Source organism: Xenopus tropicalis, chromosome 10 (genome assembly GCF_000004195.4).
Source record: "Xenopus tropicalis strain Nigerian chromosome 10, UCB_Xtro_10.0, whole genome shotgun sequence".
NCBI classification, from domain to species: domain Eukaryota; kingdom Metazoa; phylum Chordata; class Amphibia; order Anura; family Pipidae; genus Xenopus; species Xenopus tropicalis.
The window spans coordinates 36,508,371-36,580,459 of NC_030686.2; the positions used below are offsets into that span (position 1 = coordinate 36,508,371).

General features: G+C 42.1%; 1 protein-coding gene across 1 annotated transcript; it reads right to left on the minus strand.

Annotated features, from left to right (window-relative positions):
• Positions 1-3,004: 3,004 nt before the first annotated feature.
• On the minus strand, positions 3,005-58,088 carry slc9a8 (solute carrier family 9 member 8). Its single transcript, NM_001197262.1, is given in 16 exon segments — positions 3,005-4,764; positions 4,873-5,019; positions 7,128-7,348; positions 7,659-7,770; positions 14,829-14,911; positions 17,230-17,346; positions 18,743-18,848; positions 21,236-21,374; positions 24,870-25,013; positions 31,614-31,648; positions 33,667-33,768; positions 38,654-38,737; positions 44,131-44,189; positions 48,767-48,847; positions 56,028-56,206; positions 58,055-58,088. Coding segments are annotated over 16 exon segments (1,731 nt in total). The 5' UTR covers positions 58,069-58,088; the 3' UTR covers positions 3,005-4,656.
• Between the last annotated feature and the right edge of the window lie 14,001 nt (positions 58,089-72,089).

A 72,089-nucleotide genomic window follows, 5' to 3' on the forward strand; every position in this document is an offset into this window, starting at 1 on the left:
GGGGAGCAGATCCTGGCTGTGGAAATGAAGGGATAAAAGGACAAATTTCATTTCAGCAACATAATGCATTTTTAGCTCCTAGAGCCCCCTAGTGGCTAAGTTATTAATAGCTGTGAAATTTATCTCTGCTGGAGGATTCTACAAAAAGGGGGCTTGGGTGCATAAAGGCAGAGTTACCTTAGAGCGGATCAGCGCAAGTGTATGGCAGGGTATGACCAGCAAGGATCAGCTGCGTGGCCTTAAGTGACTTTTAGTCGTTTTAGACATTTAGTATTTTTGGCACCTAAGGCAATACTACTTGGCCTAGCACCCTGCCTATCATGCCCCTCCTCCCCCAGTCAACACACTACAAGCCCCTTGCTGCCCACCAGGTTGCATGTGGTACAAGTCTCTTCTGCCTACCCCCCCTAGTTCCAGCCCTACTCCCAGCAACCCACCCACTGCTGACCAAGGGGACAGGTTGCTGAGTTTGTATGGGACACAGCAATGAACCCTCTACTGTAGAGCAGTGCTCCACCTACTGGAACTTATAGGGAAATACACTTAATAAAAATATGGCAGCTTCTATGAGAGAAAGGAACAGGACAGGCTGATTGCTGGTGTACTACACTATATATTAAGGAGAATGAAAGCCTAAAACCTTAAAAGAAATTAAGCAGCCTTATAACAGTAATGAGTCAGACCGTCAAATATCCAAATGTCCACAGCAGCTTCACACCTTGTAATGTTATATGGGCATTGCTTGTGTGTCAGTGGCACTGCACATGCTCAGTGAGCCCTGGGCTGCTGTCGAGAAGCTTAGGGAAAGTCACAAACCATCAGCACAAGTTACATCTGCTATAGATGCTGCTTATTCGTCAGTAGTCAAAGAAGACGGGGGGTGACTAGGGGCATCTTCGGAGGCACAGATCTTCCCTGCTAAAGGACTGTGGTTGGCTTGGGCTAGTACAAAAGCCCAAATGTGTAAAATGTCTAGCCTACGTCTGTTAAGCTTTACTTCTCCTTTAATGGTTCATTTGCTTATTGTATTTTATTCATGGAATGATACTGCCATGACACTGAATCAAAAACCTTATCTCACTTTAAATATCAGCCCCTAATATGCAGTTTTTTCAGCTTACTGGATATCTGACTGCTTTTCTTCCCCTTTGCTGCAGAGGCAGAGAGGGGGGGGGGGGATGCGTGGGTGAAGGTCTGTGCAATTCAGCACCGGAATGGATGCAAGGGATTGGATGCCACAGTCATTTGCCGGAGGGGCTTCTCCCAGGCAGCTGCATTAGGCAGAAATCACTAAATACCATTTTATCTTTCTGCTTCCCATGGATCAATGCAGTGATCATAGGGGGATATTAACTGACCTATTCCCTCACTCTAGGGGCCTTGGGGCCAGTGCCAAACATTTAACTCCTGACATTTATTATTCCCTCGTGCCAGTAGCATTCAGCCTCTTTACAGGTAGTAAAAGGTGTCAGGAATGCAGGGTTTTTAGGTGTTTTTTGTATCAGGTTTTATATCTCTAATGGTGTTGGATTCATTGTAACCCTGGCCATGTGCTATTCTGAATATGGGTAAGGTTAGTATCCCTGGCACTTAGAATGGGTTACTGTGGGATCAGGTGTTGCACTGGCAGCAGGAACAGCCCCCTAAGTTTGCTCATAGCCTGTACAGAGATCCCATAAAACTATGGCAGCATAGGGATTCCCCTGTACTAAGCACAATTCAGCAGGAACAGCCCCTAAGTTTGCTCATAGCCTGTACAGAGAGATACCATAAAACTATGGCAGCATAGGGATTCCCCTGTACTAAGCACAATTCAGCAGGAACAGCCCCCTAAGTTTGCTCATAGCCTGTACAGAGAGATACCATAAAACTATGGCAGCATAGGGATTCCCCTGTACTAAGCACAATTCAGCAGGAACAGCCCCCTAAGTTTGCTCATAGCCTGTACAGAGAGATACCATAAAACTATGGCAGAATAGATATTCCCCTGTACTAAGCAAAATTCAGCAGGAACAGTCTCCTAAGTTTGCTCATAGCCTGTACAGAGAGATACCATAAAACTATGGCAGGATAGGGATTCCCCTGTACTAAGCACAATTCAGCAGGAACAGCCCCTAAGTTTGCTCATAGCCTGTACAGAGAGATACCATAAAACTATGGCAGCATAGGGATTCCCCTGTACTAAGCACAATTCAGCAGGAACAGCCCCTAAGTTTGCTCATAGCCTGTACAGAGAGATACCATAAAACTATGGCAGCATAGGGATTCCCCTGTACTAAGCACAATTTAGCAGGAACAGCCCCCTAAGTTTGCTCATAGCCTGTACAGAGAGATACCATAAAACTATGGCAGAATAGATATTCCCCTGTACTAAGCAAAATTCAGCAGGAACAGTCTCCTAAGTTTGCTCATAGCCTGTACAGAGAGATACCATAAAACTATGGCAGGATAGGGATTCCCCTGTACTAAGCACAATTCAGCAGGAACAGCCCCTAAGTTTGCTCATAGCCTGTACAGAGAGATACCATAAAACTATGGCAGCATAGGGATTCCCCTGTACTAAGCACAATTCAGCAGGAACAGCCCCTAAGTTTGCTCATAGCCTGTACAGAGAGATACCATAAAACTATGGCAGCATAGGGATTCCCCTGTACTAAGCACAATTTAGCAGGAACATCCCCCTAAGGTTATTCATACCCTAATGCTTTAGGTTTGTGTACAGAAGCAAATTATATCTTTAAAACTGACAGTGATCAAGAAAATTGTATTTACTACTAATAGTATGTTGGTATTTGCAGCTTTGAGTGTTAGTAAAATAATATTTAAAGAAGAAATGAGGAGACTTTCTTAAAGAGCCCCCATCCTTCCATTTCCCAAGTACCCCCAGCACCACCCTGGGCAGGTACAAAGGCACCGTACGGTATATTTGGTTAGCTGAGTATACGGGTCTGCCTTGTGCTGGGTTTGGCCTCGTTACCATCCGACCAATGAACGGAAGCTGCAAAGATTTTCAAAGATTTTATTTCTGGAACAATTAATTGTACTTTATAGAATGTGCAGTTTCAATAGAAAATTCCCATTCATTTATCCATCAGATTCACATTCAGGAAAGAAAAAGTTACAGTCTTTAGCGCAGGCTCCCAATCCAACCCCAAAAGCAAATTGTGTTTATACGCTGAATTTCATTAACTGCACCCCCAGCCTTAATTCTGCCTCCTGTAATGGAACTGGAAATTAAACAAATACATAAATACAAATAATATTCCCGTCTCTTGAGAATAAATTCACAGCCAGCTCTGTGCAGTCGATAGATACTATATTATTTAGAAAATATTATTTCAAAAACCTAAAAAAATTATGATAAATAATTTTTTGGAATCTTTTTTCCTTATAAAGGAAATATAAACCCTCATAGCGCCCTTATAAGCACTTTGGCAATTGATTGAAAGTCACTGTAGTAAGAACTGACCAGAGAACAGCAGCAAAACAATCCCATTGGGTTTATTTCATGTCTGATTGGAAAAGCCCAGGTCCCAAGCATTCTGGGTAACAGGTCTGATACCTGTACAAGTTTAAATATACAATTAAATTAAAAATTAATATACAATGTACTGTTGCCTTGCACTGGTACAACTGGGGTGTTTGCCCCAGAAACCCTACTATAGTTTATATAAATACCCTGCTAATCGGTTATGTTAAAAATGAATGTAAACTGTATCTACTGTAATGTACTGTTACTTACATGCTATCAAAATGTGACCCTGTACAACAATCATAAATAATTCCAGTGTCCTACTATAAAGTGCAGTGTGTGCCACCCAATGGCATATATATATATATATATATATACACATACACACACACACACAGTAAGCAAGTACTCATGTGTTCTACCTTCCTACATAACAGAAAAATTAATATGTATGTATGTATGTATACACATATCATTAAAGGGGTAGTTCACCTCATCTGGGTGTTGCAGTAGCTCTCCAGCAGCTATCGGGTTGCTATGGTTCAATTTTACCCTAGCAACCAGGAAGTGGTTTGAAGGAGAAACCAGAAGATAAATAGGAGAGGCCTAAATACAATGATAAAGAATAAAAAGTAACAATGACAATACAGAACAATAGTCTTTTGGCTGCCAGGGTCAGTGACCCCCATCTGAAGGCTGGAATTAGGCAGCAAAAAGAAAGGTAGATTATTAAAAAGCTATAAAGGCCATTCAGGCCATTCTATGAGATGACACGCCATGCTGATAATGCTCCTGAGATGACATGATAATTGCTTAAAAGCCCATTCATGGTATGAGGGTCAGAAGGAAAAGAAGAGCCATTAAAAAAAATATAAAAATAATACGTTGCCCCTGTCTGTCCCCAGGGGGCGCCCATATCAGCTTGTTATTAAAATAAAATAAAAACACAACTTGTTGTGTTGATCTAACCCTTACACCAAAAATTGCTATAATGAACCAGACGGCCCTGCTCCATTGTGCCCATAGCAGATCCGACAGCTAAACTCCTCTGTAATGTAAATATTACTCTGTAGTTACTCGCATCACTCATTGCCTAGGTCCCTCCATGCTGAGGCACTATCTCCTGGCGCAACTAACTGATGGCTGCATCTTCCTTATAAACGCACGGTCCCTGGTATTTATTTCTATAGAAGCTCCTGCTCATCATCCTCGGACCCTGAAGGCCCTTGGCGCACCTCTTCATACCACTTATTGGTCAGGGTCTTCATCTGTATGCGCCCGTGATGAAGGTCCTACAGGAAGAGAAGAAAGAATAATTATTACCCTGTATAGTGGCCCTATAAACCTCTGTAACTACAGGTACTAACTGTACATACTAGAAAAGGATTCCGTTCACTTACCTCCCGGGTCAGCCTCCGAGTAAAGAAAGGGTTTAAATACTTTGCATCCAGCCACATAAACCCTTTAAGGTTGTGTTGTCTGATGTACTGGGCCTCATATTCCTCTTCTGTCAGCTCTGACAAATGCTCAGACTCAATGGTGTTACCCTAATATGATTCAAATACACAAACAAGTTGATACAGCAATACTGAATTATACAACTTCTAATACAGACTTCTGATATCCTGATCATTTACAGTAGGGGGTACATTATCCCTTATAATACATGAGTGATACTCAGAGTTCCCTGTATAACTCAGCCTGCAGCCTTGTGCCTTTATATGGTCACAGAACCCCTCAGTGACTGCTAATATCCTTATCATTTACAGTAGGGGGTACATTATCCCTTATAATACATGAGTGATACTCAGAGTTCCCTGTATAACTCAGCCTGCAGCCTTGTGCCTTTATATGGGCACAGAACCCCTCAGTGACTGCTAATATCCTTGTACAATAGGGGGTACATTATCCCTTACACAGAAATGACTGTTGCCATTCAGCCCCAGAGGGACCTGCTATTACATCACACAGTCATAATCCTTTATTTCCTTCCCCTTCCATTTCCGTGCAGGATGCTCCCTGTCCCTGCCTGAGCAAACACAAGAGCCATCAGTGTCCCCAGAGAGAAGCAGCTTTCGGCCATACCCTCAGCGGATGTCCCAGACGTGTCTTTATGGGAAACTCTCCCAAAAACACTTGCACCGCTGCCATTTTCCTGCCACCTGACCAATGAAGGCTGTTTCCAGTGATTATAAGCAGCTCTGCGCACTAATCAATCAGACACAATGGCTGTGCCGACCTGCTGCCTAAGGGTCATTAAGTCATATGCCTGAGGCCACACAAGCTGAGGCGGGAACATGAATCAGAACTCATGGTGCTGGGCAGGAATAAACAGCATGAGTCACATGGTTGAACCAGGGTGAAAGGACAGAGAAACAGACAGTTCCGCAGGAAAGCCTATTTGTGAAATCATCATGGCAGCTTCCCTTAATGAGTTAACAGCAACATGCGCCTGTGTCCCCCACCAGCCAGACAGTCTTACCCACTGTGGCCTTTTCCTGCAAGTGTTATTTTGATTTGCAGAGCGGGTAAGGAGAGGGCACAAACATCTATGCTCTTAAAAAGGCAAGCCCGCCGCCGCTGCTGCCCCGACTGGAATGGAAATATTTACTTAGCCCTGACAGACCTCCTTGAGCAGCAGATTTGTTTAGTGAACAAAGACCTTGCCATGCCAGTGCTGAGCAGCTTTGCCGGGTACTAATCAGAGATGTCAGATAAGGAAAGGTCTCTGCTGCTTTTCATCGATTTGCCCTACAGCAGCGCAGTTCAACTTTGCCATTTAGAGAAATCACTTCAGCCTAGAACATAAGGGTGGTGGGGGGGGGGGGGGGGCACATAAAAGCAGCACACAGTTTGGATTAAAAAAAAAAAAGTTACAATACAATAAAAAAAGCCTTCCATAGGCCTATGAGTCTATCCAATTAGCTGTTCAGTCTTGCTTTCTATTAGTGATTTATACAAGATTCATTATGTTGCTGTGAAACAATAAGAAAGCCCTTCCCTAATATAGAGACCCTTTCTGAGCGAGGAATTTGCCAGTAACCCTTTCAGTTTTCAAAGCAGGTCCCATGATGGAAAGGAAATAGGTTTCCCATACCCCAGGTTTCTAAAGGTGGCCATACACGCTAAGATCCGCTCACTTGGCAAGGTCGAATAAGAACGTCGGGTATAGGCATTCGTCGCTTTGGCATCAATGAGCCAATGGGGTCCCCGATCCGACTAATTTTTAAACCTGCCCAATCGAGATGTGGCTGATTTCAGGACAGATGTCGGTTGGGCAGGCCCGTCGGTAGTGCCCATACATGGGCCGATAAGCTGCCGAAACCGTCTAAGGGACCAATATCAGCAGCTAGAATCAGCTCGTGTATGGGGACCTTAACAAGCTGTCCAGGCTCACTTTCTGTCAGTATTTTATCAGACTCATTCTGTTGATGTAATCCCTCAGTAGTTCCTTGATTTACTTTTGTACACCTTAAACACGCCAATCCCAAAAAAGGAGGGAGGATAAAGCAGCCATTAGCTTTTTGCACCATGTCACATGTACACGGCCAATAAGATTGCTTGTTGGGTCACTTATTACAGAACTACCTATTCCCAGCTCTTTAGTATTTATCTATAGGCAGAATTCACATCCCATTCCACGAAGGCAACGTACCATTTTTTCCGTCTTACTGAGGTTCACATCTTTTTTGCTCCTTCGGCGTGCTTTGGAGTCCTCGATGTCGATCAGGCGAATGAGGGGCATGGTGCCCCCTCCCAAAATCAGAATTGTGAAGAGCACGATAATTATAGTGGTGGTTCCTATCAGCTGGCGTTTCTCAATCGGTTCCAGCTCCAAGTGAAGGCTCAGGGCATACGGAATGGCTCCTCGCAAGCCTGACAGTCAGAGAAGGAAGGAACAATAATACTAAGCCTCGGAATTCAATGTGACCAATGAATGCAGCATTTATGTTGTTGGCAGTGTTTAACTGCTAGTGTTATGAACACAAAAGGGAAAAAATTAACACAACATAAATGCCAGAGGGCTCAGAGGAGCATAGAGTGATGTTAGATGCAGTTTTGTCACAGGTTATATATCCACTGTATTAGACTGACCCAGCTGCATGGTTTCAGGAGTCCCAAAGCTTTAAGCATCCATGTTTAAATTCATATTAACCCCTGCCCTGATTCCAAAAGGGTAACTTACCACTGAACCACATGATATACATCATTTTTGGGGTGATCTTATGGTCCCGGAAAAAGTTGAGTAGGTAGGACAGAGGGAATATGTTGACGGCTCTTCCCAGCAAGACCAGCACCTGCCAGAGGCAAACAGAGGGGTATTTCATAAGTGAAAGCTCAATTACAATTTCACACATGGCTAAAGGCAAATTATTCATTTTTTTACACAACTAATTTTTTTTTTTTTATTGATGAATGTTGGTCAGAGCAGCCTAACTGATGAGGTAAAATAAAACAACAACCCGGGGATTCAAATGGTGGCAGAACTAGATATGTGGCTCAGCATTACCAAGCAGTAATTTTAGAACACAGTAAGGCAAGCCGACAATGGTTTCATGTGTCATGGCCGACACTGGTTCTTCTCACTGTGATATTATGAGGGATAGAGACTTTATAGTACAGTGTAAGGGCTCTGGCACACGGAGAGATTAGTCGCCCGCGACAAAACTCCCTGTTCGCAGGCGACTAATCTCCCCGAGTTGCCTTCCCCTGCCATCCCACCGGCGAACATGTAAGTCGCCGGCGGGATGGCACACGCGGCGGCGCGATTTCCCGAAATCGCCGAAATAGACTCGCCGTGTGCCAGAGCCCTAAAACTGGTCCCTATAATCAAATGAACTTTATATCTAGCTGGAAGGTTACTCACTATGACACCATTAATGTTGGCCTGATAAAGACCAGAGGTTGGACGCATAAAAGTCAAGATATGATTAACAGCAGTGCAGTAAAACAAACTCGAATTAAATTATATATATATATATTTGTATTTATACATATGGGAGGGAGGTGCCATATTGTTTCCCTTAGACAGTACAGTATGAGGGTACAGCTTATTGTGTGCCCAGAACATTCCTTCTCTGTATATTTGTATTTATACATATGGGAGGGAGGTGCCATATTGTTTCCCTTAGACAGTACAGTATGAGGGTATAGCTTATTGTGTGCCCAGAACATTCCTTCTCTGTATATTTGTATTTATACATATGGGAGGGAGGTGCCATATTGTTTCCCTTAGACAGTACAGTATGAGGGTACAGCTTATTGTGTGCCCAGAACATTCCTTCTCTGTATATTTGTATTTATACATATGGGAGGGAGGTGCCATATTGTTTCCCTTAGACAGTACAGTATGAGGGTACAGCTTATTGTGTGCCCAGAACATTCCTTCTCTGTATATTTGTATTTATACATATGGGAGGGAGGTGCCATAGTGTTTCCCTTAGACAGTACAGTATGAAGATATAGGTTGTGTGCAAGAACATTGCACAAATGCACAAAAGGAACATTCTGTATGTGCAATATTGATGTCACATTTACAGTCAAACTCTTTCCTGTCACTTTTGGGTCCAGTTACGTCACTGCTCATCCACTCGGAATCCGAGCCCTATTCTGGGCTGTAGGAAGCACACTGTGTATGTGGGTGGGTAGATCATGTACATTCTTGCTCAGCTGAAACTGAATTTCCATCTCTTTGAGACACCTGCTCTCCTTCACTGTCACAGGGGTAAGTGGTGTAACAGGGTTGGGTGTGGGAACCTCTCCCCTGAGTGACACAATCCGTTCCTATAGCAGCGCGGTGCCCTGGTACTTTCTATCAATATACACACACAGGTTATGGCACGGCTGCTGCTAGTAATAATCACTCACACAGAATTACTTCCCAACCAAAAAAGGGGGTGGGGGACCCCTATAAGCTACAGGTGAGTACTAAGCCCCCGACAATCAATGGGTAGTATACTCTCTTTTTCACTGCACTATTGGTGATAAATAGGGAAAGATGCCTATACGTGGGAGCTCCCACCCTGCAGGCTAAAGTCAGGTGGAGCCAATAAAAGGGCAACCATGTCAGATAAAAGCGATAATGGGTGAGTGCAGAGGATCCCTTGTTGTTGTCTGTATGATTTTATAGTCACAGCCTCATTGCACCCCCGCCTAATGGTTTAAAATGTAGTGGTTGAGTAAGTAAGTTGCGGTAAAACTCAAGTCTCTGTGTTCAATGTATATTGAAGCAGTAGAACCCTTAATGAATCAGATAAAAGCAAGTGTAGGACTGGCCAGACCGGGGGTGACTTTGACGTAGTTGGCCATGTTGAAGTATACTGCAATACTTGCAATGTTTTATATATAGTGTCATTCCTATATTTAAAAAGGGAGTAGGATCACAGCCTGGCAGTTATAGGCCTGTAAGTTTGACATCCGTGGTGGGCAAGTTATTTGAAAGCTTGTTAAGGGATCACATACAAAATTATGTAGTGGAGAATGGCATTATGAGCAGTAATCAGCATGGCTTTATGAAGGACAGGTCATGTCAGACCAATTTAATTGCTTTTTATGATGAGGTAAGTAAGAAGCTGGACAGTGGGGGGGGGGCAGAAGATATAATCTATTTGGATTTTGCCAAAGCATTTGATACCGTTCCCCACAAACGACTGCTTTCTAAGCTAAGGTCTATTGGTCTTAGTGAAGCCGTTTGCACATGGATAGAAAACTGGCTACAGGATCGGGTACAGAGGGTGGTTGTTAATGGTACATTCTCTACTTGGAGTAAGGTTCTCAGTGGGGTCCCTCAGGGTTCTGTACTGGGTCCACTTTTGTTTAATTTGTTCATAAATGGAGAAGGACCTTGAAGTCCTTGTAGATAATAAACTTGGCTGTAGCAAGCAATGCCAGGCAGCAGCTGCAAGGGCAAACAAGGTTTTGAGTTGTATTAAAAGGGGTATAGATTCACGGGAGGAGGGGGTTATTCTTCCCCTTTACAGAGCGCTGGTAAGGCCCCATCTAGAATATGCTGTTCAGTTTTGGTCTCCAGTGCTCAAACGGGACATTACTGAGTTAGAGAGGGTCCAGAGAAGGGCAACTAAGCTGGTAAAGGGTATGGAAAGTCTCAGTTATAGGGAAAGACTGGCCAAGTTGGGTCTGTTTACACTGGGGAAGAAGCGCTTAAGAGGTGACATGATAACTATGTATAAATATATAAGGGGATCATATAATAACCTTTCTAATGTTTTATTTACCAGTAGGTCCTTCCAACGGACACGAGGGCACCCACTCCGTTTAGAAGAAGGGAGGTTCCATTTAAATATTCGGAAAGGATTTTTTTTACAGTGAGAGCTGTGTTGTTGTGGGATTCCCTCCCCGAATCAGTTGTACTGGCTGATACATTATATAGCTTTAAGAAGGGGCTGGGTGGATTCTTGGCAAGTGAGAGAATACAGGGGTAGGGGGGATAGCTCTCAGTACAAGTGAGGGAATACAGGGGTAGGGGAGATAGCTCTCAGTACAAGTGAGGGAATACAGGGGTAGGGGAGATAGCTCTCAGTACAAGTGAGGGAATACAGGGGTAGGGGAGATAGCTCTCAGTACAAGTGAGGGAATACAGGGGTAGGGGGGATAGCTCTCAGTACAAGTGAGGGAATACAGGGGTAGGGGAGATAGCTCTCAGTACAAGTGAGGGAATACAGGGGTATGGGGGATAGCTCTCAGTACAAGTGAGGGAATACAGGGGTAGGGGGGATAGCTCTCAGTACAAGTGAGGGAATACAGGGGTATGGGAGATAGCTCTCGGTACAAGTGAGGGAATACAGGGGTAGGGGAGATAGCTCTCAGTACAAGTGAGGGAATACAGGGGTAGGGGAGATAGCTCTCAGTACAAGTGAGGGAATACAGGGGTAGGAGAGATAGCTCTCAGTACAAGTGAGGGAATACAGGGGTATGGGAGATAGCTCTCAGTACAAGTGAGGGAATACAGGGGTAGGGGAGATAGCTCTCAGTACAAGTGAGGGAATACAGGGGTAGGGGAGATATCTCTCAGTACAAGTGAGGGAATACAGGGGTATGGGAGATAGCTCTCAGTACAAGTGAGGGAATACAGGGGTAGGGGAGATAGCTCTCAGTACAAGTGAGGGAATACAGGGGTAGGAGAGATAGCTCTCAGTACAAGTGAGGGAATACAGGGGTATGGGAGATAGCTCTCAGTACAAGTGAGGGAATACAGGGGTAGGGGAGATAGCTCTCAGTACAAGTGAGGGAATACAGGGGTAGGGGAGATAGCTCTCAGTACAAGTGAGGGAATACAGGGGTAGGAGAGATAGCTCTCAGTACAAGTGAGGGAATACAGGGGTATGGGAGATAGCTCTCAGTACAAGTGAGGGAATACAGGGGTAGGGGAGATAGCTCTCAGTACAAGTGAGGGAATACAGGGGTAGGGGAGATAGCTCTCAGTACAAGTGAGGGAATACAGGGGTAGGGGAGATAGCTCTCAGTACAAGTGAGGGAATACAGGGGTATGGGGGATAGCTCTCAGTACAAGTGAGGGAATACAGGGGTAGGGGAGATAGCTCTCAGTACAAGTGAGGGAATACAGGGGTAGGGGAGATAGCTCTCAGTACAAGTGAGGGAATACAGGGGTAGGGGAGATAGCTCTCAGTACAAGTGAGGGAATACAGGGGTAGGGGAGATAGCTCTCAGTACAAGTGAGGGAATACAGGGGTAGGGGAGATAGCTCTCAGTACAAGTGAGGGAATACAGGGGTAGGGGAGATAGCTCTCAGTACAAGTGAGGGAATACAGGGGTAGGGGGGATAGCTCTCAGTACAAGTGAGGGAATACAGGGTTATGGGAGATAGCTCTCAGTACAAGTGAGGGAATACAGGGGTAGGGGGATAGCTCTCAGTACAAGTGAGGGAATACAGGGGTAGGGGGATAGCTCTCAGTACAAGTGAGGGAATACAGGGGTATGGGAGATAGCTCTCAGTACAAGTGAGGGAATACAGGGGTAGGGGAGATAGCTCTCAGTACAAGTGAGGGAATACAGGGGTAGGGGAGATAGCTCTCAGTACAAGTGAGGGAATACAGGGGTATGGGAGATAGCTCTTAGTACCAAGTTGATCCAGGGACCCTTTGATGCAAATTAGAGAGGCTTCAGATGGGGTTTTGCCTTCCTCTGGATCAACTAGCACTTAGGCAGGTTATATATAGGCATTATGGTTGAACGTGATTGATGTACATCTTTTTTCAACCCAACTTACTATATTGATAATGGGTGAGTGCATGAGATCCTATGTTCACTACTGTATGAATTTTGTGGTCACAGCTCATTGCACCCCTCTGATTAGTTTAAAATGTAGTGGAGAGCACAACCTTCGATTTTTTGCAATAGTTTATATAATAGCTACATTATTCCCTCATACTGTACTGTCTAAGGGAAACAATATGGCACCTCCCTCCCATATGTATAAATACAAATATACAGAGAAGGAATGTTCTGGGCACACAATAAGCTGTACCCTCATACTGTACTGTCTAAGGGAAACAATATGGCACCTCCCTCCCATATATATAAATATAAATATACAGAGAAGGAATGTTCTGGGCACACAATAAGCTGTACCCTCATACTGTACTGTCTAAGGGAAACAATATGGCACCTCCCTCCCATATGTATAAATACAAATATACAGAGAATACATCATACCCTTGTATATTTCAACCAGCTGCAAAGCACCTCAAAACAGGTGCCAGTGACTTATCCTGAGTGCTCTTTAACCGGCTGAAAGAACCCCCACCCCATTTGTGCCAATTGGCTAAAAGAATGCAGGCAGCACAAAGAGTGTGTAGTTGATAGATGATGGGGATTACGGGTTTGAGGTTACAAGATTAACATTCCCAAGTAACAGTGCAGGATACAAATAAGGACCCGTGGCCCATACAGTAAGGAAACAGGCGGTAGGCAAACATGCTGCTAAAAACAGAGCATGATGCTCAGAGAGCAATTTCCCTATGGCTTCCACTGGATACCATACACTAACTGCACAAAAAAGAACTATTTATATTTTTACTTCCCGCTTCCTTGCCTTTGTCTATCGCATGTTTCTTTCCCCTACTGGGTTCTATGTTGGTATGGCACATTCCTCAGATACCTAAGGCAGCTCTGATTCCTTAACGAGATATTGTCATGGTTTTTATGGCATACTTTCTATTTCTAAATGACACTGTTTACATAGCAAATAATTCACTCTGTCATTTACAATATTCTTTATTCTTGAACCAACAAATGCATTTTTTCTCTGGTTCCAATGTTGGTGTGTAGGCGCCATCTCAGAGTCTGAGCTTTCAGAAGGAGCCAGCGCTACACATTAGAACTGCTTTCAGCTAACCTATTGTTTCTCCTACTCCCATGTAACTGGAGGAGTCCCAAGCCGGACTTACTATTGAGTGCTATATTGCTATAGGATTTACTGCCTGTAATGGGTTTAAGTGGGTTCGCTTATTGGATGGGGAAAGTGTAAGCTTTTTACTGGAAATTAAGTGTTGGGTTGCAGCCAACGAGTTGATAAAATATCTTTTATATATAAAAGAATTGATCCCTATCCAACTGGTACTGCTCTCTGTGAGGCTTACTGTAAATACATCATGAGTGGGAGAAGCACAATGTACTGCCCACAGAATCTCTCTGAAGCAATAGGCTTCCAGTATTCTAACAACACTGGATCCATCAAAGCTTATTGCTGATTGGTTGCTAAGCTTTAGGTATACTACAAACCTTTCCAGGTGAGGCATCAGGAGCTTCACTACATACAAGACATATAAAAAAAAGTAAGGAGAGTTCTATGCACTTAATAAAATATAGACTCTCAATATACTGGCTACTTACATCTATCTACAGAATCCCTATGCTGTCATAGTTTTATGGTATCTCTCTGTACAGGCTATGAGCAAACTTAGGGGGCTGTTCCTGCTGAATTGTGCTTAGTACAGGGGAATCCCTATGCTGCCATAGTTTTATGGTATCTCTCTGTACAGGCTATGAGCAAACTTAGGGGGCTGTTCCTGCTGAATTGTGCTTAGTACAGGGGAATCCCTATGCTGCCATAGTTTTATGGTATCTCTCTGTACAGGCTATGAGCAAACTTAGGGGGCTGTTCCTGCTGAATTGTGCTTAGTACAGGGGAATCCCTATGCTGCCATAGTTTTATGGTATCTCTCTGTACAGGCTATGAGCAAACTTAGGGGGCTGTTCCTGCTAAATTGTGCTTAGTACAGGGGAATGCCTATGCTGGTTTAGTCAATTCTAGCATGCTTTTAAGATAAGACAGGCCTGACATATAAATGATTAATAACAGGAGGTGGTTACTTACAATGCACCAGATGACAAATGATATTTCAAACTTGTGAGGAAAACTGAAAATCGACAGTCCGAGAAAAGCGAAAACGCAGGTTTCTGGAGCAGAGTAAAGAGAAACAATTAGTAGGAAGGGTAACAAAAGACTTAACATAATTGATACAGCAGTGTAACCTAATTACCCTCCTCTGATGACAATCAAATCTATTCCTTAGTTATGGCTGGCAATGCTCAGATCAACTGAAACTCCCCCCACTTCAGGCTGCTTTCAGGAAATAAATGGGAGCAGCCTATAACGCAATGGAGCCTCCTGTACACATGGCTGTAATCCACAAAACGAGTCGTCACACTGTATGTTCAATGCAATTTCTTTTGTCATCACCGCAATAAAATGTCCTTGGTGTATCTGGAGTCCAACTACTAAGCAGCGTGGCTGCCCAGACTATGGTGCGATTGCTGTATAGCTGACCCATCAACCCACTCTGATTTAGTGAAATAAAGGGCCCTACTATGCTTAAAGGAACAGTTTGTGCTCACTTCCCCTTTAAACAGATGCTGAGCAAGCACCCCAGCTGAGTTGTAGCCAGGCTAATACCCACTCCGCTCGTGCAGCTTACGACAGTCTGCGCTTTCAGCTCCATCTCGGCACATATGAGAAAGGAAACTCATAACTGTAACGAGTTTACTTTGTGCCGAGGCCGATTATTGGCTCTCCGGGGCCCCGCTCAGAACTTCTGCTGCTTCTCATTCCGTTTTTATTCTGCACAAGCAGAATAGAAAGATTGTCTGTGCCTAGCAGTAAAGGTGGCCATACATGCTAAGATCCAATCGCCTACAGGTGGGTGATATCGGGCTAATTTGGCTGTTTGGCCCTGGGGCCAAACAACTGAATTAGAATGACGGGTATAGGAGTCCGTCGGTTCGTGGACCAATAAATGAGCCGACATGGTACCCCATGCGACCACATTTTTAAACCTGGTCGTTAGTGCCCATACAGGGGCCGATACGCTGCTGAATCGGTCTAAGGGACCGACATTGGCAGCTAGAATCGGCCCGTGTGTGGCCCCTTACCCTGTTGCCACTGTGATCTATTAGGAGAGAGTGCTCAGCGCTGCTTAGCTGCAGGACAGCCCACTATCATCCGTCTGATCTAAAATCATTTCAGCATGGAAAATAAATAGTTCAATCTCTGCAATGTTTTACCCAAGGGTAACTATCGCTACCACAAGGTTAAACTGATCAAAGGGTTAATAAACCACCCACCTGCAGCATAGATACAGTTGTACCAATGACTGACAAGAGACATAAGTTAGACTCCACAGTTTTGTGTTTTTGTTTATACAGAGGCAAATTCTTATCTTTGATCAAGCAGACATCGCCTTTCAGTATTCGAGCAGGAAAAACTCACTGCTGTTGGTTACTACGGGTTACGCGTCAATTCGTTCACTTGTTTGTACATAACATTCTTTCTTTCCCAATTGTACAGTGACACAGAAAAGGTCAGCCGTTTAGCAATGAATGATATAGATGCAGCTATAACAATATTAATGAGACAATATATCAAAGTTGTTGATCCTTTAAAACTTTGGCTGCAATGTTAACTGACATACAGCAACCAGGAACACAGTAACTATGCTGACTGGCAGTTGCGCACTTGACTACAAGCGTATATGTATTATGCAGTCATTATATAGTGAATAACATACCCCCTACTGTAAATGATAAGGATATTAGAAGTCACTGAGGGGTTCTGTGACCATATAAAGGCACAAGGCTGCAGGCTGAGTTATACAGGGAACTCGGACTATCACTCATGTATTATAAGGGATAATGTACCCCCTACTGTAAATGATAAGGATATTAGAAGTCACTGAGGGGTTCTGTGCCCATATAAAGGCACAAGGCTGCAGGCTGAGTTATACAGGGAACTCTGAGTATCACTCATGTATTATAAGGATAATAAAAGTCACTGAAGAGTTCTGCTGCAGGCCTTGACCTCCTAGATTACTTCTAATATATAGGAAATTGTACAAAAGGGTCCAAGGGCCAATCAATAATCCCACCAAGAGGCCCAGGTGAACTGCCCCAAGCCTTCAGATAAGGGAGCAGATCCAACTATAGAGATAGATAGATGTAGAACAGGCACTCAATGATCAGTCTTCTAAAACAGGCATTTAAAATCCAAGTTGATTTTGATTGTATTTTTGTACAGACAGTGGCTTCCTTTGTCTGTACAGAAATAAAATCAGATTTTACATGCCTGTTTTGAAAGACCAACAAGAAAGATCATTGAACACCTGTTCCACATCTATATAGCGGACTTCTAATATCCTCATATTTTAAAACGGGATCATAATTCTCATTATTCCTTATAACAACAAGTTTCAGAGAGTCCTGTGACTCCAGTAGTACCTTACCGCACATGAAGGCCACGGTGCGCAGAGTTTGTTGCATGAGTATCTGTGTGACTGGGGACAGGTTGTGATGTGTGTAATGGGACATCACTATCCCAGAGAACAAGATTGCCATGATACCTGCAGAAACAGTACAAGCCATGATTAGTCATTTCCCAGATTGTAGATTGAGAAAGAGGGATTATTAAACAATACAGATGAGTTATATATGAGTGTATTATTGGGGCATTAGCTATTAATCCGTCAGCGCTATAATTACCTGTCCATAAATACTTCACCTGCGCCTGTGGAACTCAGATCATATTCAGGCTTAATGCCAAACTATAACTCACAATACTTTTCTGTTAAAACATGCAAAGCTGCGGTCAAGCTACGAATAACCTCCTTCCCTGTATCTCCCTCTGCCCCCACCCTGCTCAACTGGGGGTTCCTGAGCCTCTGACACAGAGGACATGAGAGTGTATGAAGCACATTTTACATGTAGCGGTGTGGGTGGGGGGGGGTGTCTTTGATACAGTTGCAGGGTGGCTCAGTCTGAAGGCAAGTAAAGGTGGGGTAAGAATTGGGGAGAAGCTAGGTACCCCTGAAAGCCCAATTGCACTAACAATACAGTCTCAGCTTGACCCCCACTAGCATTAGAAAGGTAAGCACAGCAAGGGGAGGGGGGACAGCCTAACAAAAAATGCCTTAGGGTAAAATAAAGTGTACCATGTAAAACAAGCTGATCACCCATGTAGATAACAATCATGGATGAGTGCTTATTTCTTATAATAAACATCTGTGATGAGCCGAGAAATTAAAACGCAGCTTCATTTTCCTTCTTGGCACAATAACAAAAAGCCTTGCAGATGTCATTTTAAAGACATACCTCGCTGCCTACTTAAAGGCACATTTCTATATCTATCTGTGATAAAGCCATACCCCAAACCCTATACTCGCCGGCAAGACTTTATTGTAATTTGTAACTCCAGTTCACTTATATGCGAGTTCACACACTGAAGATCCCAGCTCAGAAGGCCAAGTGTACAGTATAATATTAAATAATGAAGAGTTTAATGGCAATGTTCCAGCACATACCTGAACCTTGCTACATGTGTTTATTCAGTTAACTATTGAATATCAGGCTGGTCAAGGTTGATCTAACACATGGATTAACTTTTCTAAAGGGAATCATGGTGACAAATTCCCATTAACTATCACATATTGCTTCCTGCATAGTGGAGTATGGGCACAAATAACAACCGCTTCCCATATTGTACTTCTACAATTTCCTGGTTACAAAAGGGAGGAAAGCTGTCCTGTCTAACATTTGCTTTCTCTTTTGGACCTTACGTTATAACAAGGCCACTGATACACTATATGGCTAAAAGTATCTGGATCCTTCATTACCCAGTCCAACCCTGGAACACGATGACTGGCTTAAAGCTGCACAGTGCCAGCACAGGAATTAAACTTACATCTGCTGGAGACTCCAACCTTTGTTTTCACTTAATAATCACTGTATACGGTAACTCACCAGACAGAGAGATGCCCTCTGAGAGTCCATAGGGGAGGTAAGCAAAGATGATCATCATTCCAAACTCCAAGGAAGGTGTCTTCCGTAAATCCAGATGCTTTAAAACGTGAATTTTTCATTAAGGAATAAACCTTGGTGGTTGGTTTAATGTATAACTTTTGGTGAATGTCTTTAATATGGGACAGAGCCCTAAAGCCCTAAAGAGCCTATAACGTAACTGGTACCTGCAGAACAGTAGGACAAGGCAAAATAAACCATGGAATTTCAAGTACACTGAGGCCCAAACAGCCCCCTACAGGTCCAATGCATAATGGAGGTCTATGGCATCTTACAGTAGCTCTTCTAGCATTTGCCAGAATCTAGATTGCCAGTCTGGAGCAAAGGCTCAGAACAAGGCAGTATCCGACTGGGGTGTCTGGGGCCCACCAGGGCTGCCACCCCAATCTTAAGGTCAGAAATGGACTTCGCCCCCCCCATCCCCCTGTGCAGTGTTGTGTTGGGTTCTTTTATTTTCATTTGCCCAACGACTGAGGACAGGGACTGGGTGACCTGTGCCCACTGGGATTTTTCCTGGTGTCCCACCAGCCCAAGCCTGGGACAAGATCACTGGCTAAAAGCTGCACAGTGCAAACACTGGGTTGAAACGTACATCCTGTGATGGAGATTCCAACTTTTGTTTTCTATTAAAAAATGTAAATATATACATTTTTACCAGCTAAGTATCCATATATTTATGACATGAGGGACCTAAATGGTTATAATATTTACTTATAACACAAAGGAGCCTGAATGCAAAAGGAATATTGAGCCCCAACCACTGGCAGACTACTGGCCTGGTCACTGAGCTTAGCTTGAGGGCATTTCTCCAACATATAAAGTGGGCAGCACATATGCTCCTCATACCTTCACCACCCATCAACTGCCCCACAAACACAACATTTTACATACTGCAAAGTATAAAAATCATTGGATATTGGAAATCACCCTGGAGTTCCATAACCTAAATACAGAGATTAGGCGTGGGGCCTTTATATTGCCAGCAATTTCCAATATCCTTCTAATTAGAAGTTGGCATAAGAGTTTGGAACAGCTTTAGTGTCATTTAGGGCCAGAGATGTGACAGCAACTTCCTTCCTTTCTTAAAAACAATGCAGACATAATGCAGAAGAGTATTGTGGTTTATTAAAGGAACAGTAACACTAAAAAATAAAAATGTTTTAAAATAATTAAAATATAATGTGCTGTTGCCCTGCACTGGTAAAAGTTGTGTGTTTGCTTCAGAAAGACTACTGTTGTTAACAGAAATAGCTGTTGTGTTGCCATGGGGGCAGCCATTTAAATTGAAAAAAGGAGAAAAGGCACAGGTTACATAAGAAGATAACAGATAACTGTGTAGAATACAATGGGAATCTGCTACTTATCTGTTATCTGCTTAGTAACCTGTGCCTTTTCTCCTTTTTTCAATTTAAATGGCTGCCCCCATGGCTACACAGCTGGGTATTTATATAAACTGTAGTAGTGTTTATGAAGCAAACACACAACTTTTACCAGTGCAGGGCAATAGTACATTATATATTAATTATTTTTATACACTTTCATTTTTTGGTGTTACTGTTCCTTTAAAAGAAGATGTTCTATAGACTTTAAAGGAGAAAGCCTAAAAATGAATACAGCTAGAAATGGTGTGTGGTTATTGTAACAGCCCAGAGGTGCAGCAGCCTAAACAGGAAAAATTCAGTCCTTCAAACTTGCCCACAGCAGCTCCATCTTGTTAGTCCATCTTTTGGATGTCAGTGGCACTGCACGCGCTCAGTGTGGTCTGGGCTGCTGGCGAGAAGCATAGCTTAGGGGTCATCAGAAACCACTGCACGGAAAAGGGAGCTTTGTCTGTCACAGAAGCTTGTGCTATAGCTTAGAATCAGCCCAAAACAAGATGGAAAGTTGCTGTATACATTGTATATAAATGGCAACTGTGGGAATACATATCCCTGTGGCAATACCTATCCCTGTGACAGCTACACCTTCATGTCTCACTGGTATTTAGAAGCACAAGGGGGTGTAAAGCCAAACATGATAACCTCATAACACATTTTCACTAAAAACCCTTCTAGACCTTCTAATATGTTTATTATAGTTGTGCTAGTCTCCCTTTTAAAGTTTATAAATGCTATGCTTTCTAAAGAGCATTAAACCAGTGAATGAGAAGCCATCACAAGCCCCCCAGCCTGATAATGAGTCCTATGGAGCACGCAGGCACGGAGAGCATATCTCTTATTAGTTATAAAGGCTCTTCAGTTCTCAGAGGGTAATTTAAGTAGAATGAGATTAATACCCCCAGACAAGTGATGTGCACTTTTCAATCGGCAGACACACAATAAAGCCATTCCCCACGGCTGGGGGGGGCGGGGGGGGTTGGAAAATGACTGAATGGGAACATTGTTGTTGCATGAGAATATTACTGTGTGAGCGCTTTACCCAAAATAAAAAGGATATTAATGCGGAAATCAGACCGGTCAGTGTTCCGAGGGCCGCCGAACCAAAAAACATCTTGAGGAAATATGCCAAGGCCTGTAGGAAAGTCTGCCAGCTGCTCACATCAGCCATATTGCCTCTGTTGAGACCTTCCGCTGTGCTGCGCAAAAAGATGGAAAAATTATACATTTGCATGTTGATGTAATACAGTATAGAAAGGTATGCAAGGCACACTGCTGTAATTGTATGATATTCATAAAGTGTTTGAACATCCGTAATTTCCACCTTTCTCTTCAAATAACCCATAAATTCCCTTAGATCTCAATCTTTGTACTGTCTAAGGCAGTGATCCCCAACCAGTGGCTCGTGAGCAACATGTTGCTCCCCAACCCCTTGGGTGTTGCTCTCAGTGGCCTCAAAGTAGGTGCTAAATTTTGAATTTCTGGCTTGGAGGCAAGTTTTGGTTGAATAAAAACCCAGTGTAAAGCCAAACAGAGCCTTCTATAGGCTACCTGTGTAAATAGGGGCTATTAAGTAGCCAATTATAGCCCTTATTTGCACCCCCAGGAACTTTTATTCATGCTTGTGTTGCTCCCCAACACTTTTTCCATTTGAATGTGGCTCACGTGTATAAAAGGTTGGGGATCCCTGGTCTAAGGGAAACACTATGGCACCTCCCTCCCATATGTATAAATACAAATATACAGAGAAGGAATGTTCTGGGCACACAATAAGCTGTACCCTCATACTGTACTGTCTAAGGGAAACAATATGGCACCTCCCTCCCATATGTATAAATACAAATATACAGAGAAGGAATGTTCTGGGCACACAATAAGCTGTACCCTCATACTGTACTGTCTAAGGGAAACAATATGGCACCTCCCTCCCATATGTATAAATACAAATATACAGAGAAGGAATGTTCTGGGCACACAATAAGATATACCGCTATTCTGCACTGTCTAAGATAGGGAAACAATATGGCACCTCCCTGCTAAGGGCATATTATCTAAACTCATATATATTCGGCCTGGGCACACAATAGAGCAAACTGCAGACCTTAAAGGAGACAACATTTCTCCCTCCCACCACAACGGGTTTAAAAAAAAAACACAGTTATGCTAATTTCCGAAATGAAAATAACCCTGATCCCTTGATGTCACATTCTGTGTTTCTATAAAGGGCACCATGAGATCTCTCTCCAGCAAAGCCATAATTAAATCCTTGTGTAATTGTCAAATTCTCTGGGGGAGGCTGACACTGACTGGTTAATAACAGGAGCGAATGAAAACTGCTGATGCCGATGTGAAATGAGGAATATAAGGAGCTGAGGGGCCTTGTGCGGCTCGAGATGAGGCCCAGAGAGAATAACAAGGAATATAACAGAGAAATATATTTTTGATAAAAGGCTTCATTCTTTATAGACTGAATGGACTGTACCATTTAAGGTCCCCAATACACAGGCCGATTGTAGCTGCCGATATGGGTCCCTTAGACCGATTCAGCAGCTAATCGGCCCGTTTATGGGCACTACCGACGGGCCTGCCCGACCGATATTTGCCCTGAAATTGGCCAGATCTCCATAGGGCAGGTTAGAAATTCTAGTCGGATCGGGGACTGCATTGGATCGAATTATCCTGATATCGCCCACCCGTTGGAGGGAGATATTGGGAGAAGATCCGCTCGCTTGGCGACATTGCCAAGCAAGCGGATCTGCCCGTGTATGGGGACCTTTACTCTTAAATGTGGCCATACTAAGGCCGAGTTGGAAGCTTATCTGCTAATGTGTCGACTGTGCATCTTCACATTGCTGCAGCCCCTAGGGCTAACAATTGCGTCAGCCCAATCTGACCCAGCATGTGGGTGGCCAAACTTAGCCCAGACCTCACAAAATGGGCCACACAGCAGGGCAGGGCTGATGCTTGCTGAAAGAACATGATTAGTTTTCCCAGGAGAGTGGCTGTCCCTGGCATAGGGAAATAAGCTGTATTTGCACTGCGGGCTTTGGGCAAGTGAAATAAGGACAGGTGTATAATAACTGAAGCGGTCAGTAGCATTGCATGCACTGTGGTTGCAGCAGCACTTCCTGCTGTCCTGTAACAATTGCCAGTCCAGCGCTCCTACCTACACTGCTCTGTGTGTCTCAGCAGCCGCTGTGAGTTCTATATTCAGCTGCTCTCCTGGTTGCTGAACTGTGACAAGCCCGGAGGCACTAATCTCTGCCTTTCCTTGTACTGCCATGATCAATTCAGTAGTTCAGCTCGGTGTTGCCAAAGGCGTGCGTGCTCTTCTGAAATCTTAAATAATTATAGAAAAGATGAGTCTGCCAGAGCTGCACAGACAGGGGTCCGACTGAAAAGAGGGGGTTCTGTTTTAGCTTTGCCTTTATTGTTTCTTCCAGCTGTTCCCTGGAACAAGATACTACTTTTTTTATGTGGTCTTTTTCCTGCCCCTACCTTGTGCAATGTTTCTTAATTACTGGCTATCCCTACTTCCAATATGAACCCAACAAATAATGAGTGGATAAGGAAACCTAAGTCATACAGCAAGATGTGACGACAGGTTATGAATAGAACAATGAAGGTTTAACATCTCAAAAGAGTCAATTGCCGTATACAACTATATTGTTATTGGGTCCCCTATGGGAAGTCATCCCCAAACAAAAATGTCCCCCTCCTACTTTGTTAACCAGTAGTAAATGGTATTCCCCTGTACAAAAGCAAAATTTTACAGGGAGAGCATATAATAGCCTTTTAACAATGGGAGAACAAATGTTGCTGGACTACACCTCCCAGCATGCTTTTACCGCTTCATAAAGGTAACAAAGGAAACACTGCCATAGTTTTATGGTATCTCTCTGTACAGGCTATGAGCAAATTTAGGGGGGGCTGTTCCTGCTGAATTGTGCTTAGTACAGGGGAATACCTATAGATTGTAATCTCTACGGGGCAGGGACCTCCATCCTCTTGTGTCTTTGACTCTTAACTTATTGCAACTGTAACTGTATCTTGTATTTATTGTTATACTTTGTATTTATCTATTATCTTATTAACCCCCTGTTTGTATTAATGTATTCTACTGTACAGCGCTGCGTACAAGTAGCGCTTTATAAATAAAAATATACATACATACATTCTGCCATAGTTTTATGTTCTCTCTTTTTGGCACACTGGTGAGACCCATAAAATCTATTTGGTCTCCAAGTGCGGCATACTCAGGGGGCATAAAGCAGGGGCCTCTGTCATGCCATAACTCAGTAGCCACATGTCCATACCCACCAGTTTTGCTAGAAATCAAAAGACAGTGGCAGCTGACAGTAAAACTGAAACTAAGTAGGTAACACCTTTGAGCAGAGGAATTGAGCTGGAACACAACTCCTCAGATATCCTATTTCCAGAGAATGCTGGAAAATAAAAATGAAATGATGTTGGGAAATAAAAGGGGTCCCCTTGGTGTGTATGCTGAAAAGTAAGAAACTGCCCCATTTTGCTTCACCTTGGAATATATGGGCATTTTTTGCTGCAAAAAACATTGCTCATTACTAGAGAGCTAGTGGGCTTGAGTGAGTGCAGTATGCTACTTTCATATAAAAATGCATTTTATAGTGTTTGCAGTGAGATTCAGAGGGAGTGGACTGTGGAATCAAACTTACTTGGTCAGTACGATGGACACTGCATCATTGAGAATGCTTTCCCCAAACACCAACATGTTGAGTACAGGATCCACATTAAGGGCATTGAATATGGCAATGGTGGCTACGGGGTCCACAGCCGATATTAAAGAGCCAAAAGCAAAGCTAGAGAAAGAAAAGCATAAAATATCCGTTAATGGCATGGTATCTGTTAAACACTCATTATATGAATACTGCCCTTTCTTCACTCCAATTCGTTTTTACAGTAGATTTATGTCATAGACTGACATTTAAACTTTGCAAAAGTGTAACGTTTTGGTTGCTCTGTCACAGGCAGCAGTGCTACAAATGTACAGTAAATAATCCTTTCAGATAAAGGGTAAGTGATCTTGCCACATTCCTTATGAAACTACTGCCCTAATTCTGAGCTTCTATCTAGAATCTTAGCAATAAAGCAGGCTCCACACTATCCTTAATGATTGGCTCGTACTAATTCCATGGGCAATAACAAGAGATCCAAAGGCTTTTGGGTTTCCACATTTATCCACAATGAATTTATTTGCACAAATCATTTTCTCCAGCGGTCATGCTGCTTAAGCCCTACAGGCATGCACATTTCTGCATTATGTAAGGGCTTCCTGTAGGGAAAACCCAAAGTGCTGACTGATCAAAAATATTATACACTGACCCGGTTGCAAGGAGCATTATGAAACATAATTAATCATCTATCGGCCTTGTACTTGCAACGGGTTATTTAGGGAGTCGGTGGAGTAACAAGATATTAAGGGTTCAGATGGAAGTCAGTGAGCCAAACCAGAGCAGGGCTTACATGGAATAGAAATGTGGGAATATATGCATTGGAAACTGTATAACCCTGAGATTTAAACTGAATATTTTGTTTCTATGAAGTGGAAACCTAGCAACTATATTGCCAGAGAGCTGCAGAGATGGCAAATAATTAAAAACCATGATAAAAAAAAACAAACTGCTAAATTTTTTAGAATATTTAGAAGCACATTCCCTGGGCTGGCATTCTCTTGGCACAAACCAAGGTTTGTATTCCATTACTATTTCCTTTCTGGCAAATTATCGGCACTGCGGTCTTGCTTTATGGCAGCCAATATCCCAAAAGATAACCTCCACCCACAAAGCTAGGCATGGTTCTTGGATGCCTATATAACAACATGGCCCTGCCCAGGGGTAGATCCCCTGAATTAGGAAAGTTCCTTGTTCCTTTGTTCTAGGCAAAATGTGCTGGGTGTGTACATAGAACTGGATCAGCTGTACCCAGAGACCATTAATGGAGAGCTGAAAATTGCTTCCTTAATAGATTGTTCCTAGTTCTTAAGCCAACAAAATCCCACATTCAAATGATCCCCTTTTAGAGAAGCAATAAACAGAAGGGCAAATCCTCCTTTTGTTGATTTATAGGAAAACTATGGCCTAGCTGCACATAGAATGGAAAGGGAAAGTAATAACTAATACAATGCAATATATTTTATGTAACTGCCACTGGAGGAAAGGAGTGGAAACTGGCGCATTCTGATGGTGAGTTTTATGACTTTTTTTTGTGCATAAACCTCTTCCCATCAGGGGACACTGGTTTCAAATATATTAATAAACTTCAAAAGTACAGGATGTATGCGCTTCTGTTTAAAAGAACATAGTTTCCCTTCAATTCGATTCAAACCCCCCCCCCCCCCCCGCCACATCCTTGCATTCTGCAGCAATTTGAATGTACATTTACCCAAACCTGTGCCCCCTCTTTGCAGATTTCCACTGCTCTAAAAAACAAACACAGCACAATGCAGGGAAGGCATAACCAGACAGAAAGTACCAGCTTCTCCTTCCACCAGGAGGGCCAACATAATGACTAAAAAGCAGGAGTCCATTGTGCATGAGGGAATCTAATTATCTACCTTACACCTTGCCCAACATGGAGTAGCTGCAATTCCCCTGTTTAGCAGGGTGACTGTTATGAGGTAAGGGGGCCCCAGCCTGAAGGCCAGTTAGGGGGGGATTTGGGGTGAGTGCTTATTTGTGCCCTGGGTACCCCTGGAACTATAGCAGGGTGACTGTTACCCCAATGTTTCTATATATCTGTAACCTTGTTATGAGCTAAGGGGGCCCAGCCTGAAGGCCAGTTAGGGGGGGATTTGGGGTGAGTGCTTATTTGTGCCCTGGGTACCCCTGGAACTATAGCAGGGTGACTGTTACCCCAATGTTTCTATATATCTGTAACCTTGTTATGAGCTAAGGGGGCCCAGCCTGAAGGCCAGTTAGGGGGGGATTTGGGGTGAGTGCTTATTTGTGCCCTGGGTACCCCTGGAACTATAGCAGGGTGACTGTAACCCCAATGTTTCTATATATCTGTAACCTTGTTATGAGCTAAGGGGGCCCAGCCTGAAGGCCAGTTAGGGGGGATTTGGGGTGAGTGCTTATTTGTGCCCTGGAACTATAGCAGGGTGACTGTTACCGTCACTGTTTCTATATATCTGTAACCATCTAACTAAGAAACATAGATTCCATGTTGCCAGAAGGCAAGAGGTTAATGGCCCAAAATCTAATTTGCCTTTTTCCTTTTTAGCGGTTTTGAGAGGGGATAATATATGCTTCCCACCTATGTTGGACACAAACCTAAGCTGAACCCAAATGTAATCAGCACACTGGCACAGGAACAAATTGTGTTTTTGGCAATGCCATCGGCAAGGAAATGCTTTGGAGTAGCGCACGCAGCTTACACTGTAACAAAGCAGATTAATCCTAAGGACCTGCAAGTCAAGGACGAAGCTCTGCTGACAATACTTTGTGTGATTACGACTGGGATACGCTGTATTAATAAATGGCCTGGCAATAGAGTAATTACGTAAATACCATTTATATGCCATGTTTTAATATAATAAAATGATGCTGCTGCTCGGAGGTTCAGATTTCAAATTTTAAAAGTTCTACAGTTTTCTCGTTGTTTTTATAATTCTATAGTTTTGTTTGCTCTACTTCAGCTTAGCATTCCTATCTTTCATAGCTAAATCATAGCGAGGCATATCCAGGCATCAGCATTGCAAACAAACCTTTTAGAGAAAGGATAATTCATGCTCCCCTATGCAAATCTCCAGGAAATAGTATGGTAAAGAACCAGAAATGGCAGCCCCTTTTATTTATTTAAAATTTTAAAGTAGCATAAAAGAATGAAATTGGATATTCCAGTAATTCCTGTCCAGTAGGATGCTTTTTATTGCAGTGTTTGCCATTAGCTCTAGTGCTTGTAGAGCCTTATAAGCAGCCCACTGGGTCCATCATGTTCAGCTGAACATTCAATAATACAGATTTATGGCTTGTGCAAGAAAGTCTTCTAAATCGAAAGGATTTAAATATAACATTGCGCTTTCCAGAAATAATGTAAGAAAAGGTGCAACGTGAGGCAAAATGCATTGAGAGCATTATCATTCTAGTTACCAGCTCTTAGTCAGTAAGGGGCGACCATGCAATCATCATTGTAACGCTTCACTTTTACTAAAGTAGTTTCTTACAGGTACAGCATCTCTTATCCAGTTATCCTCGGGACACAAAGCTTGTTAGATAAGGGGTTGTTGCAGTGCCAAGGTGCTTGGAAAAAAAATAAAAAGGCTTAACAGATTTTTGCAGGCTTTCAGGCTCTCTGCAGTCCTGCCCTGCTTTATGGCTGAGATTCTAGCTATCTGTATAACAGAGCACTCTGTCCCAGTGGCACAGATCCTATCTGATCCCCATTGTAAGCAGCAGTCCTGCCCTGCTTTATGGCTGAGATTCTAGCTATCTGTATAACAGCATTCTGTCACAGTGGCACAGATCCTATCTGATCCCCATTGTAAGCAGCAGTCCTGCCCTGCTTTATGGCTGAGATTCTAGCTATCGGTATAACAGAGCATTCTGTCACAGTGGCACAGATCCTATCTGATACCCATTGTAAGCAGCAGTCCTGCCCTGCTTTATGGCTGAGATTCTAGCTATCTGTATAACAGAGCATTCTGTCACAGTGGCACAGATCCTATCTGATACCCATTGTAAGCAGCAGTCCTGCCCTGCTTTATGGCTGAGATTCTAGCTATCTGTATAACAGAGCATTCTGTCACAGTGGCACAGATCCTATCTGATCCCCATTGTAAGCAGCAGTCCTGCCCTGCTTTATGGCTGAGATTCTAGCTATCTGTATAACAGAGCATTCTGTCACAGTGGCACAGATCCTATCTGATACCCATTGTAAGCAGCAGTCCTGCCCTGCTTTATGGCTGAGATTCTAGCTATCTGTATAACAGAGCATTCTGTCACAGTGGCACAGATCCTATCTGATCCCCATTGTAAGCAGCAGTCCTGCCCTGATTTATGGCTGAGATTCTAGCTATCTGTATAACAGAGCATTCTGTCACAGTGGCACAGATCCTATCTGATCCCCATTGTAAGCAGCAGTCCTGCCCTGCTTTATGGCTGAGATTCTAGCTATCTGTATAACAGCATTCTGTCACAGTGGCACAGATCCTATCTGAAAACCATTAAATACAGTACTGTTTTGCTAAGGTCAGAGTAACTGAGATATATTAGCAAATCATTTGTAAAGTAGTTTTAAACTATGTTATTTCATGAAAAGGGATTGTATCTCATTAAACAAATTCTTTTCGGACATTTCCTTTCATCAATTCTGTACACCTAACATGACTGTATAACTTATACTAAAGTTGTTTTAATAGGCTCTTTTGGACGAGCATTTAATATTTATTTAACAGGCTGTGTTTGTTAGATACCAGTGAGTCACACATAAACAGTGGCTATTCCCTTATCTCTCTTCTCTAGATTAAATATTTATACAGTAGGAACATGTCATGCAGTACAAAGGAGGCAACTATCATCAGCTTATTAGTCTTAAAATAAATCTAATATAAAACAAAAACCACAATTAAAAGCCAAAAATAATGACATGCTCTACTTCTCAATCTGGCTACCAGCATACACAATAGCCTGGGGCTGGTAAAGATCTGCCTCTCAATACAGGGTAGGACAGCTTTTAGTACAGGTATTGGACCCCTTATCCGGAAACCCGTTATCCAGAAAGCTCCGAATTAAGGAAAGCCCGTCTCCCATAGACTCCATTTTAATCCAATAATTCAGAATTTTAAAACTGATTTCCTTTTTCTATGTAGAAATAAAATAGTACCTTGTAATTGGTCCCAACTAAGATATAAATAATCCTTATTGTGTGCAAAACAATCCTATTGGGTTTAATTAATGTTTTATTGATTTTTTAGTAGACTTAAGGTATGGAGATGCAAATTATGGAAAGACTCCTTATCCGGAATACCCTTGGTCCCGAGCATTCTGGATAATGGGTCCTATAACTGTATGTTGTATTGTGGAGGCTATAGAATTTTATTCTGGGACCTGCTACAAATATGCAGGTGGTAATGAGTCGGAAGCGGTTTTGGGAAAAGGCCTGCAAAGAAGCACCCAACTTGGATGTAAGCAAGGCCATATTGTTACATAGACACCCAATGTCCCATGCTGATGTGCCTTTAAACAAACTAAGGGATATATTGGCAAATTATGATCTTTAGATCCATTACTTGCTTCTTGTCTGACTCATCCACTCCTTGTGCCAATGTCTATACTTCATCACTGAATCAACATGTCTGTCCGTGGGTGTGATATAAGCATGTATTGTGATGCAACATTAATAGTTAAAGATGGTAATGAATCTCCCTTAGAAAAAAAATAAACATATCACCATGAGACCGCACCGGAGAATTCAGCCATCACCCTCATCACAACTGTCACTACAACAGAAATGATGTAAACAGGGCTAGGAGGTGACTACACAGCTGTCTGTCTGCCAAGGTTTTGGGAACACACTGGAGACCGCCTGACCGGTATTTATACTTAAGGGGGACAGCCTCCATATTCTTTCCAACAGAATGGCATGCAGGTCCAGACTGAGATTCTAAAGAGGCCCTGGTGTTCTAGGGACACAGAGGTCCAAACAGACCCCCACAGGCCTAAAGAATAATGATGGTTATGGCAGTCACATCACATCAGTCACTCTGGCATTTCCTAGAATCTACACATTGATGGTTTTAGACTGACAAGATGAGTTTATAGCTTTCTGCTTGCCCAGAACATTCTTCCTCTGTTTATTTGTACTTTTATAAATGGAAGGGGGTGCCATATTTGTTGGGCACTCCCCGGGGCTCTCCTACAGCACACAGAAGGCTGATTCTCAGCATAGGAATAAACACAGGCAAAGAATCAGTCCCTACACTGCATTGGCCCAGGTGCAGGCACAAGGAGCGAACTTTGGTACCAAAATGCACACTTCTGCATTGAAATCTGCTCCACTTACCTGCACCAAAGCCGATGCTAGTGGCTCCAGGTGCAGGCACATCCAAAAGCTGATCGATACGTGGGATCCCCAGACAGTTAAGGCCCCCACAGTTCAGTGTACCCTCTCCATAAAAAAAAATAACAGACCAGGGTTTGTTGTAGACAGATGCACTACCATGCGTTATCTCTACCAAAGGCATCCCTTGCACAATTAAAGCTTGATGCATGCAGTACTATATACTGTATAGATGCCTTGCCAATGGCGGCTTAAGAGATCATAGTGAAAGAGTGTAGTTTAGGGCAGTGTAGTACTTTAGGACAAAGTTCCAAGTGGTGAATTGACAATAGGGTTTGTGATCAGGGTCAATTCTAGCCCGTAAATTAGTGTGGTTGGAAAATTCTGAACTGTGACCATACCTGTCTGTCATTGTGAGTTTGTAGATGACATCAGCCTGTGAGAAAAACAAATAGTGAGAAGGAAGTGAGAAGGAAATATATTGCCAAAAACCTGGGCCTGGTTTATACTAATGAGGGTGGGAATTTTTATGAGAGGGGAAGGTGCTCAATTTGTCAGTTAAATTATATACCGTATATACTCGAGTATAAGCCGATCCAAATATAAGCCGAGGTACCTAATTTTACCTAAGAAAACTGGAAAAACTTATTGACTCGAGTATAAGCCTAGGGTGGGAAATGCAGCAGCTACTGCTAAGTTTCAATAATCAAATAAATAAAAGGACAATCAGCGTAACCCCCTGTGAACTCTTTATAAATATATCCTGTTGGCAGCTGCAGATTAGGGAAAGGTGGATGAAGGACCCTTTGAACCTCCTGCCTTCAAGAGTTACAGCACTGCTGATAACTTCAGGGAAAAAAAAAAACACTACAGCAGCAGACAAAAGCAGGTTTTACTATGGGGCTAGGTTAAATGAATAAACAGCATGGAGTTGGAGAGAGAAAAGTTTTCCTCATAGTTTTCATTGTTTAACCTTTTATTATTATTATTTTTTTTTTTTTTTTTTTAACTGCCCCCTCTGTCCCACTCCTGCCTTTCCTGTCTCTATGCCCCTCTGTCCCACTCCTGCCTTTCCTGTCTCTATGCCCCTCTGTCCCACTCCTGCCTTTCCTGTCTCTATGCCCCTCTGTCCCACTCCTGCCTTTCCTGTCTCTATGCCCCTCTGTCCCACTCCTGCCTTTCCTGTCTCTATGCCCCTCTGTCCCACTCCTGCCTTTCCTGTCTCTATGCCCCTCTGTCCCACTCCTGCCTTTCCTGTCTCTATGCCCCTCTGTCCCACTCCTGCCTTTCCTGTCTCTATGCCCCCCTGTCCCACTCCTGCCTTTCCTGTCTCTATGCCCCTCTGTCCCACTCCTGCCTTTCCTGTCTCTATGCCCCTCTGTCCCACTCCTGCCTTTCCTGTCTCTATGCCCCTCTGTCCCACTCCTGCCTTTCCTGTCTCTATGCCCCTCTGTCCCACTCCTGCCTTTCCTGTTACTATGCCCTCTCTGCCCAACTCCTGCCTTTCCTGTTACTATGCCCTCTCTGCCAAACTCCTGCCTGTCCTTTCTCTGTGACCAGTCTGTCAATTCCTGATTTTCAGCCTCACCCCTTGTATAGTTACATTTTTGTTTAAGAGGACAGACTGTATTAGACTTTGCAGTGCTAGTCTTGCAAGCTGAAAAGCAAAAATGATAATTACCCAACACAGTATTGTACTTTTAGTTGAACTCTCCCTTTGTGTCATGTAACTCGATGGCATGTGCTGCCGCTGCGCAGCGGCAGCACATGCCATCGAGTTACATGACACAAAGGGAGAGTTCAGAGAACGGCCTCACGCGCCATGTTATTGCAGGATATCCCCGAACTTAGAGCACACCTAGAAATTACCGTATATACTCTAGTATAAGCCGATGGGGACTTTTTCAGCACATTTTTGGTGCTGAAAAACTCGGCTTATACTCGAGTATATACGGTAGTCATTGGTGAAGGTACAATGCAGTTTTGGCACCTTTCCCTGGAAGGTTTAATAACACCTCAAAGCTCCAATCATGCTAATACAATTAATACCTCACCCATGCTGGTAATGGTAAACAGATTATACTGATTGGAGCAACATTCCAGGGTATTTATTCCAGGAAGATCATTCTGAATTGAGAAAGCCAGTTGGACGAATGGCGAAACGTATTCAAGAAAAACACAGCAAGTCCAGTTGATTTGACTTATTACTTCAGATATAGTTTTCTATATTTTTTTTTTATAAGCATTTGCAAATTATGGTTTCGATTTGGTTTATTTGGACAGGTTTTTTTGTCGAGGATATGGTAGAAATGGTGGATTCGGTGCATCGCTTATAACAATGCCACGGGAATCGATCTGCAGAACTCACTATACCGGGGCTGCTTCTTTAACATTTAATAAGAATGGGTCAGATCTCAATGAGAAATGACATGAATGAATCTCAAAGTTACTTACCTGTCCTAAAAAGTAAATCCCACCACCAACAATAAAGGCAGAAATGGCTGTGCCAAACACTGCGAATAGGGTGATGGATCCTATGTTCTGAAAGAAGTTGCCCTGCAAGTAAAATAAAATGAGTATTATTGACAAATATTATAGGAATCTTGCTTTATAGCAGGGATTCTAGACACGATAGGGTTCTGAATCAAATGCAAATGTGCCTACTGACGTAACAGAACCCAGGGTTTACCATATCAGCCTGCATCCATAGATGCACCGCACTTGCACCTAACAGTGCTAGTGTGTGTAATTAGTGCAAGCGTAAACTCTATGGTTTTATATAGCAAATGAAAAAAGTCCAAAAATTCTGGTCTGAAGGTGTCACCCTGGTACAAGGCAGAACAGAAGGAGGAAGAAAGAGAAAAGTAAAAAGGTCATTGTTAAAATTAAATCTGTGGGTTATGAGTGGAAAGTTGTGACTCTTAAGGTGGCCATACACGGGCCGACTATAGCTACCGATATCGGTCCCTTGGACCAATTCGGCAGCTAATCGGCCCGTGTATGGGGAGAGCAGAGCGGCCTGGCCGACCGATATCTGGCCTGAAATTGGCCAGATCTCGATCGGCCAGGTTAGAAAATCTGGTCGGATCGGGGGCCGCATCGGCTCGTTGATGCGGTCCCCGATCCGACTGCCCCATTGCCGCCCACATAATCCGATCGTCTGGCCCCAGGGCCAAACGATCGGATTATTATTTTTTTTACCTAAATGGTCCCCGATATCGCCCACCCGTAGGTGGGGATATCGGGGGAAGATCTGCTCGTGTATGGCCACCTTTACATTAACCCTTAAGAACTTGAGCTTGAACAATTCTGTAAAGAATTTTACAGAGATTAGTCACTATTTGACCAGAGTGACTCAGAATGTGAGCAGTGAACGAGAAATTAATAGAGAACCAAAGCCTGAAAATGAATGTAGCTAGAACCGCCGCATTGTATATACTAAACTTATGGCCATAAGGAAAGAATGTTTTTACCCTCCACTGACATTCACAGCTGAATTAGTGATGAGGATTTGGTGCTAAACACTCGCCTTTGCTCGGGAAGGAGTACAATAAAAAATTTCCATTCTGCTTGATCAACGAGACAACCAATATCCAAGGCCTTTGCAGATATTGTCACCCCGTCTCCCACAAAACACACACTGAATATCATGTGAAACTTTCTTGCTTACAATAATGTCAGTGTGTGTGTATGGCCACCTTTACCCTACCAGTAGCCCTATAACTGCAATGATTCAGGCAACTATTCAGGCTTAGGGGTCCCTGGAATTCATCAAACAGGAATGAGGTTCCTTTTTAACACAGAAGTGGACATTGAAGAGGTAAATATAAAAGTCTGATGCATATTGCTCTGGTTTCTTATCTGCTATTTGAGGTCGGTCTCAATTAATTACTAATCAGCCTTGCATTGTGACTGATATATATATGACTGATGACATTGTGTGACTGATATATACACACGCACACACAGTATATTGTGAGTCAGTCCCTAAGCTCAGCTAAGTGACAGCAGCCCAGATCATGTGCAGTGAATCAGCAGAAGAGAAGATGGGGAGCTACTGGGGCATCTTCAGAGGAACACATCCTCACTGCTACATGGCTGTGGGGGCCTATAAATGACTAAAACACAAAGAAGCAGGATATCTTGCCTATTTATTACTTAGGTTTTAGTTAAAGAATGAATACATGTTACAAAGGTCTGCTGATACCTGCAACCGTACCTACCTACAGCCTAAGAACTAGACAACAGCCTGTGATGGACCCGGACACTCACAATAAGTGAGACAGTACTAAATGTATTAGCTGCCATATAGAGCTATAGTGGTAATAGAAAAGGGCTGATGGGAATTTCTTTCGATGGGGCCCACCAGGAGATGCTCTGGTACTCTGGCAGGCATTCATACGAATAGTGAATTCTGGGCAGGCGTGGAACATTTTTATTTCCCTGGTTCAGATGCACCAACGCACACAAACGAAAGGGAAAAGGAAGCAGACTTGACGTAGGCACGGTGCTTTTAAGACTCATTAAAAAGTAATATTGTACGGATATTTTGTACCAACAACTATTCAGGAAACATATTTATCCGCACAGTTCTGCAACCCCCGTCCACCCACTACGGAGCTGAACTCATTCCAGAATTAGCAGCGCACAGATCCGATCAGCACTTGCACAGCTGGAAATTCTAAATCCCTTTGCCTTTTTTTTATTGCTAAACTCATGTTGATTTAATCTCTTTTCATGTAATCGTTCAACGCAATAATGACTACTCAGCTGCCGCCTTAAGTAAAGTCAGAGCAAGTGAATTAGCCACTGGCAGTTCCCACATGTGAAATACACAGATAAAATATTCCTGTTTCCTAGGGTAACCTAGAATGCCTTCAAAGCTACTAAAGACTAAATTGCACAAGAGCTACCAGAAACCAAAAGGGGCACAATTAAAGGGCTTTGGATCTGCTGGGGAGAATGTAGAAGCTGACCACAAGTGCACCCACATCCTACTATTAGATGCCCAAGTTCCCATGTGTGGGCTGAAGGCCACTTCTCTACCAGATATTCCATTTTGAGTGGCCAACTTATGTTCTTATTACTTATGTTCTGGGCTGTATATTCAGCTGAAATTGGACAACCTACATACTCTATATTATCTAGCTCAAGAACACAGCCATACAGGAATCAAGCCATCCCCCTGTGGCCCTTCTTGCTGTGAGCAGGGAGTTCAGGGGTGGCACATTGCAACGCAGGAAAAAATATATCCAGCCTTGGGCTTTAGTTGTCCTTAAATCCCTTATCCCTCATCTTTAGATTTGCAACATGTTCCTTCTTGCAGTCACTTACCTTTAAATGGAAAATGCCTGAGCAGATGATAACGAGTTCTAGTTTTGCAACCTCCTAATTGTCGCATGATACAATATGCAATTCTACAACAAGATTTCAGTTCTTCTTTATTTAAATATCACAGTCATTATGAGAGGACTGACAATTCTATATATAAAACCATATTTATTGCAACACAAAGTTATACCCACAATACAGGAAATGAATTCCCAATTAAAATGCATATTATTCATTTGTAAAGGAATCGTCTCCTTTAAAGAAGAAAGAAAGGTAAAAACTACGTTTTATAAGAAAGGTCTATGTAAATACAGGCATAAGCAATTGCAGACCTGCTGCTCTGAGTCCTCAGGAAAAGAAACACTGCATTTCTTACATTCTATTCTGTATCCATGACCCTCTATGTCAGACTTCCTTCTCTCAGAAAAATTCTTTAGGTCATGGCACAAGCTTGCTCAGTTTGACCCTCTCTCCCCCTCCCCTCTCTGCTGTAATCTGAGCTGAGAGTTGTTCCATACCTGCAGGCTGCTGCCTGGAAGTGACTTCAGACCAAGCTAAAATGGAAGCTGCTACCTTAAACAAACTGAGGGAGCTTCTAGGGCTGTATACTCAGGTATGGTAAAGCATACCTGGCTTCTAGCTGCATTGTTCTTAGTACAGGGGAATACCAATACTGGCATGACTCTGTACATGCTAGGGGCAAAGTTAGAGGGCTGTTCCTGCTGAACTGTGCTTAGTACAGAGGAATCCCTATGCTGCCATAGTTTTATGGTATCTCTCTGTACAGGCTATGGGCAAACTTAGGGGGCTGTTCCTGCTGAATTGTGCTTAGTACAGGGGAATCCCTATGCTGCCATAGTTTTATGGTATCTCTCTGTACAGGCTATGAGCAAACTTAGGGGGCTGTTCCTGCTGAATTGTGCTTAGTACAGGGGAATCCCTATGCTGCCATAGTTTTATGGTATCTCTCTGTAAAGGCTATGAGCAAACTTAGGGGGCTGTTCCTGCTGAATTGTGCTTAGTACAGGGGACTCCCTATGCTGCCATAGTTTTATGGTATCTCTCTGTAAAGGCTATGGGCAAACTTAGGGGGCTGTTCCTCCTGAATTGTGCTTAGTACAGGGGAATCCCTATGCTGCCATAGTTTTATGGTATCTCTCTGTACAGGCTATGAGCAAACTTAGGGGGCTGTTCCTGCTGAATTGTGCTTAGTACAGGGGACTCCCTATGCTGCCACAGTTTTATGGTATCTCTCTGTACAGGCTATGAGCAAACTTAGGGGGCTGTTCCTGCTGAATTGAGCTTAGTACAGGGGAATCCCTATGCTGCCATAGTTTTATGGTATCTCTCTGTACAGGCTATGAGCAAACTTAGGGGGCTGTTCCTGCTGAATTGAGCTTAGTACAGGGGAATCCCTATGCTGCCATAGTTTTATGGTATCTCTCTGTACAGGCTATGAGCAAACTTAGGGGGCTATTCCTGCCGAATTGAGCTCAGTACAGGGGAATACCTATGCTGCTGCCGCAGTTTTGTCAGTTTTGAGCTATCTACAAAACTTTTATGGATTCCCTCTGTACAGGCTACAAGCAAGTTTGGGGGTCTGTTACTGCTTAATGAAGCTCAGTATAAAGGTAACCTATGTATATGGAATCTCCCTGTGTAGGCTAATGTAGAAAGAACAGTTATGTGTAAAAGGAAGGATGTGGCCAGTTAACCCTGTGGCTTGGGCAACACAAAATACAAGCTGAACAAATGTGCCATTTATAGTAGGTGGGAGTTTGTTATACCTTATTGCCATTAAAGAATTACAAATAATAAAATAAAGCTATATACTGGCCCGTTAAGGGTTCTGACAATAGCCACAAAAAATGAAGCCATTAACTTAGCATTGCCGTGACAAGGAGGTGTGGGCCCAACAGCAGTGGTCCCTTGTCACTTTTCTCTTATGATTCTCTGCACATTCTCCAAATTGATGTCACTTTCCATCACGGTGATCTCCCCTGCTCTGCGTGCACAGAAATGTTCAGTGTAGCCAGGCATGAAATGCAATTTCCCAACTGGCTTATAATATAAAATACTCACAAGCAGTCATGTAAAACAAAGCACTTACCTTGTGCAGGGAATAACCAGACTCAAATATAATAGGGGGGAGGAGAACCAGAAAGAACGTGTTGGGACGGAACATTTCCTCTTCCTGTTATGGGGGGAAATAAACAATAAATGATACTTCCTAACCAGTGAAGTGTCATATTGACATCTACTATAACTGCATTTATTTATGTATAGTGCCGCATCTTTGCATGATAATGATATCTGAACTCTGAAAGTGCACAGAAATGTGTAAGCACTATATAAACAATTGTCTGTGTATGGCAACCCATACAATTACCATTTACATCAACATGAAGCGTTTTCTGGCAGTTGTGACCTGAACACATCAGTTGTCAATGCTCCTGTATGGGCAACGACACACATGGATATTAAATTTTTAGTAGCCCAAACTTATGGCAAAACATCCAATACTAACCCCTAGATCATTGTAAAAATACAGTATTGCTCCCAGAGACACTTTACTAAAAATAGGAGGGTGGGCAAAACTTACAGAAACAATTTTGGGACTGGTAAACCTAATGGTTGGGAAGGGTATGGAGTTGACCTAGCAGATACCCCCCCCCCCCCCAAAAAAAAAAAAAAAATTACCCATATAGTACCCTCATACTGTACTGTCTAAGGCAGTGCTGTCCAACTTCTGTGGTACCGAGGGCCGGAATTTTTCCGACCTACGTGGTAGAGGGCCGATAATGGAAGCCAGTTTTGACCACTCCCCTTTCTGAAACCGCACCCACTTGAAACCACACCCATGTTATCACATGACCATACCCATATTAATGGTTGTAGTACAGCAAATACCTGCCATACTCTGCCTTCCCTACCCTGCCTGTGTGTGCCATACTCTGCCTTCCCTACCCTGCCTGTGTGTGCCATACTTTGCCTTCCCTACCCTGCCTGTGTGTGCCATACTCTGCCTTCCCTACCCTGCCTGTGTGTGCCATACTCTGCCTTCCCTACCCTGCCTGTGTGTGCCATACTCTGCCTGCCCTACCCTGCCTGTGTGTGCCATACTCTGCCTTCCCTACCCTGCCTGTGTGTGCCATACTCTGTCTTCCCTACCCTGCCTGTGTGTGCCATACTCTGCCTTCCCTACCCTGCCTGTGTGTGCCATACTCTGCCTTCCCTACCCTGCCTGTGTGTGCCATACTCTGCCTTCCCTACCCTGCCTGTGTGTGCCATACTCTGCCTTCCCTACCCTGCATGTGTGTGCCATACTCTCTCTGCCCTGTATGGCACACACAGGCAGCATACAGTGACACAATGTTGGCACTGCTCCTACAGTCTGCACAATAACTATATATTAAAAAAAACAAAACTTTTTAATTGCAGTACCACCTCAGTTCTTTTTGTAGTGTGCAGGGTTTATTTGTGGGTTTCTACTACTGTCTGAGGTGTGAACAGGTAAACAATGTGGGTGATTACAGCCTGAGCCTGAGGTGTGAACACTGCAGGGGTTAAACAATGCAGGTATTAAAAGGTGTGAACAACACAGTGGATTACATTTTTAAACAATACAGAGGGATTACAGCCTGAATCTGAGGTGTGAGCCATGCAGGGGGCCAGTTATTCACAGTACTGATACCATTTAAAGCTTACATAAGAGTAAGCCATCAAAGCAGCCAGGCAGGTGGGGGGCCACACAGAGGGGGGTCGCGGGCCGCCAGTTGGACAGCACTGGTCTAAGGGAAACACTATGGCACCTCCCTCCTATACTTATAAATACAAATATACAAAGAAGGAATGTTCTGGGCACACAATAAGCTGTACCCTCATATTGTACTGTCTAAGGGAAACAATATGGCACCTCCCTCCTATATGTATAAATACAAATATACAGAGAAGGAATGTTCTGGGCACACAATAAGCTGTACCCTCATACTGTACTGTCTAAGGGAAACAATATGGCACCTCCCTCCCATATGTATAAATACAAATATACAGAGAAGGAATGTTCTGGGCTCACAATAAGCTGTACCCTCATACTGTACTGTCTAAGGGAAACAATATGGCACCTCCCTCCCATATGTATAAATACAAATATACAGAGAAGGAATGTTCTGGGCACACAATAAGCTGTACCCTCATACTGTACTGTCTAAGGGAAACAATATGGCACCTCCCTGCCATATGCAGGCATGCTGCAAAATTGTGCACCTTAAGAGTGCTATACATTTTTCTATATGCAGCGCAAGCTGTAATATGGACCTTGAACCAAAGCAGGACTCCAAATTTCCTTGTGTCTTCTTGCAGAAAGCAAAACTAAGGGGCCTACAGATTTCGGGAGTGTTTTGGGTGTGGCTGGGAAGATTCAGGGCATAGCCAGGTAAAAGATTAGCTGATACCACTGTATACCACTGTAGCGGTGATAATTGCTATAGTGCAAACAGGAAATGCAATTCCCACGCAGGGAAAACAAAACTATGTTTAAAGCTTTGCACCGATGCTACATAGTCTAACACTATGCATGGTTTTGGATACTGTGATATATTTTATTAGGCAAACAGCCACCCTTTTTAGAATACCTTCTTTATCAAAAGACAAAAAACCCTAAGGATAAAAAGGCTCAATAACAGCAAAACTAATTACTGTATTGCTACAGAGTAACCATAAAACCAGAGCAGTCATTAAACAGCTTACTCACATATTCATACACTCATGGCCCCAGCCAGATCAATCAAACATTCAGCCCTCAAGTGCATTCAGATCTGAGAGCCTTAATGAACTGCCGAAAACATGTTTAGTTAGGCAGCCAAGTGCCGCGTTTTTCATCTCCGCTCCTGTTTGTGTATAATAGAGTTGTGGCGCATACTGATGCCAGCAACACATCAAAGTCAGATTGGATCGACAGAGTTGCAATACATTGAATTTCGGCAGTAGGCCCACATCTGTCAGATAAGTCAATCAAAGGTTATCATTTTTCATAACTGTAGCATTAAGAGCTTTAATAGAAAAATGAGGTGTTACCTATTTTTTTTTACTTATTTTTAAATCATATTTGGCTAACTTTGGTAGTGCATTCACAAGAGGACTTGCCGTCCATTGCACACCTTACCACTATTTGGATCTCAGTCACTGGTACACTAGGAATCAAGCCATCAGGCAGATGCTGTGATAATATATAACTGCGCATCAGGACTATGCTTTGCAATCTTTATAGAAATATTGGTCCAAATACCATTAAAGCAAATGAATAGGCACTTTGGAGAGTTGTGCCACCCACTGGCTAACCGGAAACCATGTAGGTGGCGAAACACCCCAACCTGACCTATGTGCCAGTGCCCTTACTATTAACATTCAGATAATGCTCTAATTAATTACAGATTGGTGTAACCCCACGACTGTTCTAATACATTAATGACTTCAGGTTAGACTAGCTTTGTAGAGGTTCTATTACTTCTGATTGGCTACACATTGATTTAGTCCAGTAAGTCTTCTCATGTTTTGCTTGCCCACTCATTGGTCTAGTCCTAGGAAACGCTTGGTTATAGTTAGCTCTAGGGTTAAGTAGATAAAACTGTCTTATCCCTTGGCCAACTACTGGATCATAATATGGGCCTAGGGAAACCCGTTGGAAGACAGTAAGTTCTGATTGGCTACACATTGATTTAGTCCAGTCAGTCTTCTCATATTTTGCTTGCCCACTGATTGGTCTAGTCCTAGGAAACGCTTGGTTATAGTTAGCTCTAGAGCTAAGTTGATAAAACTGTCTGACCCCATGACCAACTACTGGATCATAATATGAGCCTAGGGAAACCCATTGGAAGACTGTCGATCAGCCTGTCAGCCATCTTATCAGCTTTTACCTCTGCGGCTAACAAAAACCCATTAAGTTTCTCAAAGATTTTGAGAATGGACTGAAAAAATATATTTCTTTTCTTTCAATGCTACATGTGTGAACATTACAGGTGTCACGTGCTTGCCTTTCAATAAAGGTACGGAGCATACCCCCATCATGTTCCATGCCGATACTGTTACATTGCCATCAACCCTTCCACCTCCGCCTATAGGCCTATTTGTTGTTTCTAGTAAACCTGTTATTTTTGCAGTAATTATCTCCAGCTGTGCAACACAAACCTTTTCTGTGCAATGAAAGAATATTTAATAGCAGAAAATGACGGCTTGCATTCAAGATACAGTTCGCCCCACGTTACATCAAGAACTGAACTGCATTCTGCGCGGGAAACCTTTCTATTCAGACCCGGGTGTCTGTAAAACAATGCAAACTGATGGTAATTGGAGGGGGCGACCAAAAGAAAGTCGCTTTCTGCTTACGGAGTCGTGAGAAGCTCGGATCAGTGGGACGTTCTTAGCTGCCAAACAGAACTCTGTATGAGAACCACCTGCTGTTTGGGTTTGATATGCAGCTACTGAATGCTGCCATAAGGAATACTGCCAGTGCAAAGCTGTGCTTTAATAATACTGAGCACATTACATAGAATGTTCATTACTGTCTGCCCCCAGAGCTAACAATCTAAAGGTTCCAACCATGCATGCGACCAATCACACACACACACACACACATACATACATACATACATACACACACACACATACAATTTCAGCAGAAGCCATTTAAACAATAAAGGAGTGTTCTGCTTCAGCTGTCTGGATTCATTTATAGCTGCCATGCCTGGCATTTACAAGCTAATGGCATGTTGGGAGTTGTAGCTTAGCACTATTTGCAGAGTAACTGGTGAAAGGTCCCTAATAAAAAAGTCAATGTAATAAAAAGTCTTCCGTTTGCCCACATCTAGTAATCCATAGCAACCAATCAAAAGTAACAAACAGCTGACCAGTAAATGGTACCTGTCGGTTGCTTCTAGTCTAGTAACCCATAGAAATCAAACTTTGTTTTATTACATTACCCAATTAGTTTACAACAGTCCAATGAATATAAAGGCTTCCATATAAACTATGTGTACGAAGATAAAATAAGGGCTTATTTATTAAAGGTAAAGCATAGCTGTACCTTGTGCAAAGAACAGTACAGTTTGGGAGGCACAGGCAGGCAGTAAGTATACGGTTCCCTTTGCTTCCTGCATCTGTTCGTGCTCCAAAGCATGTATGTTTGAATAACAAGTATGATGGGGGGGAATCACTGGGACACCCATGCTTTGCCATCAGGCTGCCCCTTATAAATACAGCACTGTACATGGTGGTGTTTGTGCTCCATTTTTTGCACCTTTGGGCAAAAGGGACAGAATGGGTGCAAAACAATAATGCTACATAGAGCCCAGTTTTTTGCACTTGGCCCAGTCAATTGTTTACAGGGATCATCATATTTTTTCTTTTTTTTTTTTCTTTTGTGCTGTAGATTTTCTACAGCATATAGATAAATATCTCTATCATAATGAGAAAACAAAGTAGGCTTAAACAAAATACATCATTTGTGGATTCTGCTCTCTGCAAGGACACAGTGTGTAGACGACTATTCATGTAATCCAATAAGACATGGTAATGGTTTTAAGGTCTTACCTTCCAATTAGCTAGTTTCTGGGACTCTATGATCTTTATCACTGCTCCCATTAAAATACCTGCACAACAAAAACAAGGATTACAGTAATCTTATTTCAGGAGGGTGTAATGCAGTAACACCTACCTTTGTAGCGCAGATGACAATTTGCAAAGTTGTAAAACGAAGCAGATTTAGGACAGCGAGACACAAGTGATATTTGTTACCCCCTTGCAACAATTGTTAGTATATTCCCCTTCAGTATGTCCTGGGTGGGGTCAATGCGATAGACTGCCAACTGATTTCTATGGCACTTTGAGCAAGTTAGGCAATCTCGAATCGCTGAAAGGGGCATCAAACTCTCTAGCTTCTCCACCTAACAGGCAATTGTTGCGGAGTGAAGGAGTGGGGTGGTTAGGCACCCAAAGCCAGCATGTTGGGTCTAAACCTAAATGGCAACAAGTGTAAAATCTGGTACAAGTATAGGACCTGTTATCCAGAATGCTCGGGACCCAGGGTATTCCAGATAAGGGATCTTTCCGTAATTTGGATCTCCATAACTTAAGTCTGCTAAAAATCATTTAAATATTGAATAAACCCAATAGGACTGTTCTGCCCCCAATAAGGGGTAATTATATCTTAGTTGGGATCAAGTACAGGTACTGTTTTATTATTACAGAGAAAAGGAAATCATTTAACCATTAAATAAACCCAATAGGGCTGTTCTGCCCCCAATAAGGGGTAATTATATCTTAGTTAGGATCAAGTACAGGTACTGTTTTATTATTACAGAGAAAAGGGAATCATTTAACCATTAAATAAACCCAATAGGGCTGTTCTGCCCCCAATAAGGGGTAATTATATCTTAGTTGGGATCAAGTACAGGTACTGTTTTATTATTACAGAGAAAAGGGAATCATTTAACCATTAAATAAACCCAATAGGGCTGTTCTGCCCCCTATAAGGGGTAATTATATCTTAGTTGGGATCAAGTACAGGTACTGTTTTATTATTACAGAGAAAAGGGAATCATTTAACCATTAAATAAACCCAATAGGGCTTTTCTGCCCCCAATAAGGGGCAATTGTCTCTTAGCTGGGATCAAGTACAATGTACTAATATATATATTATTACAGAGAAAAAGGAAATCATTTTTAAAAATTAGAATTATTTGCTTATAATGGAGCCTATGGGAGACAGCCTTTCCTTAATTCGGAACTTTCTGGATAATGGATTTCTTGATAAGGGATCCCATACCTGTACAGCTACTCATCCATTCCTTTGGGTTCTCCTAGACGTAAAGCAGTGTTTCTGTTCTGGGACCCAAACCCTAAACCTAACTTTGCAAAGAGCAAGTCCTGATCAAAAGTTGCTCTAGAAAAGGGATCTAGAACCCAAAAACAACTTCTGAATACATTTAATACCACCCCCCCTTTCCCCAAAGAGTGTACAGTCACTCAATGCAGAAACCAAATTGCTCTGTCCCAATAACCCATAGCAACCAACCAGCAATTCGTTTTATTGCTCTGCTGCACCTACAATAATGAAGTGGCAAAGGAAACTGAAACCTTGTTATAACCCCCCAAGTAATTCATGAGTTCTAATGTAAACTGGGCCTGTAAGACGAGGTGCCCTTAAATAAGAAAGAATGGAATTTAAGGGGTTAATGTAAGGTAGCAAATAGGGGCAGACCATAAAGTACTTTACTTTTTATTTTTTACACCTTTTTAATCCAATTTTCCAAGTTCCAGCTGTTGTTGAACTATAATTCCCACACTGCTGGACAGGTTTGTTTGCAAGTTGGACAACCTTGGTTTAAGTACAGTTCCCCAACTAACAAGCAGCTAAAGAAGAACAAGCTGTGGAAGAAGCCATAGGAGCTAAAGCACTTTATAAGAAGGGTCACCTTGTCCAAACAGACTTAAAACAAGATTGCAACACAAAAATTACTTCCTGCAGAGCTGAAAGAAGCTTTTGTAACAATTTCAGCTTTTAGAAATAGCTCATCAATAAACACATGACGGAATGGGCCCTTCCCAATGTAAGCTGGTCACACAATCACAAGATGCCCATTATTCAAGCCTTATCCCAGGCACGTCAGCTTTGTAGTCAAGATACAACCAAGGACGCCCCTTGTTCTGAGGCAGTCAGTGAATAAAAATGCACAATGAACTAATTGGTCCATAGTCCAAGGTTCTAATCAATATGGAAACTGTTCAGCGGCCACCAGCGGACTCAGGGGATGGAGAAATGAAAGCTGAGTAGCTAAACAAATCTACTGAAGCAGGGCAATGTGAGCAGCACTGTCAATATAAAGCCTTGCTTCCAGCATGGGATTCAGTTCACTGCTGGGTAAGGTTTATTATAGGGGTTGTTCACCTTTGAGTTAACTTTTAGTATGATGTAGAGCTATCTGGTTGCTAGGGTCCAAATTACCTTAGCTACCAGGGAGTGGTTTGAATATATATATGAATAGGGGAGGACCTGAATAGAAAAATACGCTATAAAATGTAACAATAAAATTGTAGTCTCAAAGACCAATAGTTTGTTGGCTCCAGGCAGAAAAGAAAGGGAAATAATTCAAAAAGTATAAAAAATAAATAATGAAGATCAATTGAATAGATGATTAGAACTGACCTATAAAATACTAAAAAATTAACTTACTTAAAAAATAATAAACAAGAAAAATGAGGGGCTTTTATTTACCCTTCATGTGTTGTGGGATTGGTACCTGAGGAGGTCCGTAAACTGAATCTGAATCTTCCTGAAATGATTTCTCACCAAAAATAATGTAAATCATCTGTGGGAAAACATACGCAGTGCCACATATGTTTTCCCACAAGCAATTAACATTATTGCCGGTGGTGCAGCGAGGTCCACCACGGCAGCGAAGATGTATTGTAGCTGACTAATCCCCCCATGTGCCAGTACCCTTACAGGCCAATATGCAACAACATTCTGCAACAGTTTCTGTTGCGGTTCCAGTCTGGCCTCAGCCTCCATTGTTTTCTGGGCATGGCAGGGGCACAACCAGCACAAGTAAGAAGTAGTACCCTGTAATAAGTGCAATTTAGAAGACATATGCAGAGAGAATAAAACTGCACAAACACAGGTATTCCCCTCTACTAAGTACAATCCAGCAGTAAAAGCCTGTAAGCTTGATTATAAGGGCTCTGACACACGAGGAGATTAGTCGCCCGCAACAAATCTCCCTGTTCATAAACATCTGAGTGGTTGCTTTGGGTTGCTAGACTTGGAAGAACTTTGAATTATATTACCCTGCTTAAGTTCCCATGTACTAAGCACAATTCCGAAGAAACCGCTAAGGGCAAAGAAACATTAGACACATTAGTTGGCGCGAGTTTTTAAAAAGACCATTGCGGCGACTAATCACAGCAACTTTTCCACCATAGGTTAAAATAGAAGTCCCTGTGACTAAACGCACACTAATTTTCGCTACACAAATTAGTCACAACAAATTTTTAAAAGGTCGTGGCAACCAATCACCCTGTGTGTTTTCGCCCTGAGATTGCTCATAGCCACTACAAAGGATGCCATAAAACTATGTCTGCATATTTATTCCCATGTACTAAGTATTACAAATACTAAACACAATTCAGGGTCACCCCCTCCAACCCACATGTGCCCATACAACTCTGTAAGCAGCACAAAGCACAACTTCCCTAGATGTTTATTTATGGAAGCCAACTAAAAAGATGGTTGCTAATCCTGTCTCAGTTTGCCTGACACTAGCAAGGGTCACATATAGACTCATATTATCCTACATTAGCAATGGCAAATACTACAACTAAGTGTTAATTACATAAATTCTTTTAAGTGTAGTGAGAATTGCTCTCCTTACTAGGTTTTGTATATGGATTGTGCATACCATAGGGCTGCATAGCATGGAACGCACATAAAAGGTGAGTTTTGCCCATGGCTTTGACAACAATATATAAAATCTGCATGCACTGTATCCCCTGAGGCATTCTACTGGTTGATGAATGACAAATCCCAGGATGCACAATTGTTAGCGGCTTTAAGCTAGGGATGGAAGGGTGACTTTCCAGATCTCCTGAACTGCACTGATACAAATGCCCTAGATACCCCCAAAATGAATACTTAAGCAAAACATAGTGTATATTATGTTAAATGACCTACTGAAGAATCTTGCCAAACTGAAATATGTATATCAGTAAATATTGCCCTTTTGCATCTTTCCACCATTTTGTGATGGGTTGTGTGCTCCCTCAGAGATCACATGGCCAGAAATAATGCAGCTCTAACTGTAACAGGAAGTATTATGGGGGTAAAAGCAGAACTCTGTCCATTCATTGGCTGATGGGGCCTAGCATGTATGTGTGCCTTGGCTTGTTTGTGTGCACTGTGAATCCTATGATCCCAGGGGGTGGCCCTTAATTCTTAAAATGGCAGTTTTCTGTTTAGGATTACCCAATATAACATACTAATAAAAAAGTATATTTGTATGAAAATGGTTTATTTAGATGAAGCAGGGTTTTACATATGAGCTGCTTTATATATTTTTATAGAGACCTACATTGTTTGGGGGTATAGATTTCCTTTAATTTAGGCTAGGAACAAATCACATCTATGCTTTCGGTACAGGGGAAGAGCTACAGTTGCAAAGAAAGAACTCACCTAATGAAACGACTGCAACACTTTCCGGCAGGAAATGGAGTCTGTACTTTATCAGAAGATGCACCAATATGATGCAAATGCCTGAAAAATAAAATGGACAGCAATTAATACTGTAAATATGCTATCAACATAAAATATATATATGGATATGTATTGTTTATATTGATTTAAAACAAATTTCTACTAGCATTCACTCTGCTTACATGTCAATGCAAAAAAATGGTTTAGATGTCCTAGACTTACCATAAAGGCCATGATATGAAATTACAGAAAAATTCCACAGAGGTATAGCATCTTGGAGCAGCATTACAGAATGATCTGTTATAAAGGTAGCTAGAATCTCAGCCATAAAGCAGGACAGGACTGCTGCTTACAATGGGGATCAGATAGGATCTGTGCCACTGTGACAGAATGCTCTGTTATACAGATAGCTAGAATCTCAGCCATAAAGCAGGACAGGACTGCTGCTTACAATGGGTATCAGATAGGATCTGTGCCACTGTGACAGAATGCTCTGTTATACAGATAGCTAGAATCTCAGCCATAAAGCAGGGCAGGACTGCTGCTTACAATGGGTATCAGATAGGATCTGTGCCACTGTGACAGAATGCTCTGTTATACAGATAGCTAGAATCTCAGCCATAAAGCAGGGCAGGACTGCTGCTTACAATGGGGGGATCAGATAGGATCTGTGCCACTGTGACAGAATGCTCTGTTATACAGATAGCTAGAATCTCAGCCATAAAGCAGGGCAGGACTGCTGCTTACAATGGGGGGATCAGATAGGATCTGTGCCACTGTGACAGAATGCTCTGTTATAAAGACAGCTAGAATCTCAGCCATAAAGCAGTTCAGGACCGCTGTTTACAACGTGTATCAGATGGGATGTATTTTTATTTTAGAAAGATTTTTACAATATAAGTCATAAAGCAGGAAAGGACTGTTTTGTGAGGGAATGGAAGTACAAAATATAATACTCATATGTTTAGCTCTGTTATTTTTTAAGTGCTGTTTTTCCCACCAAAATTGCTCTGGTACATACAACACATTGTTCCCTTTAAAGTTTAGGCCTGAATGGTGCTTAGCCTAAGGTTTGTGAATGTAAAGCAGCATCCTTTCACTCATTTAAACAACAGAAGACCTCCTGGGACACTGCAGCTTCCTCAGAACTATAACTCCCAGCCTCCTGTGGAGCTATCCTTTTTAGACCCAGCTGTCAAGACACAGGGAGATCATCAACACAAAAAAGGAATATTCTGTTTCAGGAAAAAACTATTCAGAATTTGGATTTATTGCAATTTGCTGTGAACTTTCCTTCTCATACACAAATTAACAGAAGTTAAAGGGTAAGTAGGGCATTGAGGCTTTTTCAAATACTAATAGGGCTGATGTACTGCTTCCAAAGACTATGATCCCCTGTGCAACTGCTACTTAACATCCAAGTGCCTGCTAGTACAGGGGGTGGCATCTGGGCTTTGCACTTCTTACGGCGGTTCTGTTAGAAAACTGCACCGGCCTGGGGTATAAGTGAGCGTTTAAAATTTTGGCACCCCCCCCAGTAATGTAGCATTTCCTTCTCCTTTAATACAAGGATGAAAACCTCTAATTTTAAAAAAAATATTTTATTTGCAACCACTATACAGATATAACCTTAACAAATAAAAAAAACCCACAGTGACTTTTATGGTTTAACTGTCCCTTTAAAATGGCCTTTGCTCTTAATTCCAAAGCAAATGTGATTAGCATCTATGTTCCACTTAGGACTGTCAGGGTCATTGCCTGTGATACTAGGGAGTTCTTTGTACATGTACAATTAATGAAATTCCAAAAGGGAAGAAAAAAAGATAAGCTGAGCCACATGACTGTGGGCCCATGATATTAAACACTAAATCAGCATGACTTGCTTATGACTGAGCACTTGTGATCACAGAAGTCATTGGAAATCTAGATGATTTTAACCTAAAATTAACCTTTTTGGGATAAATGGACACTAATTAGCATCAATCCACATTGTGTAAGGGATTTATGCCATCTATTGGATTAGAGATGGGTACAATGCAGTGTTGACAAAGGGAGTCTACATCACCCATGCTTATGGTAATAAATAGGGTAAATCTCATCTATTAAATGTTTTAAGAAGACATATTTTATATACAGATTTACTGTATCACTGGACAGATTCAGCAGCCAGGTCTGGACTTGAATTCAAATTAGGTCCTGGCATTTGAAGTACACAGAGGTCCAAACAAGTCCAATAAATAGTGACCGTCTATGGCATCTTACAGCAGACCCTCTGTCATTTGCCAGAATTCACAGATTGTCAGTCTGGGCCCATTAGCAGCCCTAGCAACAAATGATTCACAGCTGCTAGCCATCTTGGATCCTGTTGGGCCATCTTTAAAGTGGTATTGCCTGTGTAAATCTGAATAAACTACAAATTATCCTGGCACTTGAGATTTATATATACAGGTATAGGACCCGTTACCTAGAATGCTCCGGACCAAGGGTATTCCGGATAAGGGATCTTTCCGTAATTTGGATCTCAATACCTTAAGTATACTAAAAAGTTAATAAAACATTAAACCCAATAGGATTGTTGTGCATCCAATAAGGATTATTTATATCTCAGTTGGGATCAATTACAAGGTACTGTTTTATTACTACAGGGAAAAAGGAAATCTGTTTTAAAATTCTAAATTATTTGATTAAAATGGAGGAGCCTATGGGGGACGGGCTTTTCGTAATTCGGAGCTTTATGGATAATGGGTTTCCAGATAAGGGATCCCATACCTGTATATGTATAGATAGATAGCTAGATAGATGCTTTATATCGGGTAACAGACGGGAGCTCAGAGCATAGGCAGTGAATCAACAGAAAAAGATGTTTATATCTAGGTATTTGAAGCACAGATATTCACTATTAAAGGGCTGTGTGAGTGCTTTGGGCTTGTAAAAATATAGAACAACCCAGTAGCACACCAATCATTTGCAAAGGTGCAACATTTTTAATTTAACCCAGAAACACATATACAAAGGGCAAGCGTTTGGGCCCCCCTGCGCTCTTTTATCAAGCCTCAAGCCTTTTAAGCTCTCTATTATTGTGCATAGGACTAGTAAAAAAAAGGAGCTAGTAAAAACATAATGTTCTCTTTGCACACCAGATTTCCTGTATAATAAGTCCAGGATATCCTAACGCACACAGTAAATCAGGAAGGAAGTTAAATGCCTGCAATATAAATACTTTGCTTGCTAACAGTTTTAACATTACCAGCACCAGACTATACTTCCCCTTTAAGTAAGAGGGCACAGTATAATATAAAACATTTTTTCACAAAAGAAAGTTTTGGTGATTTACCCTAGGGGAGTCATAATAGCAAAGTGAGTCACATAGTGCAGGCCACACTAGGCCAAAGGGGCGGCAAAAGGAAGAAACACAGATGAAAGAAAGAATTGTTGTTTTATTTTGAGTCCAATGACTTCAATTATTAAGTGTAGCATGAGGTTCCTACTGGAAAGTCATGTGGAAAACAGTAGCAGCATTACAAGTTACCATAGTTAAAGACTTGTATAAGACAATGCCTAAGGGCTCTGGTACACGGGGAGATTAGTCGCCCGCGGCAAAACTCCCTGCTCGCGGGCGACTAATCTCCCCGAGTTGCCTTCCCTCTGCCATCCCACCGGCGAACATGTAAGTCGCCGGCGGGATGGCAGACGCGGCGGCACGATTTCGCGCAAATCGCCGAAAAAGACTCGCGAGGCTTTTTCGGCGATTTCCCGAAATCGCCTCGCCGCGTCTGCCATCCCGCCGGCGACTTACATGTTCGCCGGTGGGATGGCAGAGGGAAGGCAACTCGGGGAGATTAGTCGCCCGCGAGCAGGGAGTTTTGCCGCGGGCGACTAATCTCCCCGTGTACCAGAGCCCTTAAAGGGAAAATCCACCCAGTTTTGTAAGTGGCATTTACATGCATTACCAATAATCCTTTCAACACTACATCCTACATAAACCAACCCTGCCTCCCTCTGCCCCACACTCAGCCAAAACAATTGCCCCCATTCGAAACCACTGCCAATTGTGCCTCTCTCCTGCTGCACCAAGTTCAACAATGCCTTCTCACTCTGTCTGTCAGTAAAATCCCTGTTTATCCTCAGTTCCTGAACCATATTTTGATTTTCTGATGTTTTTAATAAAAAAGGTGGAGATTTATTACCTCTTTACAGGATTTAGGATTGTCCTATTGATTTGCTTCCGAGAGCCACCACTCCTTTTGGGAAAATGTTCCCCCTTTTCTGAACCGGAACTCAAGGTTCTTAAAGAATACATTGATGAGAACTTAAAAGGGTTATATCCATCCTTCTACTTCTCCAGCTGGGGCTGGTATATTTTTTGTGGAAAAGAAAGACCATTCTTTGCGCCCCTGTATTGATTATAGGGAACTGAATAAAATTACGGTCAAGAATCGGTAAGAGTGTTTTGTGATGCCTTTTTGGACTTTGCAATGCACCCACTACATTTTAGCATTTTGTCATTGACATTTTCAGAGACATTATGGATAAGTTTGTTATAGAAGATATTCCAATATTTTTTCTTCTTCCCTTGAAGAACATTGTTTGCAAATGAGGGAAGTTTTTTCCAGATTACACTCAAACGGATTATAGGTCAAGCTTGAGAAATCTTAGGTTTCATTCTTTCTACCAATGGAATATCTATGGATCCCTGTAAAATGACAGCCATTCTTGACTGGCCTTTACCTTTGTTGGATTTACTAACTTTTATCAGAAATTATCAAGGAATTTTCTAAAATTCTCTCTCCCGTGACTAATCTTACAAGTACCCCTAAGAAATGTTGTTGGTCTCCAGTGGCCCAGGATGCTTAATCTTAACCCTTCACTTCCATCTATTCTTGAAGTTGATGCTTCTGAAAATGCTATTGGAGCAGTTCTTTCTCAGAGAGTCAGTTGAATCCAGTTACATTCTTCTCCAAAAAACTTTTGCAATCCGAACAAAATTATGATGTCAGGGACCTTAAGTTATTAGCCATTAAAGCCGCCTTTGAGGAACTGCAACGTCTCTTTGAAGGTGCGGTGCATCCTATTTTAGTCTTTTGAGATAATAAGAATCTAGAATATTTACGTTGTGCAAAGAGACTTAAACCTTGGCAAGCAAGGTGGGCCCTATTCTTTTCTAAATTTTCATGTAACCTACAGACCTGGTTCAAAAAATGTCAAGGCAGATGCTTTATCTTGCATTTATTCTTCTGTTCAGGAGCCTTCTACTGAAACCATTCTTAAATCCACTAACTTTTTTCCATTACAAAGTGACGTATTATCAATTCAAAATATTTCTAAAAATTGTGAACCTGATGCTAAGGGACTTTCTTCCAAGGAAGGGTTTCTGTTTCATCATGAGAAGATCTTTGTGCCCAAGGATTTACAACTTGAAATTCTGAAATTTTTGCATTATTATCCTCTTACATCCTGGTGTTCAAAAGACTGTGGATCTTAAACAAAATGTTTTTTGGCGTAATATGTCTTAAGACTGCAAAATTATGTTTGCTTTCGTGAGACTTGTGCCCATTACAAAGACTCTCATTCTCTTCCCATAGGTTTGCTTCAACCTCTTCCTGTGCCAGCAAGGCCTTGGGATAGTTTTTCCATGGACTCTATTGTTGAATTTCCTGTTTCGGCTCAATTTAATACAATATTTGTTGTAGTTGACCAATTCACTAAAATGACACATTTTCTCTTTCTTTCTGGACTTCCTTCTGCATCTGTTACAGCTGAAATTTTTGTCAAGGATATTTTCAAGCTCTATGGTTTTCCAAATTATACATCTAAATTTTGGAAAGCTTTATGTCAAGACTTGCATATTGAACTTTCGTTTCCATTGCTTTGCACCATTATTAAAGAATCATGTTTAATTACTTCTGGAAACAATATCTTCTGCTCAAGGAAGTTTAAAAAGTTTTATGATATAATAAAACTTTCTTATTTGAAGCTTTCCTGCCCCTTGAAAAAGTTGGGACAAAGATCTATGGTGCCTTTTCTTATAATTAAGCAAAATAATTCAGTGACTTCCAGACAATCTTCGAATTCACCCAGAATTTCATTCTTCACTTGAGGAGGGTTGTGCCTCCAGATGGCATTCCCACACTTCTTTGCTTCATAAGTTGTGTGCAAGCATTTTGTCGCAGAAGCATGACTGGGTGTGTGCATCGTGCTCGTGTTTTGGCGCATGCGTGCATTTTCACGGGCTTGCATCTAGATGTATGTGTGGTATGTTTAAATAGACACTGAGGTCTGCAGTCCTTTGCAAATTGATCTGCATCTTTGGGTAAACACTCTGAGCCTTCATACTCTGCCTAATAACCCTTGATGACCTCTGCCTGTATTCTCTTTGTGTCATCTGGTTCCTGACCCTCGGCCCGACTTCTGACTATAATTGCTTGCCGCCTGTACTGACCTCTGCCTGCCCAGATTTCTGCCCTTACCTGACTACATCTTTTGGAGTTAAGCATCAAGCTCATCCACAATTCTGCTTACTCCCAACCTGCCCCATGTTATCCTCAATCATTCCTCTTCCCACCCACCACCCTCCGTTAATCTATGATCCCACCTGTCACCTACCCTTTCCCAACCCAACCACCATATTTTTCTCTATCCCTCTAAATCCATCTCAGTTCCCCTTTGGAACTTCACCGCCCCAGCTCATTCACAACTGTCCTTGCTCCTTCCCTGTCCCAGCTAGGCAACAATAATCCACCCTACTGCCTTACTACAGCTCAGCCTGAACCTTACAAAATACCTACTTGTCAAGTTACAAGACTGAGCTCTCCTTACCTAACCAAGATGAGACCCCTTCCTGCTGCAGGAAGGGGTATATAACACTCGCTGAAAGGCTACAGGTTGTAGGTAGGTAGATATATATTAACATTCACAAAATTTTATTAATAATAGCTGGTGGGCCAGTCAGTGAACCACAGAATGAATATTTTGGTGTATCCCACTTCAACTGGAATCAGTAGTCAGTAGTTACAATGTTATTGAACAGCAGAAGTAATGGATATAAAAGGACAATATTACTGATACAGACCGACCTGACATATGTCATGCACCATATAGGGAATAATGTAAATATAAGAATATCACAAATCACAGAGGAATTTCATGACTATATGCCTTATTTGGCTGAGTGATTTTACACAGGTCATCAGTCCCAGCACCGTTCCAACAGATAAAAGGAAATATCCAGAGATTGACTTACCTAAAACTAAAAGGCTAAAGAATATAGACATGCCACTGGACTGTTCCTCCTGCTGAGCTTGGACCCCAGTCTGTACTGGTATAATTGGCTTTTCTGGAGTAGGAAGCACAAGCTTTGTCGAAATTGCGAGGGTGGTGAACAAGGTGGTGTTAAACTCTCCATGGCTGACATTGTGAAAGCTGAAAACATAGGTTCACTTATTAGCTAAAATAAAAAGTAAAACATGTATTCTATGGTACAGAAACTGTGTTTTCACTGACCATGAAAGCACGGCATAATGGGTAATTGTGGGATCTCTAGCCTATAATGAGCGTCTTTAGTTTTAATAGCTACAAATAATGCACAGTCAAATATTCAATTGTCTCATTTTCTGCCAGAGTTCTGAATTAACATTAAAAAATCAAGTCAACAAACTGTATGGTAACATCCTGTCTACTATTAAACCAATTCTACTTTTATAACCTGCCAGTCAGACTTTCCAGAGTTTGGTCTGATTATATAACCCTCCATTTTGTATAACACAATTACTGCTGCTTACTACCTCCCTCTCTCTCTCTCTCTCTCTACAACTGTTCTTTATGATATGCCACTATTTGTTTAGCTCTTAATTGCATAATAATAAAAACATTATTAAAAGAGACATCACTTGATAAATAAGGTACAATAATAAATGCAAGCTGCAGGGCAAATATCATTAATCGACAGGGCTCCATGTCAACAAGTAGATTAGGCCACCGAAAAAAGAAAAAGTTACCCCAATTCCACAATCCTGATCTACTCAGCCATGCCCCACTGTGCCAAAACCCTGCCCATGATCTGCCAAAACTCCACCCACTTCCTGCAAACCCTCTTTCCATTGCAACCTGCAAATCGCACCTTTATGTCTTGAGGCCCCCTTATGAATGAATTACTGGTATGGGATCTATTATCCAGAATGCTCGGGACCTGGGGTCTTCCGGATAAGGGATCTTTCCATAGTTTGGATCTCCTCCACTAAAAAAATCATTTAAACATTAAATAAACCCAATAGAATAGTTTTCCATCCAATAAGGTTTAATTATATCTTAGTTAGGATCAAGTACAGGTACTGTTTTATTATTACAGAGAAAAGGGAATCATTTAACCATGAAATAAACCCAATAGGGCTGTTCTGCCCCCAATAAGGGGTAATTATCTTAGTTAGGATCAAGTACAAGGTTCTATTAAAGAGAAAAAGGAAATCATTTCTAAAAATTAGAATAATTTCTTTAAAATGGAGTCTATGGGAGACGGCCTTTCTGTAATTCGGAACTTTCTGGATAACTGGTTTCCGGATAAGGGATCCTATACCTGTCCCACCCTGGTGGTGGCTGTAGCTATACTGATTGCAAACGGATATCTCTTGGAGGGGACCAAACACTCAAAACTGCCCTCATTCACTGAAAAACACCTGGTCCTGTAATGTTAATGGTGTATATCACTCAAAAATGGAGAGCATGAGTCTCCAAGTAACACATGCAATTCCTATTTATTCTGAATAAGAAAACTGCTTCTCCCCCACCTGGAAAAAAAGGCAAAATACTCCAAACCACCTTAAGTACTGCGGAAAAAAAACCCCACAATAACCTTTTTATTAAGCCTTTTGGTAACAAGGAAATTCACTCTCACTACACAAGAACAAGAGGGACTAAAACCAACTCCAACATTTATCCACTTATGACATAATTTCAGGAGAAAAGAAATATATCTATGTATGTAAGTCCTACTACTGTTATACTACAAAATACTGAGAATTATTAGAAAGAAGTTCTGTCCTGTTGTTATAAAGCAGTGCTTCCTACAGGAGAGCCCAGTCTGACTTGCAGCACAGGTAACAGGTGAACCTAATACATAAGGAAACTAGTTTCAGCATAAAAACGAACAAACAACCCTAGTTAAAATAAACCTCGTCTATAATAAGCCTGCTACTGCCTCTGTATTTCACCCGTCCATATACAGCCTAATAAACATTGTTTTCCCTTCAAACCCGATAATAATAATGCACGTACTCTGCTTCAGCCATCTTGGTACTCTCGAGTGAAGCCATCATAAGCATAAAGCGAGAGTAAAGTTCCGGACATCCGATTAGTTTCTATCCGCTTCCGCCACCTGGGAACACTAGTTACAGTACCTGTCTATCCCGCTTGATAACCATAGAGTTGTAAAAGCCTTTGAGCGACTGCAAATTGACAGGGGTGACGTCACCCCCATGATATGGGCTGGCTTCCCGGATGCGGATGACGCCAGTTGTTTCCTAGCGGATGGAAATGCTGGGGTGCCGCTAGTTTCTACTCAGGGCTGTGTGTGTGTTAGTTATGTTGTACCGAGGCTAAGTTGGGACAGATGTTGGAACTAGTAATTAGTGTACTTATATGTCTAGTGTAAATATAAAGCAACTGGACTTGTTTGGTAATCATTGAATTTCAATGATTACCAAACAAGTCCAGTTGCTTTAAATTTATTTATACTAGATATACCATGACCTGGATGAATGAAAATCTTCGTAGACATATGCATACCTCCCAACATTTGAAAATTTTTCTGATCACGCCCCCTTTTGTGGCCACGCCCCGATTATCACACCCCATTTTAAAAAAATACCCCTTTTATATAGATCAAATGGCGGGCGCAGACGAAAATGTGCTATACCCTCATACTGAACGACCTAAGGAAAACAATATAGCAACTCCTACATTAAAATACAAGTATAGAGAGAAGGCAGTCAGTTATAAGTGAGTTATAACTAAGTACTAGTTTTGCCCCCCATACACAGTAGCCCCCCCATACACAGTAGCTCCCTATACACAGTAGCCCCCCATACACAGTAGTCTCCCGTACACAGTGCCCCCATACACAGTGCCCCCTATACACAGTAGCCCCCTATATACAGTAGCCCCCTATATACAGTAGCCCCCAATACACAGTAGCCCCCAATACACAGTGCCCCTATAAACAGTAGCCCCCCATACACAGTACCCCCCAATACACAGTGTCCCCCTATCACAGTAGCCCCCCATTCACAGTACCTCCCATAGGCGCAGCCTTCGTCTGCGGCTTCGTTATGCCTCTCCTTGTGCAGCGCGACAGGCCCTTTTATAAGGTTGCGCCTGTGGGTGTGACGTCATTACGCACGGGGCGCAACCTTATAAAAGGGCCTGTCGCGCTGCACAAGGAGAGGCATAACGAAGCCGCAGAAGAAGCAAGAACATCCGGCTACAGCAAGCGCATCCCGCTATGCCGGATAGTTCCATGAATGTCCCGCAATGCGGGACATTCATGGAACTATCCGGGACAGCGGGATGCGCCATAAAAAGCGGGACTGTCCTGCGAAAAGCGGGACAGTTGGGGGGTATGGACATATATACTTATATGGAAACGTCAATCAGCCACATGTCGTTAGGGTGACAATGTACTGGATTGTCTGAGCTGCAACAAAGCTCATGCAGCAATCAAATAAAATTATAGGTTGATATTTGTAAGTGTGAGTGGTGTGATTAAAAAAATAGCCAAAATGGTGCTGCAGGATGTGCTACACACAATGCAATGTCCATGTTTCCCTTGTCATTTAAATTTGGGAACCTTAGTTTATACGTATAGGAGGGAGGTGCCATATTGTTTCCCTTAGACAGTACAGTATGAGGGTACAGCTTATTGTGTGCCCAGAACATTCCTTCTCTGTATATTTGTATTTATACATATGGGAGGGAGGTGCCATATTGTTTCCCTTAGACAGTACAGTATGAGGGTATAGCTTATTGTGTGCCCAGAACATTCCTTCTCTGTATATTTGTATTTATACATATGGGGGGGTGGTGCCATATTGTTTCCCTTAGACAGTACAGTATGACGGTACAGCTTATTGTGTGCCCAGAACATTCCTTCTCTGTATATTTGTATTTATACATATGGGAGGGAGGTGCCATATTGTTTCCCTTAGACAGTACAGTATGACGGTACAGCTTATTGTGTGCCCAGAGCATTCCTTCTCTGTATATCTGTATTTATACATATGGGAGGGAGGTGCCATATTGATTCCCTTAGACAGTACAGTATGAGGGTATAGCTTATTGTGTGCCCAGAACATTCCTTCTCTGTATATTTGTATTTATACATATGGGAGGGAGGTGCCATAGTGTTTCCCTTAGACAGTACAGTATGAGGGTATAGCTTATTGTGTGCCCAGAACATTCCTTCTCTGTATATTTGTATTTATACATATGGGAGGGAGGTGCCATAGTGTTTCCCTTAGACAGTACAGTATGAGGGTATAGCTTATTGTGTGCCCAGAACATTCCTTCTCTGTATATTTGTATTTATACATATGGGAGGGAGGTGCCGTATTGTTTCCCTTAGACAGTACATTATACATAATGAAGGGAGTCGCCATCTTGTATTCCTTAGATAGTACTGGATTCACAGAACAGGGTTGGATTAACCTTCCAAAGCATATTCTAATAGGACCCATTAAATCATCATTATTCTCATCTAATTATAGGGGCTATATAAACCATTTGGCACTATATATATCTAATAGCTGTGAGCGTTGGCTCAGGGTGTGGGGTCCTGCGGTGGGCTTTAGGTGACCCAGTTTGACACTGTCACAGAAGCTAGAACTTGATTTGTGAACCGCACAGTTACTGTCTTGCCCCACGTTTAATATTTCCTCTTATTCAGCAGCTTTTCAGTGGGTGAATGGGCAGCTATACCCGGCTTCTCTATTCTCACTATCCAATGCCCACCTAAAGCTTCCAATTTCAGCTCACACTCATTATTGGGTTTATGCGTATGTAAAAAACGTACATTTTACTTTCAAATGAGATTGTATAAAACATGCAAATTTACATTTGCATTGCAGGCACGACGGCGGGGTTAACACAGGCCAGTGTGGAGCTATTTCAAGCACATCCAGAGATAATAACGAGAGAGGCTTCTTAATTGTTGTAGCAAACGAGATATGGCAGACATGGGAATGGCACTGGAAAGCATACATACGAAGGAAGGATTCTGCGCTCGACTGGGTAACCTATACGTTATGATCAATCACCGCTTCTTCACAAATCTCCTACTCACGTGGATAATTATTCCCTGTTCTTCCTTCCTAATTAATTTATTTCAAATAGCAGCATTTATGGTTATATTAGGGAACACTTAAGTTAACACAATGGTTGCCAACAATTACCTGTAATTTGATCTTAAACTGCACTTCCCATAAACACTAATGAGGGTAATTCTGGATGTGTTGACACTGTGTTTTAAAGGGATACTGTCATGATTTTTATGACTTTTTATTTCTAAACTACACTGTTTACATAGCAAATAATTCACTCTACCATTTCAAATTTTATTCTTGAACCAACAAATGTATTTTTTTAGCTGTAATATTGGTGTGTAGGGGCCATCTCAGTGCATTGTGCCTGAGTCTGAGCTTTCAGAAGGAGCCAGCGCTACACTGTCCTGGGAAAACACAAACACAGGAGGAAAATTCAAGTTCTTCGCAGGTGTTTCCCTGGCTGGAATCAAACCTGGGACCCATGTTTTGCAAGACAGTAGTGCTAGCCATTGCACCACCATGCTGTCCATGGAATACTGCAGTGATCCACTGCTAGTAATACTGACACTTTTCCATCATTGTTATCACTTTAAGTTGTATGATAGTGCACTCCTTGAGACAAACGCTAACTGCAGCAAAACAGAATAAAGGCTGCCATACATGGGTTGATTCTAGCTGCAAATATGGGTCCCTTAGACCAAATTGGCAGCTTATTGGTCCGTGTGTGGGCACTAATGACGAGAATGCCCGATCACAGGTTTAAAAATCAGTCGGATCGGGGACCACATTGGCTCGTTGATGCTGTCTCCGAACCAATGGATGCCCCAGGGCCAAACAACTGAATTAGCCCAATATTGCCCACCCATAGGTGGGGATATCGGGAGAAGATCCGCTTGCTTGATGACCTCGTCAAGCGAGCAGATCTTATCATGTATGGCCACCTTAAAGGTCCCCATACACGGGCCGATTGTAGCTGCCGATATCGGTCCCTTAGACTGATTCGGCAGCTTATCAGCCTGTGTAGGGGCAGAAACGAGGGGCCTTGCCGACCGATATCTGGCCTGAAATTGGTCAGATATCGATCAGCCAGGTTAGAAAATTCAGTCGGATCGGGGACCTCATTGGTTCGTTGATGCGGTCCCCGAACCAACTGCCCCATTGCTGCCTTTAGAATTTGATCGTTTCGCCTACATGTTACCCGATATCACCCACCCGTAGGTGGGGATATCGTGTGAAGATCCGCTCGCTTGGCCCGTGTATGGGCAGCTTAAGACTTGTTTTTATTGGTTCAGCATTTGTCCCCTTTAAAGGGGAAGCTCACTTTTATATTAACTGATAGTATGTTATGGCTACTAATAGTACGTATGCTCTGTGGCTAATTGTTATTGTTACTTTTACTGCTTATCTTTCTATAATGTCTTCTATTCTGATTGCAAAACCATTTCTGGGTTGCTGAGGTACTTGGGACCTTATCAACCACACACAAAAAAATCCAGAACTGGAAAACAGCTGAACAAGAGGTTGCAACCCTATGGTAAATTGCCTGGCATTTATAAATGAGCCACTCTGTCCCTTATTCCCCCCCCCCACTCCCGAGGGGATTAACGTCCCTGTAAGCAACAGTGAGTAGCACCTCCATTGAGATAAACACTACTAATAAGGAAGCACTTTCTCTGACCTAAGAAGATGCTGTGAATCGTGTGGTGCAGTTTACTTTAACTTTAAAAATAGGCTGCGACATTGTTTCTGAATTCCACCTCAGAGGCAGCAGTAGTACAGGTTAAGCACTTGTGTTACATGAATCTATAAATCCATTTACACCGTGTGTACACAGGGGGATTCTATGTAAAGGCTTAGGACCTGACCTAGCCAACATGATATATTTTAGTTTTGCTAGCCAAAAGGTATGAGATTGCCAGTTCATTTTACATCTGCCTAGGGGCTGAATAAGCAACAAATATAGGAACCCAGAACCCCCCCCCTGCCCCCCATGGCAAGCAGGCATCTGTCTGTGTTGCTAGGCAACAACCCATGCTCACACTGTGGAACGGAACACATCCGCAGGCAGAAGGATTTTCCGGGGAACTCTTAGAGATTCCCAAGTGCCAGTGACACTTTGCTGATGTGCAATATCTGGAGGGTGAGGGGAAATATAACCCCCCCTGAACTCTGCAAAGGAGAGTGGGGGTAGGTTGCTAAGTCTGTCCATCTTGACAATAGCTAGGGTAGCACCAATGCACTGTGGTAACACCTCTCTGCTGGGTACTCTGACCAGTATGATTTGTTTTTGTTTTTTTTAATCAAATGCAAATATTAAGGAGAGGTATATTAATCCCTTCTTGCTTTGTTAGCAGTTTAAGCCATACGTGACTTTCTATTGTTCTACTGCTATCCAGGAATACTTTGCTGCAGAAGAAGTCACTGCCGATTTCGCAATATTGTAGAGTTTTACATAATAACTCAGATGAGAAAAGATGTGAAGCACAGATTAAAGACATGTGGGACATGTTTAGGGATTTGAGGCAACATTACTGGAAAAGGCTTTGTCTACTGCCAGGAATATGGCATTAAATTGGCCTATCATTAAGGCAAACAAGGATTTGGCCAAATTATGCCCTAGACCTCCTCTAGAGATCAACATGTTTATTTTCGCTGTTATAAATGCCCAAATTGTATTTCATGCACATATATGTCCCCAGGGAAATGTTTTAACCATCCACAAACTGGGCAGAGAATTAAGATTAAACAACACATCACATGTACCACTACACACGTGATATGTATGGTAACATGCCCCTGTGGATTGTCCTATGTGTGCAAAACGGATATGGCATTAAGATTACTTATTGATGGACATAAGTCGCCGTTACTACAGCTTTTAGGGATCAGAAGTCGAAACATTTTTTGGAGAAGGGCCATAGGTTACCACCATATAAATACTGGTATTTTGGAATAGATCATAGACCTCTTCAACCGCTCCTCCTCTGCCATGCCGTTCTGCCAATCTCTGCACTGGCTTCCCCTACCATCCAGGATAAAATTCAAACTCATGACTCTCACATTCAAAGCAGTTCATAACTCTGCCCCACCCTACATCTCTGAACTCATGGCAGTACAGTATGAGGGTACAGCTTATTGTGTGCCCAGAACATTCCTTCTCTGTATATTTGTATTTATACATATGGGATGGAGGTGCCATATTGTTTCCCTTAGACAGTACAGTATGAGGGTACAGCTTATTGTGTGCCCAGAACATTCCTTCTCTGTATATTTGTATTTATACATATGGGAGGGAGGTGCCATATTGTTTCCCTTATACAGTACCTATGAGGGTACAGCTTATTGTGTGCCCAGAGCATTCCTTCTCTGTATATTTGTATTTATACATATGGGAGGGAGGTGCCATAGTGTTTCCCTTAGACAGTACAGTATGAGGGTACAGCTTATTGTGTGCCCAGAACATTCCTTCTCTGTATATTTGTATTTATACATATGGGAGGGAGGTGCCATATTGTCTCCCTTAGACAGTACAGTATGAGGGTACAGCTTATTGTGTGCCCAGAACATTCCTTCTCTGTATATTTGTATTTATACATATGGGAGGGAGGTGCCATATTGTTTCCCTTAGACAGTACAGTATAAGGGTACAGCTTATTGAGTGGCCAGAACATTCCTTCTCTGTATATTTGTATTTATGATCACTACAGAAAATGTACAATGAGCACATTAACCCTAGATATGCCATTAAGATTACTTTAGAAATGGATAAAGAACACGTTAACCTATGTCAGTAAGACTGCTGCAGACATTGCAATATGAGTACTTCATTGACCACAAATATGCCAGAAAGACCACTTTAAACAGTTGATAGACTGAAAACATTACCACAGCCACACTTGCAAAAGTAGAATACCACAAATGTTTCTTCTCTCCCAGTGCTCCAATGCAGATGCTTGTCTCACTCTTCCTGGTTAAAATGCTACCAAAAAAATAAATAAATAAAAAAGACCATGAATCCCACAGCAATGACTATGGGTAGGAGGTGGTTGGCTGTCAGTGAGTCAGTTCGAATGTGATTACATTAATTTGCCCTAATTATCTATTACTAAATATCACATAACCAATTAGTACCTGAAACTACACATCCCAATAGAGTGTCGTCTTATGTGACGTAAGTTTCTATGGGAGCTTGTCAAGTGAATTGGTGATAAGTGAATTGGGAAGCAAATAATTTTGAATAAATTGATTTGGGCAAATACTGTAAGGAAAAAGTTACTTCATGCCTTAATCTTACTCAATACCATGGGCAAAAATGGCATGAAGTTAAGTTCCATGTATTTTTCTAGGCTCTTGTGAATGTGTAGCCCAAGGTATTTAAATGGTTGGGACCATTTAAGAGTAGTGTGATACATCTGGTCATTATAATAGTGGATTAGATTAGGAAAGAGAGTCTATAACTCGCGTCTCTTCCTGCCTGTCCACTATCTCCACTTGGATGTCCCAACGTTACCTTAAACTAAACCTCTCTAAGACTGAACTGGTTCTCTTTCCCCCATCCAACGCCCACATTGTTCCCGAGGTATCTATAACAGTTAACAATTCTACCATCACCCCATCTTCCCAGGCCCGGTGCCTTGGGGTTATCCTTGATTCTGCCCTGTCCTTCACTCCTCATATCCAATCACTTATCAAATCATGTCACTTTCACCTAAGAAATATCTCCAAAATACGATCATCTATCACCCAAGATGCTGCCAAAATTCTTATTCACTCTCTTTTCATATCTCGCCTGGACTGTAACTCCCTATTAATTGGCCTTCCCCTCCAAAGACTGTCCCCTCTCCAGTCCATAATGAATACTGCTGCCCGGCTCATACACCTCTCCAACCGCTCCTCCTCTGCCGTGCCACTCTGCCAATCCCTGCACTGGTTCCCCTACCATCCAGGGTAAAATTCAAACTCCTGACTCTCACATTCAAAGCAGTTCATAACTCTGCCCCACCCTACATCTCTGAACTCATCTCTAGGTACCATCCAACCCGCTTGTTACGCTCCTCTACTGACCTGCTCCTCAACTCCTCTCTCATTCCCTCCTCACACGCTCGCATTCAAGACTTTGCAAGGGCTGCCCCCCTTCTCTGGAATTCGCTCCCACAAACTATCAGACTTTCTCCCAATCTCTCTGCCTTCAAGAGATCTCTAAAAACACATTTATTTACAGAAGCTTACCCTAATCAAGTTTAGCAACACCCTGTGCCACACCTCTCACAACTCTGATCTTGCCCATTCCCACACCTTGTGTCTCAATCCTTTCTCCTTGTAGATTGTAAGCTCTTTTGGGCAGGGCTCTCTTCACCTCTTGTACCGGTTATCGATTGCTTTATATGTTACTCTGTATGTCCAATGTAGGAATGTGTGTAATCGTGTTGATGGAAGCGCATGGAATTAGAGAAAAACAAAAGCAAAACTAGTGCAATACGTACAAAACTTTCTTTGTGACTAAAACGCTAAAAGATGTAGGAAACCCACTTATTGTACAGCGCTGTGGAATATGTTGGCGCTTTTTAAATAAATGTTAATAATAATAATAATAATATAAGTTATATCCCACTGATAGGTCCTGAATCAATATATGAACAAATAACAACATATTTCAGTGAAATAAACAAAACATTTATTGGCTCAAAATTAAACAAACAATTCAAAAATAAGCAGTAAACATACTATACCAAACAATGGATAGGCACATCCCAGTGCCTCATGGTACCCACTCTCCTAACACGCTTCACACAATTGGGTGCTTTATCAGAGGAGGTGTGGCATACCCATGTCATTTCCTTTATATACAGATATAACATTCATACAATGTACAGGGTTACTATCCAGCCCTATAATAAGCTTCTAATATATCAGCAGCTTACATTATACATATCCAGGGGCCTTCAAGACAACCCTGCACTCAGCACAAATCATGAAATCATATAAAAAAGTTTTTTTGTGTAATTTTTTATTGTATATTTTTTGTGGTTTTTCACTTTTTTATATGATTTTATGATTTGTGCTGAGTGCAGGGTTGTCTTGAAGGCTGCTGATATATTAGAAGCTTATTATAGGGCTGGATAGCAACCCTGTACATTGTATGAATGATATGTTGGGGGTATATAAAGGAAATGACATGGGTATGCCACACCTCTTCTGATGAAGCACCCAATGGTGCTTTGGAGAGTGGGTACCATGAGGCACTGGGATGTGCCTATCCATTTGTTAAATCATCTTGTATGGTGGCCAGAAAGATGTTAAAGTCATTGTTGCTTATTGTTTGGTCTGTGCCTCTTCTAAGCCCAGTCACTCTCTCCTGTGTGGGTTATTGCAGCCTCTCCCTGTTCCCTTTCACCCGTGGACTCACTTAGCCATGAATTTTACAATTGAATTACCACCTTCTAAGAACAATATGTGTGGTAACTGCTTCAGCAAGATGGTACAATTCACCCCTATATGCAAACTCCCATCTGCTGTGGAACTTTCCCAATTCTTTATCACATTTTTCTCCTCAATGGATTTCCAGCAGAAATTGTGCCTACAGGAGGCTCCCAATTCCCAATTGGAGCTGCTGAATGAGTAAAACAAGCTCTCGAGCAATTTTTAAGATGCCAAGTGTCTCTTTGCCAGAATGACTGGTCCGATCATAGGTGCGCTCATGCACGCACAACATTTTCTATCTATTCTGAGATGAGCATTCCATTTTTAAAAATGCACACACAATTTTAAAGGGGACATATAGGATAAATGGGAAAACCCTAATTTCGTAGGCAATTATGAATAATATACGGTGCTGGATTCACTTTGTGCTAAAAATGAATCCTCTCTGTAAAAATGGCCCCTTTATTGGAGCTCCCTATAGATTATATCACTTCTCTGTCCGAGTTTGAAATGGAGAGTGGGCGTGTCCTAACGGTCCCTGCCAGAGGCACAGTAGGAGGGGGAGAGCCAATCACAGCCCTGCACTCCCACAAGGAAAGACAGGCTTCAGTTCCCTATCAGGTCAGCCTAGCTGCTGATTGGTTCCTATACTACAGTACAGTGTACGGAGGGCCGCCGGTTCCAGAGAATTCAGCCAGCAGGAAGTGGAACAGATGGGCGGGACTAGTGGAGTTTTGGTGGAATTTCTCAATAAATCAGTCTGAAATACAACTTTTTTAAGCACATTCCTTCTATATCTAGAGGAGTATAATTCTCTGGTACATTCTTAATTTTTATAGGATATGTCTCCTTTAAAATGTGTGCATAAAAGAATTTTTTTGCGCACATCTTAACATTAACGTAGGCACTTCGTCATTTTGTCCTTTATATTTACCCTTAAAAATATGTTGCTTCAAGCAAACAATAAGGTTACACTTTGATACTTACAATGCCGTTCCTCCCATGCCAAATTATACTCTATAAAAACTTATACAAACAAAGAATATGTTTTTTTTTTTTATAAAAAACAATGTCTCTACTTTATTGGTAGTATAGTAGCCAATTGCATTTTATGAAGCTTTATATAGGCATTTCTCAGGATAATTTCCCCTATACTCTTTGGCCCTGTTAAACAAGCTTCTTCTGGTGCCCCACCCCCATGAATATAATTGTGCTTGAATGTTGGTATCTTTTTCTTTTAAAATATCTAGTTGCAAGCAGAGAATAGGTTTACAACCTGATATAGATAATGCTGTTCCTCCCTAACCGCTCCCCTTCCAATTCTTTGTTTGATCTGTACTCTGCAAAACTCAAATAAACAAAGAATTTGTTCTAAAAATGGATTTACTTTCAATTTATGATAGTCAGCTGCATATTTTCTTTTTCTGCTTTACCCTTCCTGCTCACCTTGGGCTATGGGGTTATTGGAAGTTTCCTTTGCCCCGTAAAGCAATCATGTGAGTGCAATAAGCATTTCAGTGTACGGCAGGGGCATTTCTGGGCTCCTTACCTCCCTGAGACAGTTCTTCAGATGCTGCCCCCCCCCCATACAGAGCGCTTACTTTTCTGAGTATCGTAGAAGTGCAAGGAGGGGCCGCATTAAGGTCCCCATACACGGGCCGATTCTAGCTGCCGATATCAGTCCCTTAGACCAATACGGCAGCTAATCGGCCCGTGTATGGGCATTATATATAGGTACTGCCCGTCCTATATCTGGTCAGGTTTAAAAATCTAGTCGGATGGGGGACTGCATCAGCTCGTTGATGCGGTCCCTGAACCGACTGACCCATTGCCGCCAATATAATTCGATCGTTTGGCCCCAGGGCCATTGAATTAGCCTACACGTTCCCCGATATCACCCACCCCGTAGTTGGGGATATCGGTGAAGATCCGTTTGCTTGGCGATCTCGCCAAGCGAGTGGATCTTTACATGTATGGGGACCTTTAGTAGAGCCCAAACTCCGATTTAAAAATCAGAATTTCGCCTCTTGATGTTACCAGGAGCGTTTTTTTGCTGCCCTTAGTAACCAGCGGGCTGCAAAAAAAATTTTTTTGATGCAAGCGGCATTGTTTTGATGCACGTGTCAAAAAAAGACGTGTGCAACAATTTTTTTTTGACACGTTACAATTTTTTAAATTTAAAAAACAATTTGCAAACCTCCATGACACCACTTATTAGTAACTGACAAGTGATGGGACGAAACAATTCGCCAGACGTGGATTTGCGGGGAATTTCTGTGTTTGCCCATTTTGACGATTGTGCCAAAAAAATTATGTGCGTAGCAATTTTTTTTGGACGCGGGCAAATTTTTCTGCCTGTTTCGTGAAATAATCCACCAGTGGCAAAAGGTGGAAATTCACTGCAAATCCATGCCTGGCAGATTATTCCGCCCATCACTAGTCAGTGACTGTAATCCAATCTAATATTTGGTGTCATAGAGGTTTGTGAATTGTTTCTTAACTTATTTAAACTGACTTACACACAAATTGTTGAAAAAACTGACCCAAACCAACCATTGCTCATTTCCGTTAGTGACCTCTAGCACACTGTTACATCACGGCATCACGCAAACCATATTTTCTGTGATATTTCTAAATATTTTGTTCCCAGTAGTGTTTATACAACACATATGCAGCTCATCTGTGTTTTGAGACAAGCTTGGTATAAACCAGTATATCCTGGTCATATGCAAAGAGTAACTGTTGTCCCAGGGCTAATCACTTGGGAATCACTTGTTTGCACTCAAGTGTATTCTGGGGATTAAGCATTAAGGCTTGTCTTAGACATTTTAGAAAAAAAAAGTTTGAAGCTTTTCGCTGGATAATTTTTTTTCTAGAAAGTTGCTTTGAGTTAAGGTGATGTGAATATTGTTTCCTTCAGTTTTATAGTAGTAAGCCAAAATTACATAGTAATCTCCCTATGTTGGATAACAGCAAGCTTGCTTCTGTAGTCCTGGATTGGACAATCCTCTTGCATATGTCAATAGCTTTGGGCGTGCTATACTCTAGTGCTGTAAAGAGGGAGTGTTCTAGAAGTTTTATAACCCCTTCATTTATGAGGGAAACATCTATCATCTATCAGCATAATCAAGGTCTCTACCTTCAGACCATAACTTGATTAAATGTTCAGTTTCAGTGGAATAGCCTACATGTTGGCAGTGTCGGACTGGCCCACCAGGATACCAGGAAAACTTCCAGTGGGCTCAGGTGTCAGTGGGCCCTCCTGCTCCTGACCATTTGGCCTAATTCATGGTCATTCCTTATTTCTGAATGGGAACAAAGGAGAAATAGATGGAAGAATAGATGCTAGCCTGTAAATAAAAGAGATTAGGAGAATATAGAAGTTGGGGGAGGAAAGGAGAAAAAATAGTTTGAAGAGGGGGCCTATGGGCTAAGGTTTTCTGGTGGGCCCCTGGGTCCCTGTCCGACACTGCATGTTGGTATTTGCTCAAACAGATTTCTGTGCAGTTTTCACTCCATACAGGTGGACTGGTGACTTTGATGTTGGACTGGTTTGGTTGCTTCAGTGTTGCAAAACTCACCAACCTTTGCTGTAGGAATTGCAGGTGTAAACATCTCCATAGACTTTAATACAGATAAAGAAAACTATACCCCCAAACAATGTAGGTCTCTATAAAAATATATTGCGGAAGCTCATATGTAAATCCCCGCTTCATCTAAATAAACCACTTTCATAACAATATACTTTTTTAGTAGTATGTGCTATTGGGTAATCCTAAATATAAAACTGCCATTTTAAGAATTAAGGGCCGCCCCCTGGGATCATAGGATTCACAGTGCACACAAACAAGCCAAGGCACACATACATGCTAGGCCCCATCAGTCAATGAATGGACAGAGTTCTGCTTTTACCCCCATAATACTTCCTGTTACAGTCAGAGCTGCATTATTTCCTGTCAGCTGATCTCTGAGGGAGCACACAGCCCATCACAAAATGGTGGATCAAGAGAAAGGATGTAAAAGGGCAATATTTACTGATATATATATATTCCAGTTTGGTGAAATTCTTTAATAGGTTGCTTAACATACCGTAATATAAACTATCCATTGGTTAAATATTCATTCTGGGGGTATAGTTTTCCTTTAAATTGCTCTTAAATGATTCATCAAGTGGACCAGGCAAACAAAGTATAAATGAAGCATTATTCTTCATTAGGCTTTTCAGTCTTCTTGGCCAGAAACCTGAATGCAGCACACTGACTTGTGCCTCTCTACGGGTTGACTTTACCTTTACTTTACCTTGGGAAAGGTGTTTATTCCACGGGGAGACAGAGACCTGCCCATAAGAAACAGTGCCAGTGCTATTATGTTTGATTAAACGTCTTGGCAAAGCAATGCCCACGTAACAAAGTCTTCCTCAATGCAAGGCCCCAGGGTTGTTTATTTAATAGCAAATATGAAGCCAAAGGTTTTGAAAGCAGCTCACATACACCTATCAGCACTAAAGCACCGCCTACTCTATACAAAACAGGAGGAATTCTGGTAAGGAAGTAATAATTAAAAAGGGCAGCGCC